Source organism: Acipenser ruthenus, chromosome 18 (assembly GCF_902713425.1).
Source record: "Acipenser ruthenus chromosome 18, fAciRut3.2 maternal haplotype, whole genome shotgun sequence".
In the NCBI taxonomy this organism is placed as follows: Eukaryota; Metazoa; Chordata; class Actinopteri; order Acipenseriformes; family Acipenseridae; genus Acipenser; species Acipenser ruthenus.
This window is the reverse complement of record NC_081206.1, coordinates 30,299,997-30,357,528: the sequence shown is the minus strand read 5'-3', so window position 1 is coordinate 30,357,528 and position 57,532 is coordinate 30,299,997. Positions and strand designations below refer to the sequence as shown.

The window sequence follows — 57,532 nt, the reverse complement described above, 5'->3', positions numbered from 1 at the left end:
AGTTGTCTTGTGCTCAACATCCTCTTTGCATAAAAGATAATTGGACAAAAACAGGCTTACATCTGCAATGCCTGGGCTAGATGCCAATGATGCTGAATTTCAGCTATAAACAGTTCAATCCTATTTCATCCCCTTTCTGTTGTCATTTTAATAGAATACCAGTTAAAGCTTGCATTTTAAACAGCCCGGGTGCTTGTCTCTTTAACTCTTGCAGTAACAAATGCCCATTTCTTCAAATATAACATCTAACCTGTTTCATGTTCTTTTCCCCCCTATTGAGAAGCATTTGTATCGTGCAGGTTTATCTTGCATCTTTCCTATTACAGGGTTTTCTCTTCAATGGCCTGCGGACTGACGCGTGTCACTTTATAACTATGCCAGGTTCATCAGTAAATTTTCCTTTAGAGTTTGGAAAATCACTATTTTACTATTGAACTGAATCTATCGAAGACCATCAATGGTACTTAGAATCCTGTGGTGTTTTCTTTTTATAGTGTATAAAGCATATATTCATTGGTTTTTGGCTGTTCTCCCTTCAAAATTACAACAAAACGAGACTAAATGGAATGCAACTGCCAAGGTGGGTAACAGTAAACAGAAGACAGAAGCTTCCTTGTCAGATACTGTAATCAAAATGAAACATAAGCACACAGTGGCCCATGAACCATACATTTAAGTAAAACCTGGGACAAATAAGTAAGCCTTCCACAGCCTAGGGTCCATTCCAACTGAATGTCCTGCTAAACCAGGGCTTTAGTTTATGCTTTTGCTTTGGACGACCTTAGATTATGTATACAGGCGATCAATCCAGTCGATGACATAACCAAGACAAAGCACTTTGAGAGTAATAAACATAGTCTGTATTTATCAGGAATCCTGTTTATATGAATTTCTGATTGATATACTGTAAATAAGATTGTAGTTCCTGGGTTTAATTGCCTCACTAGTGTGTTTCCGGTTCAGTCAGGCCTCTGACTGCTTGCTGATCATATCATTAAACAAAGATGGCAAGTGTTGTATTTGAAACAGTTTTTGAATATATGTAATATTACGGTCCTACTAAGCTCGTATTTTATTAATTACAAAATAAAGATTTAAACAAAACACACCAAAGAAAAGGGCACATTGGCCAAAGCAAAACAAACACAAACAATAATGATGTTGCTAAAACGAGCACCTTTCTGGTAGCATTTGTTCTTGCTCTTAATTCTCCCAGAGCGTGTCTTTTATACTGTGGCTGGAGCCTTAATTACCCATTAAACAATTACCTTACCAAGGCTCCAGCCACATTCCCACAGGCTTTACTGGGATAGGGATTCAACCCCATCCCCATCAGCTACACTGTACGAGACCTGATTTCAAACAATAAACAATAATGTCAGACAGCTTTGCCCATATACAAATATATTATTATAATAATAATAATACATGCATGCATGCATACATACATACATACATACATAATAAAAGGGGCGGGCACCTTGCCACAATAGATATGCATTATCTTGTTGCAGGAATGTCTAAATTAAATGTTAATACTTTATTCTGGGTAGCAGTGGGATTCTAAACAATGGTTTCTCAGTATTGGCCCAGTCCTCTGTACATTGAAAAACATTTCCAGCATGCTCGTTAAACAAATAAAAGGAGCTCTTGGGGCAACCCCTGTGTGCCTTGCAGGCAGATTTCAATGATATTTCCTGATCTGTTTTGTGCCTCAGCATATTTATTATTGAAATCATAACAGTATTTTTTTGGATCAGGATGTTCTGAATGTATGCAGTTAGAACAGTTAGTTACTTCTGCAAGAGGAGAAACCTTTCTCTTCCATATAAAAAAATGCAATATGAAAAATAAGCCTGTTCATATAATGCCTACCTCAAAACAATAGTGAATCAAATTAGGAGTAGCCAGTAGTGACACTGGCCACCATCCCCTTGAGTAGCAGAGCCATAGAAGCTTCCTAAAGGGCTTATCAGAATGCATGGGGAAAAAAAAGAAACTTCTCCTAAATTAAGATTGATGTTAAAAGCAAACATGAGATAACCTTAAGTATGGAATGAGAAATTAAGGAAAATAAACCTTTGAAGTTTTAAGCCTGCTCTGTGGGAGCTGTTTCATATTGAAAACAGGCAAGCTTGTCTCAGGAGTACTTATCAGAGAAGGTAAAACAAACCAGATGATTTCGGCTTTTACTTTTTGCACTGCAAAGCGTGGTTGGAATGGTTAACTGTGCAGCACGGACAAGATCACAGGCTTCTCAGAGCTGCTGTTGTATTTTCTTTCCATCCAGCTGCACAGCCCCCTGCAGTCTGGAATCCCATCCAAAGCCAAACCGGGCAACCCATTCCATCTGGCAGAGATAGCCAGAGCCAGTCTCCGTGACTTGCAGGTGGTGTGGGCCATCTGCGGTGCGTGGTGTCACCCTGGGAACCTCTGGCTGGGACCCCACGCTTGCTCTTGGCTACCTCCTGGAGAAAAGCATTTTCACCCCCTCCGGTTGCTTTGAAAATTGTGAGTGGCTGCTAGGCTGATGCACTAGTGGGAGAGAATCGGATCCAAAACGTCCTTCTCTGTCCAGATCTGCAGCTGCTCCACCTGCTCATGGGACGCAAAGGAAAATGTAGTGCAGCCAAAAAAATAAAAAAAGGAAATCAATGAATCTGGGTTGAGCGTAACCAAAACCACAATGACATTTTAAACAGATAATAAGCTTTTTAAAAAAAAAAGAAAGAAAGAAAGAAAAAGGAAAAGGTCAGCCATGTATCCATGTATTTTCTTCAGAGAATAGGGTAAGACGATTCTAGTGTTACTAACACTGTAAAATAGAACAATGTATGAGTCTGGAGGGCCAGGCCCAGCTGTGGTTCTTTTAAGTAAATCACTGAAGCGCTGGTCTCGTAGATCTGCTTCACCACACAACACGTAGCACAGCCTCTCCACTAGCAAACTATGCATCCTAACAACATGGCAGTGGCTATTTATCCATCCACATTGAAGATGAAATATTTCTAAAGCTAGATCGAATCAATCGCTGCAGCCTCCAGGTCTTGTTTATTTTGTTGTGGAAATGCATTGCCCCATGCTGATCGCAGTCCATGGGAACATCACTGAAGACAGAGTTGGGCCTCACCGTGGAAGAAATTGGGAACCACTGCGCTATTACATGTCAATGCATACGTTTAATCAACTAAGAATGTATAAAGCTTTTCAGATGATGGAATTACTTCAGTTGCTGCTGCACACAGAATATCTGAATCTTGATGAGACTGGTCATTACCAAGGGATTCTTTATTTATTTGTTTTATAACTGCATGCATTAAAATACAGCACTATAGAAAGAACACATCAGAATGTTAATTAAGTTCTGAAGAACACATGTGGATTTATCAACTAGAATCATAGCAACACTACCTATACTGTACTGCCATCCCTCTTGGGTGCAATTGATGTTTTAGAAATGTATGTATATTTCTATTCTTTGAGGGTTCCTGAATAATTGTTTGACAAACTACCATAAATATACCAGCAGCCTACAAAGTAGTGCTGTGCCCAAGGAGGAATATGAAACTCTAAACGATAAAATCCTAGTTATCATGAATACACCAACATGTAAAAAAAATTGTAAAAATAAACTCTGTAAAAAAACAAAGTATATAACCTAGCACTGAATTACAATTAAATAAAGCAATTACCACTACAATATACCAGATCAACAGATAAAAATACAGAGCCTCTTGGGTCTCTAAAATGTTGCGTCTGCCAGCTTCTAGTGCTTCCTTAACTACCTGTTGCCAAGAAACGGGGGTGAAAGCAGGTCATGTGATACCAACCCCTCTTGTCTACAGACAATGCCCGTCTACTTTTTTCTTGTATAACTGTCGACACAGATATATAACCTGGATTTCAATCCTGATGGATGTGCATAAGTGTTTTGTAGGAGCATTTTCCTGTTTTGTCAAATGATAGTAAATCAAAGTGTCCAGAATTTTTTTTTTTTTTAAATCAGAATTTCATTTATTCATAAAAACAAAAGAATCATTCAATCCACTGTGGACATTTGGAACCAACATATAGCCAGTTTAGTTTGGTGTAATAGTCTCTGTCTAAGATTAACCATGCTGACATACAATATTATATTATGTTGTACCACAGATTAAACTAAGAAAGCCAGACATACTAGGGGAAGCAGAGCTACTAACAGTCTCTATCTCCCAATAGCAATGAGTGGAGCTCTGATAAATATCATTTAGAGATCTACATTGTACTTTAGCTATGGGATATTTGCCTTGTATTCCTCTACACTGTTGTAATCTGACAATATTAAAAGCCATTGTTCCTAGAGAATACAGTAAAGGATTTCAATCCCAAACCATTCAGCATCTCATTCTCAAACCTACAAACTCCTGTGACATCTTGGTGAATTATTCAATGGAAATTCCTGCAACTACTGTGCTGTTGTATTAAAAAGGGTTCTCTGTTACTGAAGGAATTTCTCTCGCAAATGATTGAGTTACAATGGACTTAAACACCACAGGAGTCCGGTCCACCTAGTGCCCTGTGTTGAATATAAAGAGTAGTGGAATGCAAGCTGTTTTGATAGCAGTATGACGGCACCAATTGTTTGGCTTCAGACGGTTTACTTCAGCAGTCATTAAAGTGAACCTCTCAGACAATGTAAGCCAGGATATTACCATGTACAGTACTGATTAAAAAGAGGGAGGTTACACTAAATAGTTTCTCCCTGCCATTTAACATGTTTTTAAATGCAAAAACAGTTGAAACAGATGTTCACGCACTGTTACAAATGCTGTTTTTCAAACTGTGCATTTTTATTTTAGTTCTAAACTGTGGCTTGTTAGGTCATCTATTGATCTATTAAATAACCCCCACAATTGCAAGTCAGATTGCCCCCCCCCCCCCCCCCCAATACCTTAACTCCTTATGATAATATAAATAAATGGTTTTAATACCAGCACTATGAATTTAAAAAGACAGTGTATTGGAACTTCTACGCCCACACAGTCAGTGTTTTTGTTGAGCTCTGATAGTGATCTGTTGTAGTGTGGGATTGACTTTGTGCCACTGCGTGCCACTCTTGGAATGTCTGAGTGATGTTGCCTGGATCTTTCCTGGCTCCGAAGGATAGCCGAGGCTAGGTTTTGTATCGGGGAGGGATTGGGTGATTTAAGATAGGTTCCTTTGTTGTTATGTGCAGTATACAATAAACCACATGTCTCACTCCACTTTCTGGCTACCTTCATCTCTGTGACTCTTTTATCCCACCACTGGGACAATGGTTACATCTCTATTGTGTTTCTCCTGGAACTCAGTGCCCCCCCCCACATGTCCCCCCATGTATAATCCAAGCAGGTCTACAGTACCCAAGCATTTTATGCAAGCGATCAGCCAACCTTTTTATATCATGCCGCGTGCGTGATGAGGTCGTAAAAAGCTTTCATGTGTAATATGACACATTCGATAATAATAGTTCCCAATGTTTCTGTTCAGGATAAGCCATCTGTGTTGGCTTTCATAGGCCGTTTCCCTTTTCTCTAATCTCTCCCCGTTGCATTCTCGCTCCCATTTTCACAGGTGTGATAGCCTTTTTATGCATGGCAGAGCTATTCAGATACATTGTGCGCACATCTGGAGGTATGACGCTGGACAATGGAAAAAGTTATTCAATATGAGTCCGCTACATAGCAGCACTCTACTGGCCATCTGTATGCAAATGAGAACGTACACCGGGTAAAGAAATATTAGAAGGCGCCCTGGAATCTTTCCCAAGAAGTTATTTTCATATGCCATGTGTAGCATTCAACATTGCTATACGATTGCATTGCATCTGCTATAGGCAGACAAAAAAAGTGGCCATAGTAAATATATATACACAAAAATGAGATATTATATAGACACTATTATATTAATTTAATCATCATTATTTGTTCTCAGTGTCTAGGATAATGGTATTGTTTGGTCAATCAAGCATCTAGTGTAAATCCTGCCAAATCAGAAGAGAAAACATACAGAATACCAACAATCAGTGCTAATCTGATCTATGAAACCAGCAGTGTGTGTATTAATAAAACCCCAGGCTGCTCCTGGTTCAAGACACATTGCACAACACCTCTATAATAATTATTCTGACTGAACAGATCATTGTTCTGCATACAGTACATAATGGGTGCGCACAACGCTGTGGAGGATTTAAACTGATATGGTGATTTTTAAGGTGCTTAACTGACTTCAAAATGTATTCCTGATGACAGATTTAACTTTCTGAAGACATTTCGCACAACTGTTGCTGAGGTTTGGAAGTACATCTTTTAGAAAAATCTGATCTCTGTTGACAAAACAAAGTGGAGCCAAGCCTGCTGTGGACATCCATTCTCCAGGGTTCATCCATATTACATGCCATAAATGTGTGTAAAATGAACACACCTACATCCCCATCGCTAAGGTGTCCCGTTGCCTTCTCTTTGACGTTTGCAACATAGAAGAAGGTTTTGTGATGCCACTTAAACTGTATTAAAGTCAGGCTATATATAGCCCACATTAGGTAGCCCTAGCACCATTGTGTTTTGCGTCTTTAGTGACATCAGTGCTTAATATAGGCAACGGCATGAGGTCATGTTGTATTGTTGTATTTACAATGTTGAGAATGTGGACGACAGACTGCGACATTGTGTTTTGTCAATTATTCTGGGCACTTCCAGAATTCTACAACACTGAAACTTTACTGTGCAGGTTATCTGTCCCTGTGGAAGTTGCCTTTCCTGTCTCCCGTCATTAAGCTGAACCTGGTCATGGGGCCAGGCATGGAGCAGAGTGTCATGCAGGATCGTTTTCATTTTCTACATGTGTAAGCAGAGCAGAGGAAATCTGCATCAGAGAGCTGTGATGGTCAGTTCTAAAACCCATTGCACAGAGATAATTCCAAGCAAGTCTTCCAAGTAAATTTTAATGTCAAGAGCTTCCTGTTGGCTCTCTTGTACAAACTTAACAAAGTAACCTTTTTTTGGCCAAACACAAATACAGGGGAAATTAAAGAACGCCATGGTCACATTAAAAGCAGCTTTTTAGTCAACATACAAATCTATTATTATTTAAGGTAATTTTTCATGTTCTGCAAGTTTCCTCACTCAGGAACTAACTTCTGTGCAGTCATTCATCTTCCTTATAGCATATATTTAAGTCCAATTCACAGACTTTTCCCCTTAGGTTATCTTCAAACGGAGCAATGGTGTATACTGCTTCCCCCAAATTACCATTGGTTCTGACCCAAGCTTCTACAACAGCCATTTTCTGCCGGTTTAGAAAAAAAAAATGTGGAACTGAAATTCAAACAGAAACTGCAGTGCACAGAAATTGATCGTCAATGAAACGGTATATAAGGAAATAAATTATTGCGGCCAAATTTCTTTACATTTGCTTTCTTTGCATGAAGAGAGCATGTGACTTTGTAATACACAGAGCTTTATGATATTGATACAGAACAGTATCAGAGAAGCAGCTGACCATAAAACACACAAGAACTTGTCATGGAATTCCTTTAGAATTTTTATTGGCTTGGAATAGGTCTCCTTCAAAGAGACAGACTTTGTACTTCCAGATAAGATTGGAGTCTTTTAGATACAACTGTGTCTGATACAATCCTGTATCTATTAGACATATCAAAAAGTATCAATAAGTTCCCCTGAGGGGTTTCTCTAACAGCCTTTTTCTATAATCAAATTTTAAATAAACATATTAAAATTCAGCAGTATACCAAAGAAAAGCATGTTTACTAAAATATATTGTATTGCTTCTTTCTGGCTTTGAATTGCCTGCGTTTCTTGTATGATGAATGGGCATATAGTAAAAGTCCAAATCGAATCATATATACTTATTATATTGCCTGCACCTGCTACACAGAAGCAAGATCTGCCGATTTGTGACCAAGGCCGACTTCAAAGTTTCACAATTATTGCTGGGCAGTTTGTTCATATCTGGGGCAGAGATGACGATGGACAAACGTTTTAAATGTTTGAATTGCATGTGTGGCCTATTAAAGTCATCAATTAATTTAAACAATCACTAATTTGCCTATTTTGACAATTTTCCAAGAGTTTCAGTTCCAGTAGTTTGAGTTCATATGCACAAAAAAATCTAAACCACTGAAGCAATGCTGTGTTCTAATAAATGTGCAGCACACTACTGTATATATTTATCACAAAATTGGTTTATTTTGTTGCTTGGTTACATTCAAATCCACCGTAAAATCTAGGGTGTTGTAACTTGTAGACATGCAGAATGGATTTGTAGAGTTCATGACTATATTTCTATCTGCCAATGCTGTGTGATTAGACCAGTTTTTCTCCAAAAGTTTGTGTGTTCCCCTTCAATTGCCATTTCCAAGAGTGACATCCCATGCCCGGATAGCTGTGTTATCGTGTGAACTGCAAATTGCACGGCGCTTCAATCAGATAAAAGTAATCTGTAGACACTTCCAAACAAATTATGACACTTCACAAACGGTGAAAGGAAATTAGACGGGCATTTGTGTTGGCAACGGGGGGAACTTCTGAAGCACGGTTCCAGGATTGGTTCAATTAATCAAAGGCTTTTTACAGTAAATCAACCATCCATGTGCAAGCTATTAGTCAGACCAGTCTTCCATGCCCATGGCGGGGGAAAGAGATGAAACAGACTTTCAACTGATCAACTACAATTCAAGTTCTACATATATATACAGTATATCTTTCAGAAAGTTCATTAAAAAGCAAATGCACACTATATTAGAGAGAGAGAGAGAGAGAGAGAGACAAGAGACAGAGACGAAGAGAACTTTTTTTTTCTTTCTCTCTGTTACAATGTTGTGTTCCCAGCTTCCTCCATAACAAAAGTAAAGAGTTAAAAAAAATAGCAAACTGAAATGCAGAGAGACAAAGTTAAGCCAAACCACAACTTAAAGAGATTTTTTTAGACAGATGTCCTCATAGCCAAAAATTCAAAAGGATTATGAAAATGCTTGCATTGTGTCATTATGAATCTATGACTCTGGTTTGAATTATCGACTGCACTCACTTCTTTATGATAGCCAGATAGATCCTTAAGTGCTGGTAAGATACAGGTCAGTGAAACAGCTGAGGTTAATTATGTTAAAAGCACCCACTAATCATCCGCTCAGCTAACCCGAAGTCTGGTCATGTGAGAAAAGGACTTTCAAGATGTTACAGCTGCCCCTATAATAACACAATGCGTTTATCCAGTTAAAGGAGTGCCAACCAAGGTTTGAAAAATCAGTTTTCTTACCTCTTATTAGCACCAACAATATTATCAGGAGGCTGTGTGGTCCAGTGGTTAAAGACATGGGCTTGTAACCAGGAGGTTCCCGGTTCAATTCTCACCTCAGCCATTGACTCATTGTGTGACCCTGAGCAAGTCATTTAACCTCCTTGTGCACTGTCTTTCGGGTGAGACATAGTTGTAAGTGACTCTGCAGCTGATGCATAGTTCACACACCCTAGTCTCTGTAAGTCGCCTTGGATAAAGGCGTCTGCTAAATAAACAAATAATATTATCACCCATTCCTCTTTTGTATCTGTGGATTGTGTTTTGGTACTATGCTGCAATATTATCACCCACTCCTTTTTATCTGTGGATTGTGTTTTGGTACTATGCTTATATTTTATACGTTTGGAATGTGCAGGTATTTCAAAGACAACAATACAGATGAAAAGTTGCTACTGCTTCCTTGCACTGTACCTTATCACATCGTGTCTCATAGTTAATAATGATCGATCTGTAATCAGATGACATGACCTACAGCAGCAGCACCGGGACACAGCAGTTGTAGAAACAAAAAACGCTGAGCACTAAGTGGTGTTTACCCATCAAGAGCCATTGTCCTCATTTGAGGACAGGCTACTTTGTAATTTTTCTGAGCATTTTTAACTGGCATCTACCTGACATTTAAATTGTTTCTTTAACTATATTATTGTGATAACTCATCTTGTTAACGGAAAAAGTTAATTGTAAATATAGCCCTGCAGATGAGTTTATGACACCTGAATATAAAATAAAAAAAACTGAAGCCTAAAAATGATACATTTCTTGGTGTCTTCCAACCCACAGTGATGATAAAGCTCAATTTTCTATGTGTTGAGCTTGATAGCAGGCGTGAAATATCATTGGTACTGCAGACTTGTGAGAAAGTACATATAAAGCAATCCAAAACCTTAATAAAGTGTTACAATTCTACAACTGTTCTCTCCTTAGAGATACTTTGCTTATGATGCTTATCGTTTGGAGCTTATCTGGTAAACATTACAGTAGATATGCTTTGAATGAGAAGGATCATGGTGGAGATTATTTTCATACAAGACACTCCGAGACGTTCGTTGCCTGCAGAGGTGGATATATCAAACCAATACAGAGAAAATCATGTTTTAATGAAATAACCCATACTAGGGTTGGCACCGCTGATGAATTAGCCTAATAAACTAGGTTTCATATCTATGTTTAACCAATGAGGAGCTTATACAATGTATGCAAATCACATAGTCTTGATGTTTTGAGTTACTCTCAGCAACGTTAATTGGGCATGTGTACACGTTATAAAAAGTGAGTGCTCTTATGCTTTTCGAGAAAATCAAAACGACTGTAGTATTTCATAGTACACTATGCATCGAGCAATCTGTAGCCACTTAACGCGGTGATTACTGTAAATAGACATTGTAAAAAATTCAAAAACTCAATGGTACACAAATAAGAATCGAGCATGTCGCATTACTTGTGTTTAGTCTAATTGCCTCTTGGTGTATAGACAAAGAAAGGAAGCTAGAGGTCTATAGATAAAATACAATTGTTTCAGGCACAAGAATCTATGGAAAGCTTATAGGGGAAACAAGGTTCTTTTTTTAAAACACTAGTTAATGATTCCATTGTTTTTCCAAGTCTGGTTCATTCTCTGTCCCTGATTTTCTTTTTGCTTCGGTCACCATGGAAGCTGGTTGTTGTGCCACACACTCAGGCCCTTTGTTTGAAAAGGGCTCCAGTCCTTTTCGTATACCGGTATTTATTTGTGTAATGTTGTAATGAAAGTAATAAGACAACGACGACATGTACAAAAGGTGTGAGGCATAAGACTTGTTTCCTAAAACAGACACCAATGTCTTGTTTCTGCATTTCAAACACTTTATAAACCAGGTATGAAGAAAGAAAAGCATTTTAATACTCTTATCAAATAGAAGATAGGCGTTAAAATCTAAGCTGTCATTACTAACGTGAGCACAGAGGCATTTTAAAATTGCATTACATTGTAACCTTTACGAACTGCAATACTGACAATGCACATGCCAATGACACAGAATAATATCAGCAGGTTAATATATATCTCTTTGATCTGAATGTGCATATATAGGCCTAGGTCTGTTCCTCCCCTGTTCCTTTCAGAAACACATAACATTTTTCATAATTGTAATTTCCATTATTCGTTGAGAAGGTCCCCAGTGCCTCAATGCAGCACTGCCATGCAAGCGTGATTCAAATTCTGTTGCTGATCTTGGCTGGCTGACCACAAGGAGCAATGCATTGGCCTAGCTATCTAAAATCGTCTGAGGATGGGTGACCTCATTGCACACCAGCGACCCCTATTGGTCAAGACCCAGCGAGTCCAGGGGAGACTTCCCTGGCTGATTTCTAATATACCGTAAAGAACAAGAGCATTTTTTTCATGAACGGGACCATGCGATGAAGTGTTGAAGCAATGCTATTCACTGCTGCGCTCCTGTGCATGTGTGCTGGGAGTGAGCATTTGTCACGCAAATTAAGGAAACCTATCTTCGGCATCAGATGTTCAATGTGCAGATCAACTGTGTCCTTCTGATATATTGCTTTTCATTTTGCTTTCAACTTCTAAATATTTGCCTAAACCACATAATAGGCACGACGCCCACAGAATGTTTTAGGCTACGCGCAGACTTTCAGGAAAATCCTGATATTCCATCGATGAAGGCAGGTACAAATAATTCAAAAAATGAAGATCTGCACATTTTCCCCACATTCTGGGGTTCGAAAGAAACTCACATTTTGTAAAATGTGTGTTTTGATCATAATATTTGGAAGCAAAACAAACAAACCAAAAAAATCCTGGTTATTATATTCACTGATGACTTTCACCAACACAAGAGAAAGGCTACAGCACTGTAAAAAAAAAAAAAAAGATTTTTAAAATGATATCACACTGAAGCTTTTACAAACTACAATCAACCTATTAACAATGCACATGTCATTAATATGGAGTAATATCTGCAGGTGTGCCCCTCCCATGCTGGCTGCACTGAGACACACCTCCTACTTGTGGAACAGGTAAAGTTGTCACTTGACATGCCAGTGCAATGTGAGAAGAGGTGAGCACGCACCTGCTGGCACACCACTTTCACATTTTTGATTTGCTTCACTGCAGTAGCCAAAGCTTCCATGTCTCACTTTTCAGGCCAGAAACAAGGTCATTATAAAAGGAAAAGCAATCATCAAGGCAAATCTTCACAATTGATTAGGATGCCCTATGTTGCAAAAAATGTATAACCAGTAATGCAATACAATCATGTTACTTATGCAATAAACATAAAAACACACTCAGCACGGCGCACATGCATCTCACTTTAGTTTGCATTCTACTATTGACTTCTTACTTTAGAAAAGACTTGTACGGTAAATTAACAAATGTGCCGTACTAAACCATTGATTGTAATGATTGGCGTTTGGAAAACAGCAACGTGCAGTACTTAACGGCACTGAAGGGGGCGCTGTGACACTGGTGTGGATAAACACCAAATAAAGCCTTCTCTAGTACTGCATTTATAATCCCAGAAAAAAAAATAAAACATATCTTAAGCACATCAGCTTTCCTCTGATTTAAAAAAGGTTATTTTGTATGATTTTGTACATTATTTTAGTTGTGAATATGTTGTTTGCAGCTTAACTTTTTTGTTTTGTTTTGTTTTATATATGTTCATATTGGACATCATTTCTATATCCATTTAAAATGACCGGTACTTAAAATATGAGTATATAGAGAATGTAATTTACCAACACATAAGAAACCCTATCATTTACTTCCAATGGTTATTGCATCTACAGTTAGTTTAGTGTCAGAGTTAGATGAATTTTAGTAGTTTCATCAGTGCTAATCTACAGATATAATTTTGCATTGTAAATGAACCGGGTACTGTATTCCAGGTCTAGTTTTTTATGCGGTAGTAATGTGCTACACAAAATGATCACTGTGCCACACCTGCATTGCATTTCGTGTAAGTTATTACAAAGGGGAGGGGGTGAGCCCAACCCGTACACACCCACGTTTCTGTTGAGGTACACGATTTGGTTCAAATGTTTGACATCTGTTGCGGAATTTAAATGAAAAAGAAAATGGTTACGGGAACAGCGATGATATAAAAGCTAACCACTCTTACTCACCTTTCCAATATAGCCAGGCTGGACAAACTAAATGCACCAATACTTGTTGGTGGCGTGTAGCGGTGTCAATACAAAATATGCCTGCCTGCATTGTTGTTTTTAAAAGTGCATTTGTTAAAATATTCGATTTTTTACAATTTGTTAAATTGACAATATTTTCACGCCCTAATGTTATAAAAGTAGACAAACAAATAATGCTTACCGACAAATGTACCCTTACTTTATAAATCAGATTTCCTTATGTTTGGAAACGGATATAAAACACTGGCTACCTTCTGTTGAGGTCTAATACAACTTCATGTGGGGTTGCGTGCGTGTGCACATTATTAGCAGTGTGAGAGCAATACACCGTGTAAAATAAAGCAAACGCACGCAGCCCTGAGCTCGTGGAATAATTTAGCCCTTCAATTGAACTGCCTTTAATAAAATAACTCAGGTCTTTAACAAAAGACCCGAGGCCGATGCAAGCAGAAACGCCCACGTGTTTTTTGGTTGGCTTATAGATTCTCCTAATTATGTGGGAATACATTAGCCCGTGAATGGCCAATTCAGCTGCCAGTCAGCAGCCCCTACACTTCTCTTACTTCGCTGCAAAAAAATCAGTTGCTGTGGAGCGATTTGACGGAGGGTGTGTGCGTGTGTTGTTAGTTCAAGTCGGATCATCACTGTTACTCGTGGTTTCTACAATTAACATCAGTGTGCCTCAGCCATTTGGAAAGATATAGTACTAGGAACAGATCGCGTTTGTGAATCTTGCATGCAAGGAGCGGAGGATCGTATCGCCGGTCAACGGCAGTGCTTTGTCATTTCATTTTTTTCCCTCATGATCTATTAATTAAAAGGAGGCATGTGGGATTTCCTTAGGATTACTAATTGCCTTATAATACTGTGCCTGGTGTTATCGTTGTGGACCCAGGTAAGGACATGTATTTATTTATTAAACGCATGTTAATTGCGTGCAATGCAAACTTGCTGTAATTCATTAAATTAGTGCAATAAAAGTTTGTGTGTGTCTACTAATCGTACTTATCCTTCATTAAAATAAATGTAATTAGGGGAATTGCATTCTTTATTGAATTGTGTAGACGTCGCCTATTTTAACCATGTGATCTTAATGCTATCTATCAATTTTAAACGTTAAAGTCAGACTTCCATTTTTCACGAGGTTTTGCAGTGTAACGCAATGCGAAACCGATTCACAGTGATTAATTAATTATTTGTTTCAGTTTTGCATTGCAGTTTGCATTCATTTTTTTTAACAGATAGTGGTATTTAATCTTAGTTATGCTGTAAAAAAAAAACTATTTTACGCTGTCATGCACACTTTGTGAAAGGACTGTCAGTTTTTTTACAGCGGATTTTTAAATGGCATTTGTTTTTGATTTATAAACTGGAGGTTATTCATTTAGTTTTGATCATTTTCCATATTTTAAATGTTTTTTTTTTAGGTGTGCCAGTCCTCGGGCTATTTCGAGCTTCAGTTGGTTTCCGTGCAGAATGTAAACGGTGAATTGTCCAACGGGGACTGCTGTGACGGCACCAGAAACTCAGACCTGCGCTGCACTCGGGATGAATGTGATACTTACTTTAAAATATGTTTGAAGGAATACCAGGCGAAGGTCGCTACCACGGGCTTGTGTACCTTCGGAGCTGGATCTACGAACGTTCTCGGTGGAAATACTTTTTCTTTTACCAGTACTACTAAGAACCAGCAGAACAGACTCGACGAGGGTGGCAAGATGGTGATACCTTTCCAGTTTTCTTGGCCGGTACGTTTTGTTTTTATTTCATTTTTAAGTTGCTGTGCGGTGTGTGTTTGTTTTTTTTTTTTTTTTTTTTTTTTTTTTTTTGGCGATGAAGCATTAGCCACAGTTTTTCTAAAATGTATTTAACACAAGCAGTGTGTGAGCTTAGTAATTTAGCAATATATAATGTAGATATATCCAAGGGGTTGAACACACTTGGCGGGGGACATTACTGACACGCAGGGCACTTGCAAGTGTTAACATTACAGTACTTGCAGTTGCTTACACGTCGTGCATTGTGTTGTCAGAGATCAATTTCAGATTCCAGTTACATTGGTGTAGCCTAACTGCCTCTTCACTTGAGTTAAACAGTCTGAAAACACTCCCATCTTAATACTGCACTAGAATACACTTTAGGTGGTTTGAGTCCACGATTACACTAATCGTGTATTAACTTAAAGTAACATTAGGCAGCTAAAGAGTCGTGCTAACAGGGATCAGAGTTTTTAAAGGTTACCTGCATTTTGTGATCCATTCGGGATCAGTGGCATACTCAGTCTTGCTTGCTAGATGTTCGTGTCGAATGCACTGTATACTGGTTATAAAATAATATGAATGTCAAATAGACGGGTGCACTTCTGAGTTAGGTTAGTCAAATTATGATCGGCGAATACAGGTTAAGCAAACTTCAAACGTGCGTGCTATTGTGATGCGCTGCAAAGTGGTAGAACGGCGCGTGAAGAGCGCGCGACTGCCCATCTGGGTGGGAGGGGGGTGCGCGTGCTGGTCGTGATTGGAGCGCAGCAGCTTTGCGCTGGTTGTAAGTCATGAGGTCACCGGATTTGTAGTTGGTGAGGACAGTTGTCAGTCGTTTATTGTGCGTGTAATTTATATATATATATATATATATATATATATATATATATATATATCCCCAAATATTCCGTGCCTTTAATTTGGTAAAGAAGTGTAATGTTGTTAATACCCCAGTTGTTTGTTTATAACGAAGGAAACTCAAATAATTTTACAATAAATCAACGATAATGTTATAACATATGCAGCCATTACTAAATATGTCATTATAAAAAACATTATTATTTATTGGGGGGGGGGGGGGGGTGGAAGAGGAGTTTTACCTTGCAAAACTAGAACGATCAATACCCTTCCAGTGGCAGGGTTTTTGTATCCTATGTTTCTGTTTGAGAGGAAACTGTATAGCCTTGGCTAATGGAAAAAATGTTCTCCTGACAGGAAGAAAAGCAGAAACGGCGAGATGATTTACTGAAGGCTACATTTAACTAGACTAGACTTGTTCCCGGAAAGTAAAGCGCCTTTCTTCCTTTAACAAACTAAACAACTTGGTTAAAAAAACAATCTGAAGGCCAATGCTTTCTAGTTAGGGGTTGGTGGGTTAATGTCTCAGTTCATCATCTTTTAGGCATCCCTGTTGTCACAAAAAAACCTGTGTGTTAACATGCATGCAGGTGTCCTTTTGGGGGGGTGAAAAAAAAAAGAGGCTCAAAACTGAACTATTTTCTAAGCAAATTCTTAAGAGCTCACTTTAGATTGCTCAGACTGATTTACCAACATCCATCAACACACTAATCTACCGAAATGAACCAAACATTGACTGAATGTTCTAGAAACGGGCAAAAAACCTAAGGCTTGTCTTATCTAGGAGATACAGGTATGACACGTTTTTGTTGGGTGTTCGCGTTTGATTTTTAAGATCCGACTTGGGATATTGTAATATTGTAATCCTCGGACAAGAGAATATTGGTGATCTCAGACCATTAAGGTGCTTTATTGTTCATGGGGTGCATTTGCCTGTTCAGTATATAGAAGTATTTGTTTACAGATCTGGGTTACAGCCTGAGTAAGCAAAGTAAAGGGATATGGCCCCCATAGTGTTCACTGGCGCTCGTTTGGAATTGGTTATTTGAGAGTCTGTTGACAGTTTGTTAAACAATTCGGTTATTGGTAACAAAGCACCATCTTTGGTTCTTGCCTTTGCAAAAGCTGAGCATTAAGTTAATATATAACCAAAGCAGAATCTGTCATTTAATTTGTACAAAGAAAAAAAAAATTCTGGTAGACAAATTCAGTTTCTATTCCGATTTTACCTTTTTTTTTATTTATTTTATTTTCTTTTATTTTGATTTGCCTTCAATAAATCAATAATAAAGTGGGCTGAGATGACTGCAAACAGATGGGGAGTTGCAGTGTTTTATTTTACATTTATTTGCAGAAAATGATCAGTTTTCTTTTGCGTAACATGAAATTAGATGAATTATGAAACAGTGATCAGCCAGCGTCTTTTTTTTTTTTTTCATGAAAGGCTGTATTAAGGCTGTATTAAATATTCACAACGGTATGCTCTGCAGTTCAGGGCTTTGTTCCAGAGTTAATGAAATAGCTGCTGGAAAGTTGCCTTTTACTACAATAAACTTGTGAAGCGTGTTCCTTGTAATTGAATCTAGAGTTTATTGTAAAGAGATGTTGCACCATACAGAGACTAGGGGCCTGCCACCTGTTAACCCCCAGACTGTGCCCTTAGGTCTGCGGTATATAACACATGGCTTGCTTACCAGTGGACCCTGCCTGCCTGTCTGTCTCAGACATGGGATTCTGTTTTTACCATAACAGGCAAATGCTTTGGAAGCCATTTAATTGTTATATTTATTTTTTAATTTGAATGCCTTTGTTAATTAACTAACATATTGTAATAAACATTATAACCATTTGCAGTATACGCTGCATGAATGCAATAAATCAATTGCCACTTTGTATATCTTTTAGTTTTAGATCTGGTTAAGAGATAGCATAACCTTGGCACTAATCTCATCCCCTGCAGGGTTTTTAGTGGGGGAAACGTATTTGCACAGATGTCACTACTTTTTTTTTTTTTATTATTTTTTTTATTTAAGAACTTGGTATGGACATTCCTTTGCACAAGTTCTTAAGGTGACCTCTGTCTTTCTATGCATGATCTGTATGAAAGGTTGCATGGACATTTTTTGTGGCACTGACACTTGTAATGTATGTTGGTTGGGAGCATGTGTGTTTCTGCATTCATTGTTTTCTAAAACAAGGTTCAGGCTGTCCAAATACCCCCCCCCCCCCCCCCCTATAACCCAATAATATACCTGGAGAGAACCTATAGTTCCAGCCTTTTGGGATTGCGTTAAGTTTTATCCACAAGTTATGCCTACTACTACTATAATTCACTGAACCAACTGCATTCAATGCATAGCTGAACCCGTTTAATCTTCTAAGTCACTCTGCCAGGTGAGTTATGACAAATAAGCTCATGCTAACTAGAATCTTTTTGTTTTAAACGAGTTAACAATCGTCTGCAATCATGCATTTTGTAGTGGTGTTGAACAATAAATATGATATGTTGGGGACGCTCGAGGTAATGCACCAAGAGCACATTTTAAAATGCACATCTCTCTGGAAGCTAATGTGATTGCACCTCTTAAACTAAATGTACTGTAGCTAGTTTAATGCAAATTGGGAGAATTCAGCACAGCTTCAGTAACCAAGCTTATGAACCTTTCTGTATTGTTTGAAAATGGAAACAAGGCTAAGCTGAGTGTCATCAGTGAGCACTTTATCTGTGGTGAAATTGCCCTGTTTATGGCGGTAATGGCAGTTCGAACCTTCCATTTAGATGGAGCAGGCACAGTACTTCAAGGCTAAATGACAGCTTCAGTCATACTTGATTGGAGACTTGCAGGGGGTTGCTAGGAGACCACTTAATTGCCCTTTAGTAACTAATTATATGCCCCCCTGGACTGGCATTTCAGAAAAAGGCTACTTATTCAGTTTTCACCTGGGGCAGCGTTTCTGGGTGCAGGGTATAATGATCCAATGTATTGATTTAATGAGTATTGAGAGGAGGGGGGAGGGGGAAAGACAAGTGTCATTGATTTGAATAGCTTTGGTAGCCTTAACACAGCTTTCTTTTGTACAAATATCATTTAAACTATTGTAAAGGAAAGATGCTTTTTCTCATCTTGGGTTTGTTAGGGCAGGTGGCATTAAGTCCTACAGTTGTATTTTCATGTATACAATATGCAAAGAAACGCCCTTCCCCTTTTCAACTGTAAAATGTATTTAATAAATTCTCTAATTTTGTAATACAAATCCAAGGACTGATATCTAATTTCCTTATTTGCGTGATTATCAGTTTGGTAACAAAACAAACACCATTTTGCATACAATCTGCATCTTCTTACAGAAGAAAGCATTGTTTCTGAGTTCAATAAACTTATTTTTTTGGTTCTTTTTTTTTTTTTTTATTCTCCAGGGTTATTTGGGTTTCTGTAACCTCTTCCCATGGACAATAATGAAAGCTCCACTTTATTTTAAAAGACCGCTTTAGTCAAACACTCTGGAGGCATAGATCATGGGGCAGGTATTTTCGGAAGTGTTCTCTACTTGGAGACCTTTATGCTGTAGTTTGTCAGTAAGGGGCTTTGTTTTGGTAAGGTTAAATTCTGAATGTGTACTACATAGTGTATTGCCATTTATTGTTGCAGTGTATGCAAATGTATTTAAAAGCATATACAGAAGTGTTGTATCCAGTGACATTCTAAATACAAAGTCAGTGAATATCAAGTCAAAGTGTGGAAAAGGCTGCGTGTACATTTGTCATTTTAATTATCTGTTTTGTCAACAGACACTTCTGTTGGATTCTTCATGCGTTTATAAAGATACAGTGCACTTCTGTTTGACAGAGCGTCTTGTTTTAACTTGCTTGTATCTTCTATAAATGACGCTCCACTGTGCATTTGCTTGGGATGCAAGTCTGGCTCTATTTTTATATTTGCATTTAATGCTGGCTAAATCTTGCCAATATTTTTTATGGCTTTGAAATGTTTTATACACTCGCCATTACCCGTTTCCCGTATTGTGGTAGCTAGCCTGGTGGCAACGAATAAGCACTGATACTCTAAATTATATTCAGACAAATAAAATCTTGAACATATGGTTTTTACTGGTTTCCGGGAACAGAGCTCCTATTAGGCTTAACGCATTGGATTGCTGCCCTGCAGCTGCGTGGAGATGAATGCAATTGTATTGACTAATTTATAATTGACCCTTATTCCATCTTATGAGAAGTGGGGTGATTGCAGCTGGGACAAGTGTAGCTTGATGCATTTAATAAGGCATAGAAGAGGGGACCAGAATTAACAGGCAAAATGCAGGTTAGCTTTTTTTGTGTAAAATGGAACTAATATTTTAAAGTTCCTTTTTAATACATTTTGTTTTGGCTTTCAATGATTTTAATGTTGCTCGTCTGGGCAGTTCATTCATGTTTTGGTATCTCTCAGATTTCAACCAGGCATGCATGTTTTGTTTTTTTATTTATTTATTTTTCCAAGCAGGAATACAATGAAATGCATGCAGGTGTTCAGCTGTTCAGAGGAGTAATTAAAGTGCATTATTGCATTGCTTTTGTTTAATTCCCACTTGACTCTTGAACCTCTCTTGAAATTATAACAGAGCATGGAATTAACCACCCAAAGTACACGGCAATATCTAGGCCCAAAGCCTTGTGACGTTCATGGAGGAGCAATATTTCATTTGTTTATTAGGTCTATCTATCTCCCCCATAAAGAAACCCTTCAGCCAGTGACATTATTTCGTGCAAACAATATATTTTACTATTTAATTGTTTACTGTATGACATGCCAATTTTATCATAAATGTTACTTTTTGTTTTTAAACGTCCTGAACAGTTTTTTTTTTTATTTTTTATATAGAAACAAAGAAATACAACCATATCAACATTGTTTGGCGTTGGCAAACCTCAAGCTCCAGCCTGTCCACCAGTAAAAGTTTGACAGCAATTTTGGCTCTAGTCTCTTGAAATGAAAGGGTAGCAGTTCGTTATTACTGTTGTCAAAATAATTCTAAACTGTTTATGTAGTTTTATAATAATGTACTGTAGGATCCCCTGATGGCTTTTGTGTAAAGACCTTGGTGAGTGCGAGTCTCTGTGTGGGAAAGTGCTGCTCCCCATTCAGTGGCCAGCTGAAAACTTCTCGTCCTGTTTGACCACATCAATCAATCAGCTTCTAGGGAGCAGTTTGTGTTATGCTAATTTTATTGTTGTCATAGCAGCAGCAGCAGGGTAAAGCATGCATATGATCAACAGAACAAATAAAATGTGTTAAATGAATTAACTGACTGACTGGAGTGTGTAATATCCACCCTAGAACTTGTCCTTGGGTCATTTTAAATGTGTTATTTATTTTTGGTAATATAATGGATTCCGTTGTGGCAGTTTCAAATGATATGCTGACAGGTCACGTGCTCAATCGGTGTCATCTTGATTTTGCCCTCTAACCTGTTGTATAAAGGGTTTTTAACCTTTGACCTGTCATGTTTCTAAGCTATTACAATCAGCACGCTGGTAATTTGTTTACTGCAGTTTTTGCCAGTCAACAAATGTCAGTGATCTGTTCTGGCTCTACCATCAAAAAGCTTTCTCCCTAAATATTAAAATGCTGATTACTTGCCATTCGCACTGTCCTCTACACACCCATGTATTGCCATACAAGATGATTATTCCTACTCGCCTTGGTTGCAAAATGAAATCCCTTGAGGAGATTAGCCATATCTCTTCAGAGCAAGCAGTTTAAATATAGATGTTGCAGAAATATGATCCTGCATTGCATAGTGCTGCTCCTGTAGGTTTTACAGGAGTACATTTGAAAGGTTTCTCTGGTATTCTGAAGCTGCACGATCCTGGGCCGTGTTTGTTGGCCGAACCATTTGGCCTGTGGAGCGTGAAAGCTTGTCAACCCTCCTAACTCCTTTGTCAGGGTGCCTTTCAAAACAATGACTTGCAATGCTATTGTCTGTTTTGCATGGCATGAAAGAAATGCAATGGAGTTGAACATAAATTTTAAAAAAAGAAAAAAAATTGTCATACACTGCATGTTATGTATGATTGGGAGGAACACACTTATTGTTGAATTGATCATCTCTTAAAACAAACAAAAAAAAACATTTATAGATTTGTGTGAGTGTAAATTCTGTTCCTAGGAAGAACAAAGGTTCTGATCTATCTGAGCCTGCTGAAGGTTAATAAAGTAACAAGGGTGTTCTTTGGTAAAAGGAGATCCAGCTAATCCTGACACCACTCATACACTTACCCTTACAGTAAGCACTCCCCTACCACTGTTGTCATAGATGGAAACACTACATTTGTTAGATTTCCTAGTCAATTTAACATAAAGCTACTGTGTTTGTAGCTTGCCTAGCAGACTCCAAGCACTTAATGGCTCTAAACCAGGGATTATATACTGTGCAGCATCTTTAGAGTTGGCTTTTGCTTGAAATAAACTCCTTACTCACTTAAAAGTACCCTGCATAAATAGTTTTTCAGACATTGAAGTGTATCTGTTTTGGGAAGAGAAATACAATTTTAAAATTGTGTTGGTTACTACCCTGGTGTTCATACATATAGTTTTGGTAAGGTTTACAGTAGCAGGTGTAATGACTGACGATGGTTTTTTGAGGAAGAAAAAGGAAATCTAAAGCTTTTTGATGTCTTGCGGCTCCTGTCGAAGCGATTCTTCGGATTAGGTGGGTGTAAAGAGACACTGCCCATTCAGCACCCAAGTCAAGGCCTTTAATACAGTGGGTGTAAAACGGCCATCACAGTTGCTTGATTGATCTTTGAGAACCATTCTTCTACCTTTCAATAGATATGGCCTCTACCCAGGAGGGTCATCTTTCCATATGCTGCATGTCCCGAGACCAAGTCTAGACTTGCCTGTCTTTTTAAACATGGCTGAGCTGGTTGACTGGCGAGCTGGTATTGGGATTCTCTCTGTTCTTGTGTCTTCTTGGGGGGGGGGGGGGGGGGGGGCATTAAAATGAGGCTTGTGCAAATTATGCTGTTCCCATGTGGAGAGACAGGAAGGTCAACCTTATCTGCATTTGAAATTTGCCACCCTTTTGTTCATTCTCTTGCAGGCATTCTTGCATATACAGATGCAGAGATATGTTGAAATGTTTTTAAACAAATACAAAAATGCTGCAAGATTTGACGACGGTTCATTGTGGAAAGGATCAGATAATAGAAGACCATTGCATGGGTTTTTTTGTTTTATTTCCCTTTGCTTTGTCAATCTTTACAGCATCTCTCTTTGCTGTGAATCATATTGTACACAAAGTTTAGATTTTTATTTTTATTGAATCAGTTTAAAAAAAAAAAAAAAAAAGTTCTATGCAACTTGGAAGAATGAGGGGAAACCAGGTATTGCCTAGTGATGGCTGATCATTGCCAGTAGCACTAATGTTTTTGCTGCATCTTTTGTCTCACTGGCCAGCCTTTCGTGTATACAAACCCCAGAGAGATCCCACTGCCACTCTGCATAGTGTAATCAAACTGTGTCAGGATGTTTAAAATAAACTGAAAGGCATGCAAGTACAACTGTCTCTCCTACATGCATGGCTGTCTGGAGAGAGCGGAATAGGCAGAATCGTTATCGTGTACAAATGGATGACTAGCAACCCCTGAAAAGCATCCTTTTAGACCACTTATTTATTTTTTTAGCAACTTCTCTAGATCCGCATGTAGATGCATTGTGTCCTGTTGGAAGAAATGGACAGTATAGTGCAGTCATGGTAACAGTTAACTGAACAGATACATTTAATTAGAAATAAAATGAACCGTTAACTCCTTGAATGGGCAGACATTAGCATAGGCCTAAAGCGTAACAATTTCCATGAGTACTTAGATTTGGAGTTGCACAAATCCTAAGTGTGGATTATTCAACACCATTTTAAGTGACTGTGACCCTGTCTTGAGAGAGAGCCCTGTCTCGAGTTGCTGTCTGCTTTACATTCACACTGATAGTAGCAACCCTGCTTTATCGGAAGTGATGGTGAGAAGCTTGTCCTCCTTGTGATAAGTTCAATGACCTCTGGTGATTTCTGATGAATTAGAGCAGTGTGAAGTATTGGGGACCTGACATGAGTTCATCAGCAGGGAGGGGGAGTAAAGAAAAGGCTGTGTGGAACATCTGCAAGACTGCAACATTAAAGCCTCCTTCTGTGGCTTGCAGGGGATAAGTCCTGTTATTTGATACTGGTGGGAGCTAGCCTGCACAGGAGGCTGCATGCTGCCAAAAACGTAGCGCAGAAAAATTGAAGGCAGAGTAATGATGGTTTAACCTTGGGGAAAGGAAGAGGACAGGGACTGGTGTTTGCTCTATGGATCATGCTGTAATAAGTCACAACAGGGAGATGCATCACCTTTCCTTCCTATGCTGAGATTGTTACCCCTGGCATCATTACAAGCAATGGAAGTGTTTTAAAACTAAGCAAATTCTAATATTCAACAATTACAAACGCTACCATTTCTGAAGGGGGAGGGGGGACTGTCTGTATTGCCATGGCTTGGTCAGTGTTGCTGTGTCCTAGATTAGAAAAGGAACAGTTATAGGTGAGGGTACAGTCTAATGATATCTGTGAGTCTGCATTTTCAACTCGCAGCCTGGTAAGTTTCCCCGGGGGCAGTCTTCAAAGTTTGCAGCGCTGGTTAACAGCCTTACCAAGCTCCAGCTAATGGGTGCACTCAACTTTGTAATCCTTATTAAGTTCACACTGCAGAAAATTGCACTTGTTGCAGGCTGTTTTCCCATGGTACAGTTCAACTGCTTTGCTTGGGTGTTTTTTGGTGGCTTTAAGATATTCTATTACCCTTCCCACCCTCTTGAAGTCATCGGCCATCATTTATAAACACAGCTTACGTGTTGCTAGGCTATGATTGTGGCATTCATTTATTTAGTGTTTTGTTGCAGATATTTGGAACGCCCTTCGCAGATCTTGCATTTACAGAATTTCCAGTGGAACTTTTTTTTTTTTTCCTTCCAAATTTCTGTGTGGTCTGTGGGTGTTTGGGCAGCTGTCACTTAAATTAATCCAACTAATCAATGCCTGATTGATGTGTCTGTAGAGACTTAAGGCATGGGAACATCATTGTTATCCAGTCTCCACGGTCACATCAGTCAGGGTGGGTGGGGGGTTTGACAAAGCTGACTCCTTTGGGTGGGTGGTAGGGGCAATATATTACCCATTTATTTATTTTTACTGTTTTTAGGAGTGTGTTTAAAAGCCTAGTTAGAAGTCCCACATCTACCTGATACAAGTACAGTTACACACTTTGTATGCACAGCCCATGTCTTCAATGTGATATCTTAATGAATTGCTTTTGTAATTTATTTTTGCTTCCAAATTATTCTGTGCTTTATTGAAATGTGAAAAAACTACAGTAGATTTGTTTTTCTAGTGTACTGTATCTGTGGAGTCAGACAGTAAATTGTTGGTTCTAATGATGAGATTTGATTGTCTCTAAGCATCTGGTTCAGCATCCTAGAAAACAGCAGCAGCTAGTTTGTTCATTTTGTTATGCATCTCAATAAGTAAGACTAAAGTTGTATCAACATTAGCATCAAATTGCTAATATATTGTCCCTTTCCTAGAACCAGAATTCATGACTAAATAGGATGATCAAGCTTGTAGTGTCTGATTTTCTTTGTCATGTTTCAGACAGACAAGGAAAGAGTGGGGTCAGTAAATGTAATCAGAGCTCCAACAGACTTTTTGTCATTGGTTTTATTGGGCATTTCTCACTTTGATACTTTGACTTTGTCACTGGCGAGAATGTTAAAGACCTTTGTTGAAATGCCATGTCAATCGCTCCTACTATAGGGGCGAGGGGGGGGGGGGGTACCTACCATTAGGGGTAGAGTGACAAAGATGATGAGCAGTATACGTTGAATGCTAGGTCAGGGGTACTGTAGGTGTGGTTTCTCACACTTTAAAATATATTGAGGTCATTGTCTAAATGAAGACCTGCTAGATTCAGGATGAACAAAATGTCTGATTTTTGAATACTTCTCTAGTGAAACAAACTTAAGTTAATTCACTTCTTTTTTTTTTTTTTTTTTTTTTGTTGCAGCGGGCGTACACATTGATTGTTGAAGCTTGGGATTGGGACAACACTTCAAGCAGCAGTAAGTAACCATTTTGACCTGTTCATTAATTTAGTAGAGTGACTGCTGCATCCGTGTCCATTTTTACTAAACTTTTATTGGGGAAAATATGCATCATTAAAAGGCTTAAATATCCTGGAAGTTGAAGGAGCCTCTGCCTGAACAGAGAAGTGATTTTTGAAGAGGTGATAAGTACAAGAAAGACATGCTGGCGTGATCATATTGGACCTGGTTTATTGGCTGAGCTTTTGAAAACAAGTGGAGACAGAGAGGAGTCCAGACTTTGAGTATATAAATTCCATTCAGCCCACAGATAGAGCAGTGAAATATTTAGTCGTACAGTGTTTCAACACAGACCTGCCTAAAGATGTTTAAGGGACTAAAAAAGAGAGCACCCGCTGCCAAAAGTCATAACTACAGATTTAAAAACAAACAGATTACGCAGTGTATCGGCGAAGTGTGTGTGTGGTGAGTTAAGTGCATTTAAGATCCTTTCGTTAAGAGGTGTGCCACCCTTGAAATCTCATTAGTGACTCGATGAATAACAGATTCGGGTGTGATTTAGGCATGCAGTGATAGGTGTGGTCATTTCTGAGCATATTTACCAAATTATGTCAATTACAAACATTTGAGTCCGTGCCAAGCCTTCTCTGGGAATGGGCCACTTCAGGCCTATTCAGTTCACTGCCAGAGCATCTGATCACTTTTGGGCATCAGCGTATCATTTGGTGTTTAGTGAGCATGTGTTGATATCCCCATGCATGCAGCAAGGCTGTAACCTGATCTTGTCTTGGTGGTGGGATTAGTGTCAGGATCTCTTATTCTCACAGCACGGGGCTGCGTTCCCAAAGAGGGAGGTCTACATTGAGGCACAATTGTCATTGTCTTATCCCCTTTCCTACCCCGGGTTGCAGATAGCCAGGCCAAATCTTTTAGATGTTGGGTCAATGCTGTTATGATGCCTCCTTTTTTTCTGATAAGATCACCAGTTACTATGCCAAAAAAAGAGGATATTGACAGTGTGCCTATGTCTACAGTATATTAAATATCACTATCTGTATCCTCTCGTCTCCAAATCCAACCCTCTTTTAAAGATCTTGAAAATGACTATTCTGGTTCAAATGTACAATATTGGATTTTGAGTGTATTTTTTATATATATATATATATATATATATATATATATATATATATATATATAAAATAAAAAATTGAGAAAAAAACTAACCGAAAATACATCTAAAGCTATTTGGAATATCATGTTGCAGCACTTCTGCTAATGTGGAGATGCCAGTCACAAAATCTCATACATGCTTGTATGGTAAGAACTTAAGAAAGAATGAACTAGAATTGGCTTCTTAGGCCACGTAAAAAAAACTAATGCAGGAAGCAAGAGCCCTTAAAAACATGCAGCATAACTATAGATTGTGCTGTGGGAGAAATGAAGGGATTGAGGATTAGAGTAGAGGTTTAGCATGCATGCCTAAAATAGCCTCGAAGCAGGTGTCTTCAAATGAAATTACCAAGGTGTTTTCTAAGCGGCAACTGGTCAGTAATCGAGTAGTTCTTCTGAAAGGTCACAGCAATTCTGATCAATGCCTCTCTGTTGTCCTGTTTCTAGTGATCTCTTTAAACTCTGTAGTAAAAGTTGTGATTTTAGGGCTCAAGTTTAGCCCAGCTTGTGCCATGTTACTCCATTAGTAGCTGTGATGCAGATTCTGGTTAAGAGGAGTCTGTTCGTACCTACAGCATGCACTCAAGTTAATATTTACTATTCTCTTTGTGCCTGAGTTATCTAGTTTGAGGATTCACCAGAAACAAAAACAAATCCTAATGTGAGTAATGTGCTACTAGCTGTTTCTCTAAGCCACTGCACTCCTTGATCTTTTTGTATACAAGACTGTATACTACAGTAATATTCTTTCCCAAAAGAACCATATTGTAGTGGAAGTGGGTTTTTTAGTTTTTTCAAATGATGTGTGTGTGTGTTTTTGGTGTTTTTTAATGAATTTCAATGTAAACCGCAGTTGATCAAACAGCAGATCACACACCGTGTTCTGTTTATTTTAAGCAGTACTCCTTTGTGGATTGTTTCTTGTAAGCAAAAGTATTTTGTTAAGGGTGATATTTTTGCTTCCTTTACGTATTACTTCAGTGTTGGATTGAGATAACTTTGAAGTTCTTTAATCTGTTGCACTGTGTTAAATTAAAATAATCTGAGATGCCCTCCCCTGTCATCCCTCCCCACACATGCACACAATTGTTCCAGATGCATTGCTTAAGGTTAGGAAATATCAGTCATATAAGATTTACAAAAGCTCACATCTGTAACCACCAGTGATTTCCATATTCCTGAACAGTATAACCAAAGGCTGGTAGTATTTTCTGACATTCTGAGGACAGTGTAGATCATTTCTAGATTTGCATGAAGTTTGGGACCATGTGTTTAAGTGATTTGTTGGATAAGCATGGAGTCCAGTGATATGATGGCAGTTTGTAAGCTGTTGGGAGGTAGTGGAGTCAGCGACCCTAGGCTGACTCCACTGGAGAGTCAATGGAATTAAAGTACAGACTGGTGGAAATGACATAAGGACCCCACAGACACTGCTGCCCAACCCACTGGATCGCTAGGTCCAGTTTTACTGCTCTCGCAGGCCATTGGGATGATGGGTATAAAACGGATTACAACAGAAAAGGATAACATGGAGACCTTAATCCGAACAAATGTGAAATCCATATTCCGGAACACTGTTGATTTTGCTAGCCTCTGCCTATTTTAACCTGATCAGTTGCATTAGACTTGGGCTAGTGTGGTATTAAGAGTAGTTGTATTGGAGGACAAGGCTTTGTAGATTTTTCAGAAACTCCAGCAAGGCAGGTGCAGTGCTAAAATGGCTTGTATTCTACAGGTCTGTCTAAGAAAAGACTTCTCTACTTCAGTTCAGGGTGGTGTGGAATTACTAATCTCATGAAGTGCAAATACTTTTATTACAGTATGTGACTTTTAGTACAGTATGAGAGGGGCACTGGGATGCGAGTTTGCTGCACTACGGCATAGAGCATGTAGATGTGCTGATACAGATTGAGTCAGTGAACCTCCTTGTGAGGTCACTGGTGCTCACCAGGCCTTGCACAACCTTGAGCTGGAGTGAAACCTGGCCACAATGTTTGCCCTGTAGGACATGTTATTAAACTACTGAATAATTACACAAAGCCATGGTCTCCCTTGGCTGCAGCACACCTTCAGACATACATTTTAAAGCACGAATGCAGTTGTTAATTTGACACGGTGCGCAACGGCATTCACTTTTTAGAGCAGCATAGAAGCCATGTACTATCTAGTTTAGCTACAATATCACGTGTGTTTTTGTTACTGAATTTCTGTCTTCGCGTTGGTGAATGTAGTGTTCTGTATGTATTGGATCTGTAGGGGATTGTGTTTATGGCTAGTTTACACTACAGTACATGGACCGTGCTGGTGGGAACACGCTCACAGAGCAGGAAGAAGCCTGTTATTTTATGTTTACTCTGCAGGAAGGACTTTGGGGGAGCGCTGGCCCCTCTGTGTTTAGATACAATAAAGAATTTAAGTGTGACTTGGAGTATTGTTCTTTATCAGGGATGCCAGAGCTATTTCTGTTACCCTTCTGTTCCTTAATTTGTCTGACGTTGTAAGGCAAGCCCTGAAAAACTAAAAGATGCCACACAATGTCTCTTTCTTTTAACAGTACTTTACGATGCATCCAAAATGGTAAACAGCGGGATTTCTCATTTTATTATTGTATTCTGTTTAATCTGTCTGCATACCCCTTCTTTGTTAAATCACGTCTCACTTGTATGCTTTTAGGATATTATGCTTTTGAATTATTAGGACAACATGAGTTATTGATTTGACTGTGCTGAAATGTGTATTCACATGGTGATAAATCACTCAGCTGTGGTTTTTATAAGGTAATCTGTATATCATATTTAAAGGGGGTGTATCCTTTGTGTTCTCATTCTCCAAGAGCAATAACCCTAACCCTGACTTACGAGAGTGGGGAGAAACCCATAAAGAAGTCTTTGACAGCCAGACTAAGCAGCCCACAAAGCTAGCTTGTGACCGACCTTTCTCTCGTGTAACTATAAACAAGCGCAGCTTCTTTGGGAGAGCCTCCCTCTTTTGTTGCAGCTTCTAAGGGGAATAGGAGGTTAACCAAAGACAGCATAGCAAGTATAAGTGCAGCCCTTTTTAAATAAGAGCGATTTGTTTAAGTCTTGAATGGTGATCGGCTCCTACAACGTACCACCAGGGTGGTCTTTAGTTATCCTTGTTTTGCCATGTTTTATAGAATGGATGACTGTACAGTTCATCCATCCTTGAAGCCGGGGCTGAAGCATTTCAGGCTGCTTCTGTTTCTGTCTTGGTTTGTGGGGGTGGTGGGATGTGCTGCCTTGAATAGAAAAGGCTCTTCCGATTTTGGTTTGTTCCAATTTCTTATTTCCTCTTTGGCCCCCCAAATTTTTTAAGCTGGACTTCCTGCTGGACTTCTGTAAGGAAACTTATAGTTTGGTTATCAAATGCGTGCAGTTCTGAGCTACTCCCTTTATTTTTGTAATGGGCCTGTTTTTTTTTTTCCAGATCTTAAGTAGGAGACTGTGTCCGTTTGCATAATGTCTAGTTTGACTGGGGATGGAGGGAGTAGATAAATGGGACTGCGATATCATGTTTGTTTCTGCTTTGTGCCTTTAGATCCCGAGTTGCTGATCGAACGTCACGTCCACACCGGGATGATCAACCCTGGAGAAGACAGCCAGACATTTCAGCACAATGGAGCCGCCGCAAGCTTCCAGTACAAAATCCGTGTGAAATGCGGCGAGAATGACTATGGCTCTATGTGTAACAAGCACTGCAGACCCAGAGATGACTATTTTGGTCACTTTGTTTGTGATCAGAATGGGAACAAGGCCTGTATGGAAGGCTGGATGGGGGAAGACTGTGTGCAAGGTAACTGCCATACAGTCCATGCAATAAGATACAGAGACATTTCAGCTACTGAGATTCCCAGCTCAAACTTCTGTCTGAAGATAACTAGCATTTATGACCCAGATACCCTTATACTTTTTGGAGTGCCTAAATTCACCCTTTTTTAATAAATCGATGTATTAATTATATAGTACAGACTTGTTTGTGTTTTTTTTATTTTTTATTAATTTATTTTTGCATATCTATTGGCTGTTGTGTCTTTTTGTGGAGTTGGTTAACTGATGTACAAATTGTAATCGGCAGCTTCTATTTCATTTCACAGCTATTTGCAAACAAGGCTGCAACCTGCTGCATGGATCCTGTGCTCAACCTGGCGAATGCAAGTAAGTGTGTCAAGTCCTCCCCCTGCTTGCTGTTGCTTTGTTTGTAAAGCTATTAAAACCTGTCGGTTTAAGGGGGGGGGGGTTCCGGCTAGCTGCCTCCGTGCTGGAAATGCACTTGGATTGGATATTAACCGATGCAATTGTTCTTGCAGACTAGGTTAAGCCAAGCATAAGAAAGCAATTTTACAAGTTATTAGTTGCTTGGTATGGGATCTTGAAACCATAGTGGTGGTCATCGTGGGGTCATTAGGGACATGTGTAAATCACTTCTAGTACAACAGAACACAGACCATGCTTTGAATAATGAATACATTAGTATCCTAGTTAAATTCTGTGTGACTTTGAGTGACTTTTTGCCACTAGTTTTAGAATCTAATTTTAAAGGCAACCTGCAGGAGACTGTGTTGCACCGGAGTATGACTTTAATATATTCATTTTAAAAGTGTTTTTTGGGAGGAGGGGGAGATTTCTTGGAGCTTTTGAGTAAGTATAAACTCATTAAGCAATGCCATTGTTTAAATGCAACTCGTGTTCTTTGGCCACTTTTCGCTTACCCGGTACAAACAAGACGGCTTCCTTAAGTAGCAGAATGGGAGGAAAGCTGATGGGTGTGAGACTGCATGCCTGTTGGTGCCAGGAGTCTGGGCTAGGAGTCTAGTAATCGAGCGTCAATTAAACCCTATGTTAAAAGCTGCTCTGTATTTTGTAAACAAAGCAATACAATTTCAAACTCCACAGTAATTCTTATTCACCAAGACATCTGCATGGGGTATTTTATGAAAGCAATGATTCACTCAATATTCTGCAGCTATTGATGTACAGGCTGTTAAGTTTTGAAGAACAATTACATGAGTCCCTGCATGCTCTAAGTGTGTGTGTAATTATATAATAAATATATAAAGTAAGTAATAAACAAAGCTAGGGAAAGCTTGGCTGTAGTATTTAGGTTCCGGTAACTTGTGCAAAAATGAATGTGTTACAGTTACACTTGAACTGTACTGTAGACAACTACATACATGCTATTTACTGACTGAGTTCTGGGCAAAAAATAGCTCCCGGAATGCTTTCATGTAGGAATGAGATTAAGGTGAGAGATGGGCTATTGGAGGAAATAGATGGAGATTTTTCCATTGCATTCTTTTGAGAGCTCCTTTCTCACAATGGTTGGAAATGCACTGTCGTTGGATTTAATGAGCCAGAGATTCAGTGACAAGGACAACGTTGACTGGTACATGCTTTGACAGGTGATCTGCCAAGCTGTAACATTATTTTTATTTGTACCCTGTCACTTGCTTCCTCTCATCCGCATAGCTGTCTTTGCTGCTAGAGTGGGTAAACGCTGTTTTGAGAGTAAGAGCTTGTGAACCTGGTGACTTGTTGATACAGACATTACCCTTTACAGTATAGCACAAATTAGGATGTGGTTTTGTCGCAAGTATGAAAACATTAGTATTACAAAAATGCTGTGATTTTATTTTGTATTTATTTATTTATTTTTTACAGTAGTAACTGCCTTTGCTCCACTGACTTAGCAGTTGCCTCTCAACTGTAACACTGTTTGTGGGTGAAGGACTTTCAGTTTAAGAAGCTGAATACAAACTATTCCTATATTTGGTATTGAGGAGGAATGAGGAAGTAAATTCTAGCATTCATGTAAACTTTTTAATGTTCCCTTGAGTGGCAAACTGGATGTTGCTTCCTGTATTCCACGATATTTGTCAGTTTGAATTTCAAACCAGAGGATATCCTTGTGCGCAGATATTTAAACAGTTGCAGGGTGATTTTCATACAACAGGTCTCAAATCCTTCTGCTGGATGATAAAGCATAAATTGAAAATTAGGGATGCAGAGTTTTTTCTGATTTAATATAAATCCCATAATGTTGGAGGATATAAGTGTCACATCGTCGAATTCATTGTCTGCCAAATGAAACCGGTGTAATTTAACTTTTTTTTTTTTTTCTCCCCCCCCCCCCCCCCCCCCCCCCCCCCCCCCCCTTCCCACTGCTGAATTAAGTTGACGGACCTTGATTGGAGACCTATTGTTCTGTGCTGTTTGACACCATCCTGTTCACTTCCACACAAACTGTTGCCTGTTTTTCCATTGAGCTGAGTTCCCCCACCCCTCCTAGTGATGAATTTAGCCCCTGTCACAGACGTCGGTGCCTCTGATTCACTGTCTTTTGGCTGTCATTTTGGACGCGTGTCAGGTGGAGGATTCTCTTTAATTGTGATAGGAAGGTCTGTAAGATTTGCAAGCAGTCATGAATTGCACTAGGCTATTGACAGCATCCTTGTCTCTGTATTTATTTATTTATTTATTTATTTATTTATTTATTTATTTACTTACTTACTTACTTACTTACTTACTTACTTATTTTTATTTATTTGTATGGTATTTCAGCATGTAACCCATGGCTAGAGTCTCAATTCCCAGGCTTCATATACTGCACAATAAAGAACTAAATACAAAAGTGTATTTGGTCTTCACATTCTGAATAAAACTTTTTTTAAAGTGTATCAAAGTACAGCACTGGGATAATCTGATATCTAACTACTGTGCACTGAACGGGTTCTCGACTTTTCCTTTAGAGAGGTCAGATTATCACGAGCAGGAAGTGTAATGATGGAGCTGCTCATTAAAAATGAAAGGAGGAGTGAATGTAAAGTGACACAGTAAAATACGCAGCACCCTGAGAAATCGTGTGATCTGTACTGGAATTCTTAACATGTTGAATTAGGAATCCTAGCCTGAAAGTTTCACCAAATAGATGTCGGTATCCGGTTAAAGTCTAATCTATGCTGTTGGCTGAATTGTATTATGTTAAATGCACGTAATGCTTTTGTTTTTGTTTTTTCATTAGGAAATGGAAACGGTTATGTTTAGTACCTGTTCAAATCAAGGATGCAACAAGACTTCCTGTTGCACAGGAAGGCACAAATTGCTCTTCCATACAATCCCTAGAATTGCATAAGCATCCCACGCAGTGATCGTTTTGACTTGTAAACAGGGGTTTTAAACTGAAAACACACTGCTTAGAGGAAGAATTTTCCTGGGAATAATCAGGCAATGCTGACATGTGGTCAGGAAGTCGCTAATACTGTCGTACAAGCCTATTCTGTAAGGAACTGGTAACTTCTTTCGGAGGTACAGCAAGACTTTGCTTGACTTTCTGTATGCAATAAAGTTGCTCGTACTTGGGGCTTGAAGGTTTTTTTTTTTTTTTTTTGATCAATTTATTTTGAGCAGATTAAAATTGGGAAACAAACTCAGAAAAAGCAGTTGATCACAAAACCATGTCAGTTGTTTTTACCTTCATATCTTGACTGAGCCCGATTCTGTTTCACGTAATTTTTGTTTCAAACAGATGTGACCAAATTACTTTAATTGCTCATCGCTGAGCCTAATCGCATTTCATTCTTTTCAGCATAAAATACCCAGTACAGAGTGTACACTGATAGCAAGTCCATTGTTTCAAATGTCCTTGATTTTGTAGCAAAGAAAAAAACATCTTGCACCCAGTCGTTTTAATTAGTAGTTTTTAGGATGCAGAGACGGCTTAACTACTAATTAACGTTTCATGGGAAGTAGAGATTTGGAAAATTTAAAAACTGAAAAGTTCAAGCCCTACTCCTACTAGAGCATTTTCTGTACATGGTAGGATTACAATTGCATACTTTATTTAAAGATGAGATATTTTAATTTGTAAATCTTGATCTCCTAGAAAAATGTAAAGTTCATAGCCAAAAATTCTAATACATAATCCTTTTCAGTATTTGAATGTACATGCTGAATAGTATTTGTTTTTTTACCATGTGATGATGAATACATTTCCCAGCTGGTTGGGAAAGACCAGCAGAATACTACATTAGGATTAGCCTTGGGATGTGACCAATTGCTTACAGCATTCAGGTTACTTCAACACCAGTGATTTACCTGGGCACTTCACGCCACAGTTTATTAAACATTCATTTCATTTGGGCGTGGGTGGGATGAATTTCTCCTTGTTATAAAACTCTCTAGTCACAGGGTATTATTACTACTCCGTAACTGATCTGCAACAGAATATTTTTAGCTGCAGCACTAGACATTGTACACGCAGCTTTACTATTAAAGTACTTTCAGAGCTGTTGTGGTTGGTTAGTTTCAGCTCGGTGTAATTCCGCAGATGTGAAAAGACCTTTTTATAAAGATATGGAACACTTGGTTTCAAAAAGTTATTTTGGAAGTATCAATGAAGTTATTTAAGGATTGTCAGAACGCCTTGCGTGCTGTGTGCTGGAAGCCAGGGCATTGCTATAAATCAAATACAGTATCACAATATCCATCTCCCCTCAAGTTGTGTTTTTGCAATCTGAATATTTTGTTTTCCGTTCAAATATTCAGTTTTCTTTTAAATGATTGTGAATTCGGTGCCTATGAAAGGGAAGGATCAATAGCAGTGGTCCTAGTCGTGCATTTGGAAAATGTTTTCTACACAGTTTTGAAGCTTGCATTTCAATCAACAGCTGGAGCATAATGGGCTACTTCTGTGGGAAAGGTGGCTTAAAATAACACAGAGAATTGACAAGACAGCTGTGACTGAGCACTCATGGCCTTGGAATAACAGTCTGCTGCCCTGCAACAACAGATCTGCTAACCCCGAAGCGTCTACCTTCCCAATAACATTTTAACTAGAACTGCTGCAAAATATTTGAAACCTCCTTTTGGGATGAGGGGGAGGGAAAGGCGGTGAAGCAGGAGAGCATGTTCTTAAATGGCAATCTAATTCTATTATCCAAAATCCTATTCCAAGAAACAAAGATCCTTGTGTCTTCTGGTTCAGTAGGATGAAGTAAACAATTGCTTTTGAAGTGTATTGATTTTGGGGGTGAGGGGCGGGGGCGGGCAGTTCATGACGACACTTTTTTATTCAAGTCAAAAGATGCCAGTTGTTCACTGGTTTGAGATGTGCTTCTATGTTCTTTGCTAATGATTCCATCCATGCATTCTCTTTTCAGGTGCCAGTATGGGTGGCAAGGCCAATTCTGCGACGATTGTCTCCCGTACCCTGGCTGTGTCCATGGAACCTGTGTCAAGCCTTGGCAGTGTACCTGTGAGAAGAACTGGGGTGGCTTGTTGTGCAACAAAGGTATGCATTTTTGTAACACGTGGCACACTTGCATGGGTTTGAGGGTTTTTATTCCTTGACCTAGGCACACCTTTGACTGTTAACCAACCTTTTTAAGTGGCTTTTGGATGCTGAACTATATATCTCTGTGTCTGCTTGTGGCTTATCCCGTTCAGTGTTGGCTAATTTTATAAGCAAGTGCATTGAAACTTGAATCCTACTTTTCTGGCCACACCAAAACACAGTGCTTCCCAGTATGAAGTTCAGATAAACTACTTTTTGTTGTGGACTGATTTCTTCCCTGTGCAATCAAATAGTCTTCACATGATGTCTGTTTTTGTTTTTTAAATCCACTCTACTGTAGAAATATTTGCCAAATCGCAAGCTAGTGTGTTGCACAGAGATTTTTCAGGTCGCCCCTTGCTCTGTGTGTGTGTGTGTGTGTGTGTGTGTGTGTGTTTTATGCTTTCTCGACCTCTGAGAGCAATGTGATGACAGGCTGTGCAAAGATTGACTGCTTTTAATGAGGAGTCTCGGCACTGATCTGCTTTAGACTCTAAACTGAAATGGTACGTTTGGTTTTGTATTACTGCTCCTGCCTATACTGTATTTTAAAGGTCACTTTTTTTTTTCTGTCTTCTAATTTTAAAGATCTTAACTACTGTGGTACACATCACCCCTGCATTAATGGAGGGACCTGCATGAACACAGAACCTGACGAATACCAGTGTGTCTGTCCGGATGGTTATTCTGGCAAGAACTGTGAAATTGGTAAGCAGGAAGAAAAGCTATAAGTTAAATAAGTTTTCTCTTGATGACATAAGCAGGCTTGTATCTGCATTAAAGTTCTGCTTTTATTCATTTTTAATTAATTTATTTATTTTCCTTATGTGCAAATTTGTTATATATTCATATTTACAGCTGAACATGCTTGTGTCTCAAATCCTTGTGCAAATGGTGGCACTTGTCACGAAATCCCATCTGGCTTTGAATGTCATTGTCCCCCAGGGTGGAACGGTCCAACCTGTGCCAACGGTAAGGGTTTTACCTTCAAACTTTTAGCTACTGATCAGTGACTAGTTGAACTAAGTGTGTGTGAGAATTATTATTTGTTTAGTTAGCAGACACCTCAGCTGCAGAGTCACTTATAACAACATCTCACCCGAAAGACGGAGCACAAGGAGGTTAAGTGACTTGCTCAGGGTCACACAATGAGACAGTATCTGAGCCGCGATTTGAACCGGGGAACTCCTGGTTACAAGCCCTTTTCTTTAGCCACTGGACCACAGTCTCCTAAAATGTTGACCTAATTTATTAGAAGTCTCAGAATGAACTCCCACCCTCGCCTCACTGTAAAAAACGACCCTCCAGCTTGGTGTGTTTGGAGGAAAAAACTAACTGCCTTGGCATGGCAAGTTTAAATCTACTGCATGGAGATGTAAAGAGAAAATAAATATTGGTGTGAAGTGGACTTCTCTGTATTGTGTGTTTTATCTCTGACATTTATTCAGAATCCGTAAGTGTAAAGATTTATTTGATAGCATTAACCTGTAGCCCCCGGATTATGTAGAGAGTAATCATGTTGCAGTGTGCAGTCAGCAACATGTTCTCACAATACTATAAGACTCTTAGCTGGACCTCTGCCAGTTGGTTTGTATTCTAGTCGTGGATGCTCTTGTTTGGATGTGGCCCTTGAAATACGATTTTATTTTAAATATATTGGATAAACCTAATTTATTATAACATCTGGAATGGACTATAGTTCCTTAATGTCGGACTAACTAAGGAAACAATAGTAATACAATGCTCGCTGTTTAAATATCAACGTTGTAAAATATCTCTACACCATAAATCTATAGAATCCATGCCCACACATGGATTCTATAGAGTTTCCTGAAACTTTCTATCTTTTTTTTTTTTTTCTCCCAGTTTTTGGTCCGCACAAACACATGGCACTTGTTGAGGGACGTACTGTAATAACAATGTGTTTATTGAATTTTATTTTCCAGACATTGATGAATGTGCCTCTAATCCCTGCGCTCGAGGGGGTACATGCATTGACAGAGTAAATGGGTTTGAATGCATCTGTCCATCTCAGTGGGTTGGCAGGACCTGCCAGATAGGTAAGGGTTTCTGCTATTTTAACAAGGGGTCAAACATGGAGCAGAAAGATGACTATTTCTGTTTTGAAGCTGTAGTTTGTTGCACCATGTTTTTTTGCCCCCAGAATTGTGAAAGCAATCTTATGGTATACTTAATTTTAATTGGTTTAGTAGCGAAAGCAGGCTATTTGAAATATGATCCAGGTGACATCCAGATTAAAGCTATAAATAATACATTTGCTGGCAACTTCTAGCCTTGGGACTCGATTTGTATAAATGGGTTATCTTCGGGACCAGATCGAATAGTGCATTTCTCAAATTGTTCATGGCTAGAGTTTGTTCAGGAAACGGATTCCGAAAGGAAATGGTTTATAATCTGTAAACAAGCTTCAGTACGAGTTAAGTTGTCGGGTTTTATTTTACATCTTAAATTATACATCCATCTCTTGACGCTGCGTTTTTGCCAGTGCCCAAGCATGAAGATTGGGTTTCGTAGACAGGCAGCTGCAATCCAGAGAAATTGTTTGCAAATTGATAAGACCTACTGAATAATGCAAAGTAAAAATGTAAACTCCTTTTGCTTGGCTTTTTTTTTTTTTTTTTGGGTGGCATTTGGTTTATATCCGATTTGGATTTCGTGCAAAATGATGTGGTGTTTAAAGTGACAGTGTGATAGATTCTGACCTGATCTCCCATTCAAAATAAGCAGTTTGTAGGTTCCACTCTGAGTGAAGAATGTAAGGCATCCTTCAGCCTGCCCTGGGAAAAGGAGCAGGAAGCCAGAATACCCTGTGTTGTGAATCTATAAACTGTCTCTTTCAAGACTACTAATGCATGACCTGTATCTGTTTGGTGGTTGGAAACTGTTTCTTACTATCTTCCTTCCCCCTTCCCGTTTTCCTCTTTACTTTTACAGATGCTAATGAATGTGTGGGGAAGCCTTGCCTTAATGCTTACTCTTGCAAAAACTTAATTGGTGGATATTATTGTGACTGCTTTCAAGGATGGGATGGCCAAAACTGTGACTTCAGTTAGTATTGATCATTGTTTGCTGCTGCCCTGTTTTTTTTTTTTTTTTTTTTTTTAACAAGCTATTTTTATATAGCAATATTTTATTTTTAGTTTAACAAGCATATATATATAATATATATATATATATATATATATATAATAAAAAATTATTTTATAGTATTTTCATGCCGCGGGACCTGTCTGACTATATCAAAGCTCTGGTCTTGAATTTTCTTTTATGAATAGTACACTGGAAAAGGGTGTCCTGGAGACATGTACTCTATATGAAGCTGGTAGTTTAATTGAGTTTCCATAACATCTTTAGGCTTTAAATTCCAGAAGTTGTTTTTTATAGTGTGTCAAAAGGATGATTTTATGTTTCATATGCCTTTTCCATATTGTAAATTAAAACAACTTTTTTATTTATTTTTTATCTGTAGATATCAATGACTGCAATGGGCAGTGTCAACATGGAGGAACGTGTAAGGTGAGTGTTTAATTCTAAATGAATTAACATGGGTATAATCCTCCTTCCACGCTTCTGCAGAAGCCTTGTACAGCACCAGTGCTGGAGATATTATTATTCTAAAAGCTTGGTTGTGTGGTTGTTTCAGAAATGGCTTATTTGTTTTTTACATCCTGAGGTGTGTGTGTGTTTTTTTTTGTTTTTTTTCTACAACAGGATGAGGTGAATGGGTATCACTGCCTCTGTCATCCAGGATTTGTTGGCAAACATTGTGAAATCCAGATAAACAAATGCGCGAGCAGCCCCTGTATGAACGGGGGGCGATGCCAGGACCTGATAGATGGCTTCCTCTGTCAGTGCCAGCAGGGTTTCTCTGGTATTTTCTGTGAGGTGAGCAGTAAGCAAACAGTCATACCATTTTTGTAAATGGGCAGCCATTATGAAACATTTTCCAATAAACAGGGATGTCACCCGATATGTTCGGAGTAACAAGCAAATAAGTCACAAGTGCAGCCTGAAGCTACGCAATCTGCCTTCCTTACTACTTCTATTCAGATATTGTGGTGACATGTATTATACTCCTTAAATACTTGGAGTAATTGAAAGCTGAGACATGAAGAATAGTTTCAGCTACAGTGTTCTTTTTACATTCAGAATGTTATATTGCTATGAGTTATTGTTTTAAGATGCAGAGGTAACTTCTGCATACACCTATTGGCAGACTTAGTTTGGACACGATGAAGATTGAATTATAAAATTCCAGCGCACTTAAGTAACCAGGCGTTAACAGAATTGAACAAGTATAGGGGTAATGACTGCACTTTGAATGTTTGGTAATGATTGGACCCTGATGATTTTTAGCACAAGCCTCCTTACTGATCAGATGCTGACTGCAGCTCAAGCAGCAGCTTGCTCTTGCTTTTAATGGGATTACTGAAAGGGTACTGTTGTCTCGCAACAAGAAACCATACGAAAAAAGGGTGTAGCAGATCAAAACACTTTTTTGATAGCGAGAGCTGACCAGCTTTACTCAAGCATAGCAGGGCACTCGTGCCACACTTTAGACAGTAGAAAAACTGTCGGCTAAACTTGTGATTGGTGTGTACTTTCGTAGTGTGTGTCTGAAATTATATATATATATATATATATATATATATATATATATATATATATATATATATAATTAATAAAATAATCAGGTGAAAAAGCAATACCTTTACTAAGTAATCGCATTGCCTTTTGTGTGGTGTTTCCACTGGCATTTGTAAAACAATCGTACGACTGAGCTTAGAGTACCCATCTGCTTTCATTTCCCATCGTCTGCATTCATGAGTACAAGAAACCAGACAGCATTGACTTTGTTTAAAAAGAACAAAGGCGTGAGCGAACACTTAACTATAGACTCCATCCTATCACAGGACTCGAGCAAACCTACAAGTCCAGCTCGAAGGTTAATTTAATCAACTGGGCTACGTGAGGTTCAGTATTTCCATAAAAGGCAATAGTGGTAATGATGGTTTACAAGCTTTAAAGTTTTGTTTAAGGTTGAGATTTTTTTTCCTAATGTGTGACTTACAAAAACATTAACTGAAATATGACCGCATTTGCATGGTTTAATGCTTTTGTCCTTACTTTTCTCTCTTTTTTAAAAAAAAAACAACTTTTATATTGAAAACTGCTTTAGCTTCAAGTCATGTGCTAAATAGGGCTTTATGTAATCTATGAGCTAGCTGCCTCTGGTAACCTTCTTAACAAGATTAGTCCTGTTGATGCTGGGGACGCTAAGATGTTTACAGTAAAAGATCTCAAGCTTGAAGATGCATCATCTTTTTAATAAGATTACAGGATGACTGCTTGGGTTTACCCTTTCCATTTTCATCTGTGTATTCAAAGGGTTTCGCACTACCAGTGACTCTAATGTTTCAATAATGTTTTCTTGTTTCAGGTTAAAAGTAATCCCTGTAACCCCAACCCTTGCCAGAATCAAGCTTCATGTTATAATGTTGGAGGAGATTACTACTGTGCCTGTTCTGAAGACTATGAGGGAAAAAACTGCTCCGCCTTCAAAGATCATTGCAAAAACACCCCTTGCGAAGGTACCCGCATTCTATCACCAGCATGATTGATTGATTGATTTTTTTTTTTTTCTATTCTACTTTCTTGATTTTACAAGTAACGCTATAAAATTAGTTTCAGAAATACCCAAATAAGGATCTATGTACTTGGATGCCAATACCATATTTGAAACATGTAGAAAACCTCTTTCTAGTAGTTCTGTTGGTACTGGTATGGGGAATCACATTTTGATTTCCGGTCATTGCATCATTAAACTGCAGTTTCATTATATTATGGTGTAGCCAATAGACTATCAATAAACCTGAGCATCGCGGATTAAAATATAATTTGCCTTCTCACTTTTTTTTTTTTTAGTAATCGACAGTTGCACCATAGCAGTTGCAACCAACACCACCCAGGAAGGTTTGCGGTATATTTCCTCCAATGTGTGCGGACCACATGGGCAATGCATTAGCCAACCAGGAGGAAACTTTACTTGTGCTTGTGAAAAAGGATTTACTGGGATATACTGTCATGAAAGTAAGCGAGGAATTTTAAACCTATTGCTTTTGGTGTTTGCGTGCTTGGGTGGACCATATCTGATTTTCTTTTTCTAATTTCATTTTAGATGTTAATGACTGCATTACCAATCCCTGCAAAAATGGAGGAACATGCATCGATGGAATAAATTCATTTCAGTGCTTCTGTCATGATGGCTGGGAGGGGAATTTATGTGAGATTAGTAAGTGTATTTTCTATTAGACAACTTGTGTCCTATTTTAATTGCTCTGCTGTCCTTTTTTTTTTTTTTTTTTTTTTTTTTATACTGATGCGTGTTTCGTTTCCTCAGATGTAGATGACTGTCGTCACAACCTTTGCAAAAATGGTGGTAAATGTGTGGACTTGGTAAATGATTTCTACTGTGAATGCCAGAATAGTTGGAAAGGCAAAACCTGTCATTCACGTAAGCATTTTTTTGTTTTCTTCCTCCTGATTGGTTTGCTTTTGTTGGTTGTCTTTACACTGTCTTTGTAAAGACTCAATGAGACAGCAGTGTGTCACAGCTTATCTGCTTTAGCTTTATTTAGAGTTAACAGGCATGCTGTTTCTTTTCAGGTGAAAACCAGTGTGATGCAAACACATGCAGCAACGGTGGGACCTGCTATGATGTTGGAGATGCTTTTCGATGTGCCTGCCCTCCTGAATGGGGTGGCAGTACATGTAATACTGGTGAGCTTCTTGCCTTTTGCTTCTATATAATTGTTGCAATAAACAGTAGTTCATGAGGTTAAGCCTGTCCTGGGACTTGGCCAGGAAGTAATGATTTCTAATAGTTTGTGTTTAAAATGGCTAAAACCAGTGTATTTTACACCAGTGCAGTAACTGCTGTTGCTTTTCATAAATGATCTTCAAGAATCTTCGAGTTGAAGCTAAATTAATTTAATTTATTTAATTTGCAGCAAAGAACAGCAGTTGTACTCCAATCCCTTGTCAGAATGGTGGAACGTGTGTTGGAGGAGGCGATACCTTTACATGCATCTGCAAGGAAGGTTGGGAAGGAGCCACCTGCACACAGAGTAAGAATTTTTTTTGTGTGTGTCAAAGCGAAAATCTTTGCAAGAGTATGCATGCATTTTAAATAGCTTTTGGGCAGGGAATGTATTGGCATGGAAAGAGCTCATTTTGCTTTTTGTTCTGGGTTTAAGTGGGTGGTTTGTTATCCTTGAAGGATAACCTTTCAGTGTTGTAGGAACATACCAACATTTAAGGTGGGGTTAGATATTTCAAGACTTAACTTGCACAAAATATTGAATACTGCACAAGTATGCGTCTCTCAGCCAACCAGATTGATCCTTTTTCTTTTAATCAGACAAAAGCTGCATTTAAAATTTAAATAAATTAATTATATATATATATATATATATATGTAGATTTGGGGGCGGGGGGGGATTACATTTGCATAATGATTCTAAATATTATGACCTTGTTAGATGTTGTGGTGGAAAGAACACAACTGCAAATGTAATTAAGTACTAGAAAAGACAGCTTGGATCTGTTGAATGTAAAAACTAAAACAATGACACAGTAGCTGTCAAACCCCCCCCCCCCCCCCCCCCCCAAAAACAGTCCAGCCCAGCATTTCAGCTGGTCCCCCACCAGCTACTTAGACTGTGATGTCATACTTTCTCCTGCTGGGAAAGGGGTTCACAGGTTAATATATACAATAGTTTTTATTTCACACTTTTGCATGTGTCCTTAAAAGGCAAAAGGCAGGCAGAATTTAACAGTGAAGCCGCTGGAACACAGTGTTGTAGTTCAAAATTACCTTTTGCCTCTTTTTTTTTTTTTATATACCAAAGAGGATCTGCCTTGACCTAAATGCTTTATTTTGTACTGTGTGGATATGACTCTTAGACAATGTCCTCTTTCATCGCATTCATTTGTTTATCACTCTCTTGTATCTACATGTAGTAAGGAATCGGAGCATCTGTGCAAATGTTACAATGATTTCAATAATAAAGTTGCCAATAGTATAAAGGTATTGAAGCAGTTATATGAGAATACCCTTGGATTGTAAACCATATTATGTTATATAAATATCCCACATGTCTACGGAACTGGAAAGGAATTAGTTTTATTTACGTAAATGGTTTTATTCTGGATGACTATTTCCCTTTTTAAATCAGGATTGATTATAATGTTAATTTTCCTTTTTTTTATGTAGATACCAATGACTGCAATCCTCACCCTTGGTAAGTTACTCTACAATATCTTGAATATTCTTTAGTACAATTTTATGCAACACCACAAAAATGCATTTTGGTCAAGTAACAACAGCTATGAATAGAGAATCTTCAGTATATTCTGTTCACCTTACCACATTTTGGCTTGGCTGTTTAATAAATTGAATGATCTGAAACTGTCTTCTGATTTAACTGTCAAAATTGACTTGGTCCTTTTGTGAATTTTTTACCTTCTGTTACAGATTAACAAAAAAAAAAAAAATTGAAGTGCCTCTTTGGTTTTTTTGCATTCTGCAATTTAATTAAACAAGCCTGGATAATTTGGGGGAAAAGAGAGAAAATTCCATCACTCTGCGTATCTTCATTGTTAAAGCAAAAGAGAAAAAAAAGATCCCAGCATGACAGTTGGGGATTTGCATTTGATGGCCATACATTGCTTGCCTTTGTGAAGCCCCACGCTCTCGTCTGGGCTTGTGATGGTTCCGTGAGAGGATTTCACTGTAATAGGAGGGTTTGTTTTTACAGCTACAATGGCGGCATCTGTGTGGACGGCGTCAATTGGTTTCGATGTGAATGTGCACCAGGTTTCGCTGGACCAGACTGCAGAATCAGTAAGTGCCTGTAATGTGATGGAGGAGGGAGGGGGAGGGCTGGCTGCTGGGCTGTCATTGTGACCTAGCTCCCTGGTTACTCCCCAGCCTTCGACCTTTTGTGTTGTGTTGAGGTCAGCTGTACCCCCAAATAATGAAGCAAGAGCTAACCTGAATAATTCATTAACATGGAAACTCTTCTCACCTCTGAGACAATAGGGTCCTTTGTGAAATTGGTGATGTCTTCTGTTTTTTTTTTTTATATTCTGACATGCTTCTGGCAGAGTTGGCATAAGAAATCGAGGGGGGGTGGGGGGGTGGGAGAAGCTGGATTTACATTTTGCTTACATGCAGTTTCCATTGAGCTTTGGGTGTAAACATGAGGAATCCCTTGTGACATCACATGATCCCCAAGCTCCCAGATGGTAAACAATTCATACCAATGCCTGTTAACAGGATTTAATGGGAGGTTTATGTTAATTCTATGAACTTAATGAGTACATTTTCATCCTACACTTCAGTCCTGTTTTATCATGCTTTTTTTATATTTTTTTTAGTCAGCCAATTATGAAGCCTTAATTGCCTCAAGTGAACAATTTATTTAATGTAGTAACTTGGTAAAAGGGATGACTCTAAAGCCAAGCAATTGTGGTGCCTGATTGCACACAATGAGATAATGGAAAATCTTCAACCCTCTGCATTTAGTAGTTTTTGCTGATTTTCTTTCATTTGCTGTTTTTCTAAACAGACATTGATGAATGCCAGTCATCCCCTTGTGCGTATGGTGCCACTTGCGTTGATGAAATATATGGGTACAGGTGCACCTGCCCTCCTGGCAGAGCCGGCCCCAGATGCCAGGAAGGTAATAATGATTTTAGATTTGCTTGTAAAGCCACTTGCTCAAGCTTGTGCCTCCCTGGGGTAAAGGAGGGGACACTGGTGATTTACTGTTTTAACAATAAGTTAGGTACGGATCGAGAGAGAGTTAACTGTTGAAGCTGTGTATAAATAAAATAAATTGGGAGGGAGAGGTGGGATTCCTTGGTAACCATAATATGTAAATGTATACAGAGTTAACTGTACAATTATTCATTGTTTCAAGTGTTTTGGATACAGACATCTGCTTTTTAATGTGCATGTGTGTTACGGATGGTAATAAATAAAGGCTGGGAAAGTGCAACAAATTAGTTGTAGCATACCAGAATATATACACTCGTCCATTTTCCACAACTAGTGTGGAAGCATTTTGTGAAACCTGTTTATCTGTTAAAGCAGGAAGCCAGTAACTTGTAAACTCACATTCTGTTTATACAGCACAGGTCATTTATTAATTAACAAGGTTTGAAGTGATTGACTTACAAATGTGTGTTTTTTGTTCCATGATCTAGTTATTGGCATTGGAAAGCCATGCAGGTATGCTGGTCTTCAATTCCCCCATGGAAGCAGATGGGAGCAGGAATGCAATACTTGTCAATGTTTTGCTGGAAACATCGCTTGTACCAAGGTACATTCTTTTATTTTTTTCTTGTATTTTTCTGTATTTGATTCCCAAAGGTACATAGAGAGCCAATAGTTACCAAAATGTTTAAACTGGAGTCTTATACTGGTATGGTTGTTGAACTGTTTCTTCAACTGGATGTTTTAAACACTCAAGGTTTTGAGCAGAGCAGCCCACATGTGAAGTTTTGTGAGGTTGGGCTGAAAGACAAACGGTGAGATTCTATTTGCCTTCATAACACCTCCAGAGGCCTGTTTTGAAGAGATTTCTCAGCCATCTCGGCTTAATGTTTTACAGCGTCCTGCCTCCGCCCAGTTGATTTAAAGCTCAATTAAGTTTATTTTTGTTTGCTTTTAATCGGCAAATATAAATGTTAAGTAAACTAACGTTATCTTGAATTAGTTTGTGTTTTTTTCCCCCTTGTAATGCTTTTGTTTTCAATTTATGGTTCTTAACATTTGGCTATTAAATAGTCATTTTCTGTGCTATAGTGTTCCTGTCTTAAAATAAACTACAAAAGTGAATGCATTTACCATAAACATGTTTGTCATGTTCCGTAAACAAGAATTGACCTCAAGGATATACTGTAGATACCAGTCTTGTAATATTTCATTTTTGCAATGCTTTCTTCTAAAGGGACAAGTAGATGAATGATTGCTATTTTGTTGTAACAGTTCATTCTGATATGGCAGAAAAAGCACAGACTTTTTTTTTGTTTGTGATTCATAGAGCTAGTGATCTGGACAGAATTTTACTCAAGCTTTCAAGACCACACAGGTCTCTCTTCCAAACTGTTTTAAACTCGGTGAACTCTCCATCGTTTATCATGTGATTTAAGGGGCCTGTGTGGTCACTACACTTGTATAATATTCTGTCAGACAACTTATCACTTGCTCTTCAGATACTTTATGAAAGCCAGACGATGACGAGGAACTGTTCTTTATTAAAAGTTCCTAAGACACAACTTCACTTGTTTTTATTTCCCTTGCATGTGCAGGTTTTGTGCGGTAGAAAGCCTTGCCTTTTACAGAAGCGTCCCGGACAAGAGAACCACCATTGCCCTGCAGGTCAAAAATGTCAGGAACACAATTTCTTCACCTGTTTTTCACCACCTTGCCACGAATGGGGTGTCTGCAGTGCCCCGGAGCCTCCTGTGCCCATTAACACCGAATGCCAGCCGCATACGGACTACTTGGATAACAGCTGTGCGCGGATCACGCTCATTTTTAACAAAGACAAAGTACCACAGGTGAGTCCAGTCATCAAATAAAAATAAATCCTGTGTGAAACCACAGATTCAAACTCATTTTGCTGGCCTGAGACCGGTGGTGATGCTGTCAAATGCAAATAGCTTACATTTCTGCTGTGTGTTTTAAACAGGGCACCACTGTGGAAAACATCTGCACTGAACTGAAGTATCTCCCAGGAACAAGGATGCTTGCCAAGGAGAGATCTCTGCTGGTGCTTTGTGACCTCTCCTACTCCAATGAAAATGCTATTGAAGTGGCTATAGTAAGTACTCCTGTTTTAGATGTACACCACCAGAAAACTGGGGGGGGGAATGTATAAATCCCATAAAACATAATTTCATCTAATAGCATGCAGTTTGTTTCCATGCTACAAAGAGAGAGAGGGTTTGAGTGATTTTTAGTTACTTTAAAATGAGGAACCGGTTAAAATATAAGTTGTGATGCAAAGGTATCGTATAATAAGAAATGTAGATGACTTCTCCTGCGTGCAGGTCTAGTGCTTTGGAATGGTTACAGTAAGTACAGTGGTAATTTAGAGATAGCAAGGACACATTGAAGACAATTTCAGTGTAGTGAAGATTCAGATAAAAGTGCAAACCCTGGCTGGAACAGATTCCTACACTAGCTCTGGAATAAGGACTCTGGTTTATGCAGAAATACTTTGCTGCCTAAAGGATCTGATCTTGGATGGCTAAATATATGCTGCCAATAACTTCATCACATTTGCAAAAACACTTTTTTTATTTATTTTTTTAAATGTATTGTGTTCTTTCTTTCTTAGTCGTTTGTGGATGACGAGCAGGACCACGGCCTTATCCAGGATGCTGCCAGTACAATCATCAACACGCTCTCCAAAAGACAGAACAGCACCCTCATGCTGGCTGTAGTAGAAGTCAAAGTGGAAACCCAAGTCATGGGGAAATCAACGGGTGAGTGGAGCTGGTAATAATGGCCATATATGGACACTCCCACTGAGTCCCACTGATCAGTGTTTGCTTTGGAGAGACTTGCTGCTTGTCTGGGGCTATCAATCTTTTATTGCGCATGGATAACATCAGCTCTGCCTGCAAAGTTGCTTTTAAAATGTGTTTTGATCATGTTTTTGGTCATACATACATACATACATACATACATACAGGTTTTTTACAGTGTGTTTTTAAACTGTAATATATCTGAGTTGTTTTTTTTTTTTTTTTTTTTTTTTCCCAGACATGGTTTGTCTTGCTAGGTATTTTAGTATGGTGGGCTTGATTTTACTTTGGTCAGTTCTACTGTACTTCCTAATGTCTGGTGCCTTACAGAATCATTGGTCTGGACTATTCAATTTCAAGTGCTTTGTTGGCATGACTGGTTATTACAAGTATTGCCAAAGCAATGATGGGTAAATTCCATCTTTACAATTAACATTTAAAACATATGTAAATGTTACATTAAGTAAATAAAACAAACCCAGTATACTTAAAACAAATCGAAATAATGATAATGATATATGTATTCTATAACTATTTATTTTATTTAATTCTTCTCCTCCTCCCTGTGTGAGGAGCCTCGGTGTCACTCCCTGTCCCTCAGGCTGACACAGGCGCTTGTGAATTGGCCTGCCTCTTTTAATGCAGCTTGTTTCCTCTCCTAAGAGGATGGGGAGTTTTTCATGGTCTTGCAGGTCTGGGAATTGTTTGCAGAAATTTTCTATTTTTTGGAAGAAGATTTCTCTTAATGGATTATATTTGGAGCACTGCACTAGAAAGCGTAACTCTGACTATTAGCTTCACTTCTACCAATCTCAATCAAGGCGTGACACACTTGCTAGTTCAGTTTGACCTGGGATGATGAGCTGAGATGATAGGTATAAAATATTCAACAATCTACATAATTTTAGATCCTTTGTTAGCATCGGTGCCAGGGGCTGTCCCTCTTGTATAGAGTTTGGGCACACTGTCTTCTGCCACTTGAACGGGAGCATGTTGAGAACGCATCTTGTATGAAATCAAAATAAGACTGACCTAGATTATGTTTTTCTCCTCTACGTAGATTACCTGGTTCCTGTTCTCTGTGTGGTGTTCACCATTCTCTGTGTTTTCTGCATCGCCATCTGTATCTGGTGGACCAGGAAGAGGAGAAAAGAGAGGGAAAGAAGCCGTCCATCCATAGAGGAGAATGTTAACAATCAGTGGGAACCGCTGAATCCTATTAGGAATCCTATAGATAAGCCATGCAGTAACAGAGACATGCAGTATGAATGCAAAAAATTAATGTCTCCTCCAAACAGAACTTGCGAGGGAGAGGAAGAGGAGGAGCAGGAGCAGGAGAGGGCCAGCATGGAAGTAGACAAGTGCCCTTCCCACAAATGCACAAAAACTTTATTGCACGGGAAAGGGGATGTTGTCAGCACAGCAAACAGCACTCCGGTGAAGCAACCGCACCGAACTGCCTACAGCTCAAAGGACAATAGATGTAAAAATGTAAATGCAGCTCTCAGCAAAGACGCGAGAGACAATTGTGTATGAAAAATAAATAAATAAATCCTCCGTGCCTACTTAAGCATGTATGTAAAAATGAATGCACGTAGTCGTCTTCATCATGGACTTCAAACCATCTTAACCATTTAAAAAAATAAATAAATTCCAGTGGTTCTATTTTACGTAACATTTCTCCAGTATTTTTTTTTTCTGTATAAGTTATTTGTGGTTCAGTGACAAGGCTGATAGGTTTCTTTTGAGAGTTGATATATATTATGTGCATATATATATATATTTTTTTTGTACAGTTAATTATCTTACTCTATGTACCAGAGGAGGAAGGTGCCTCCAATTTGAAATTCTGTTTAAGAAAGAGGGGGGGGGGGAAATGTATAAAGACAAATTTTGTAATTGTTTACAGTTTTTTTTCTTTTTGCTACTTTGTGTAGTTTTATAGGACAGAAGGGGTGAGACTTTTGTGAACATTAAAACAATATTCAGTATATCAATGAATGGCAGCTCACAGCACTTGTTACAGTTGTTTCTACTGTCAGTCATTTTCTTTGTTTTTTCAACAGAATTTGCCTTATACAATACAATACAAAACAGCGTAGTGACTTTGCAGTTGAATCAAGTGGCCTTTTTGTCTTAACTTCTAGGATTGCAGTATTTATGCTTGTAGCAAGTGCCTTGTGATTTCAGTTTGTATCGCAGCTGTCAGACTGCCCTACCAGTTTAACAATAAAACAAAGGGAAGATCTCATTCAGAAGACTTTGTTTGTTTGTTTTGTATTTGATCAAAACAATTTTGTACATATGTATATAGTAAAGGAATCGCTGTGTATATTTGAATTTAGTAACAAGACAATTCACACTTTTTTTTTTAAATGCCATTCCTTTTTATTTGTTTGAAGAAAAATATGTTTTATGATGGTTTAAATGTTTATACAAAGTGTAACTATACATTAAGAACATAATTATTGTCAAATATAATCACTGGTTATGTGTAAATGTATACAGACGTTTGTTTGCTTTACAGAATGATTATTTCTCTCCCCCACCCTCCCCACCCGTTACTGCTTCAGTTTAAGATACATTTGTTTGTACCATACTTAAGTTTTAATTTGTGAATGTCAAACGTGATACTATTTGTGAAACAGATGTCTGCTTTGGATACAGACCTAATGAAGGGAACAATTTAAAAAATATATATATATATACTGGAATATAAAAATGGATTACCTCTAAGTGGTGACTATATAGATTTTTTTTTTTTTTTTAATCACCATTTTTAGGGAATAACATTGAATTAAGGAAGCCACCCACAAAAAAAATGAAACTGATAAATAGATACTGTTTGGGGGTGGGGGGGATTTAAGTGTAAGCATAGCTTAAATTTGTAATTATTTTGTACAAAAGAACAGTTGCTTTGCAAAGTCATTGGTTCGTTGGTGCATTTTGTTTGACATGTTCTTTAGAAATAACTTAAATATATTTATTAAAGCATTTTATAACCATGTAATCCATATGCCTTTTTATGTTCTGTTTGTTTCAAATCAGAAAACAAAACCTGGTAGGAATTTCTTCATGGCTTTTTTGTGAACATTCAATGTATACAGTTTTATGTTTCTCTCTTGAACCAATGGACTTTTTCTCTCTCTTTCCCCCGCCCCCCTCCCCGACCAATGTAAACAGAGGTAATGCATGTGTGAAAGATGCCATCATAAGTTCAAATTAGTATATGTAATACCTTCACAGATGAGCCGTTCCATGAAAAATGTAACGTTTATCTGCAAATCCATTCAGTTTTGATGTCCTCGTGTGTGTTTGGAAGGACCCATCATCACAAACATATTGGGCTAGCCAAAATTAACATTTTCATGTTTCCCATTTTTTGACTAGTGTTTTTCTCTGACCTTTTGCATGTTCTGGACTAGAAACCACCTCTGGGGTCAGGGATATAATGTTGAGCGTGAAAATCTACCAACTACCTTCTACTTATAAAATGCTGAACTTGATGGAAACTGCATTTTGCCTCAGCTTACAGTTAAGGCTCAATAAGAAAGCTGCAATTTAATTTAAGTTACGCAGTAGTGTTAGATACTTGTAAATGTGACCAAATATGGGACTTAGACATTTTGTCACTTCTGTGCCGAACCAAAAGTATTGTCTCTCTATCCCCCCCCCCCCCCCCCACATATGTACACTTTCGTTCCAACTTGTTAATGGTAACGTTCTGCTTTAAGAATACAATACTACAGCCTGCTGGCATATCGTCATTGTTTCAAAGCACTGGATCAATAAAACTGTTTCATAAGGATTTTTTTTTATTTGTTTTATTTTTTATATTTCGCCTATGACTCTCGTTGCATGGTCTGGTCTGACATCAGTCAGCCAATGAAATTGTTTCCTCCACCTTGTTTCATTCCCCATAAATATTTCATGAAGAAAAGTTTAGACTTATTTATAATCCTTGGCCTGCTGGGGATTTTGTCAGACTAATGACTGCACTTTGCTGAGAAGCATAGGATTTCTTTACAGTTTGGGTCTTGTGGTAAAAGCACTAAGAGTTTCTCTATATGTTGTACAGACACTGTGTAACCCTGTGCTGGTCTTGGGCTACTAAATAGATGCCTCCTCTCCTTGCAACTAGATTTAATTTTCTTGTAATTTTTCATATAGGTGGTCATATTCGTATGATAATCTGGACTGTTTCAAAATTGAAAATTAAACCACACATCTTTGAAGACTAATCCTACATTTAAATATAATACTACACTGGAATGACACCCTCACTTGTGTTAGAATACGTGTAGAGAAAGGTATGTAGCTCTACTGAGATTTATCTTCGGTCTTGATGCTTGTAACCGACTAGCTTTAAGGTGACGATTTGCTTCGTGAACCCTTAGAAAAAGCAGATCCAATGCTCTTGTCTGGAGGTGTTCCTGTTCTGTGTGCATTCTTGTTTCCATGCTGGGGTGGAGAATGGCAGGAGGTGGCGATACCCACTTCTCTGGGAAATCTGATGGTATCTTTGACTTCCACTAGACAGACAAGCCATCAGTTTTCTGTCACACCTTTAGGACAGCCCCATTCAACAGCACAGCCTCCTATAATCTGTGCTGGCGTGTTTACAGTTGAAACCCGGCCAACTGAGGCAGAATGTCGAGGCGAGACTTTTATTCCCATAGGCAAATAATTTTCTACTCACGAAACAGCCAACACCCTTCCCAACCACCCTCCCCCCCCCCCCCCCCGGAGTTTGGTAAACTCCTAAAAGAACAGGTAAGAAGTTGTATTGTACATACATGTAGGATGTAGGTTGATAAAATAAAAAGCTGTGTGTGTGAATCATTTAAGAACTTATTCAACTTTTCCAGAATGAATGCCCTTCAGAAAACCTTCATTTATTCATTGCTAACCTTTTTAAGTGGCACAATAAACCTTACAGGTATTGCGGAAGTCTTCAGTTTGTGATGAGCTCTAAGTGATTTTGCATTGTGTGGGTATGGTAACAGAAAGGGTTAGTACAGTATGTAGATGAAAGCTAATACCACATTCTCAGAGTTTATGACCTCTGACTAATGTGCAACTGCATATAGACCTTACCCACACTGTAGAAGCTTGTACCATAGAGTATTTTATGTTATTGTTGCATTTAGAGTCTTATTATATTATTTCAGTTGTGAATGTTACACTGCTTCTAATTTTTAAGGCAGGTATGTGTGATTAAAGTTATTCTAGCTAACAGAATAGTTCCATACATCTTCTCTGTTGTGCATGTCCATTCATAATATAGGTCTCAAATGTGCAGTTTTGAAAGAAACGCATGTGTTTTGTATTCTAAAGCATGAGATCAGCCACTACATTTAATCTGGAGGGTGATATTTTTCTCATCCTTTCAACGTCGTCTTTTCTGTCATTAACCAACCAGCTTCTATCAGCCAGTAGCATGTTTTAACACAAGGACACTGCTGAGGCGGAGTGTTTATCAACGTTGTTTACTCCAGGACTTCATTTGTACTAGGTTCTTAGTTTACTTCTTAACTCTTGCTTTTGTTTTTTGGCTGTTTCCCAGCATCGGCCCATTCTTTTGAGCTCATTGTGTTTGCGTTGTGCCTCTTGAAGCTGTAACTTTGTGAGTCCAAACAGACCGGGCAGACCTGGACAATCTGATTTGGCAGCCCGTTCCACCCTCCTTCCCTGGAATGTGCTCTGCTTACTGGACAGAGCAGTTCATAAAGAACTGTTCCACATTAAGAATACTTCAGTCTTCCAGCACAACCCCGGTGTTCTGCTCTAGTGATTGTCTAGTTTGAATTTGTTTCCAGTGTATTTCTGTTTTTTTTTTTTTTTTTTTTAATCCATTTTACAGTTTGGGTCATGGGTAAGGTAGCCATGTGGCTCTGTGTTCAGCGGGACAGTTTGGGACTCTTCAGGCTTTTCAACTCACAACCCAATGCATTCTGGTCCTGCTTCTTTTAAAGGAAAGAGTGGTACCTGAGACAGGTAAAACGTGCCAGCATGCAAACTGTCCCTCTGAACACGGAGCCATCCGGTCACCTTAGTCGTGGCTCTCTCATTCTTTACCTCTCCCCAGTACTTTAAATAGAGCGTTTGGTAAGAAACAACAATATGGAACCTATTGTGTTTCCACACACACGCGAAGAGCCTATTCATACAGTATATGTCTTTTTGGAGAAGCTTACTTCAGCTACAGTATAGACCCAAAAGACAGCATCGATGGACACCAGCTCAGCGTGTCGAGTAGTCCAGCCAGAGCCTTCAGGAACCCTGACCTGCTGGCTACTATGGGTACAAAATCATCAGAAAACATCAAGAGTTTACCTCCCTCCTCCGTGCTTTAGGCATATTCAGTTCTGTATCTCTAGCTGCGGCTTTAGTAGAGAATAACTAAAGGTAATTAATGTTAATGGTTCTTATGAAAGGGAAACACAGGTCACCATAAAAGTAACCATGGTTCCCTGAAGCAACCATTACCATCCATTCTTTGGATGTACTCGCCTTTGACAGGAGAAAGAACACAGGGTGTGTGCTCAAACAACTGTGCAGGTGGCTGGTAACTGTTCATTCCCTCCTTGAGAGACCCAGGGTCACTTCTATGGTAACCTCTGAGAGTGGATATGGCTTTCTTCCCAGTGGTGTAGACATTGCTATGAGTAATTGTTACATGGAGTTTAAAACCATGAATGAATTTTAGTGGAAACATGGGAAGTGCGAAGGCTAAGGTACGTTTTCAGTAAGGACTGAAATCATTTGAATCGTGTAAATTTAAAAGAGCAGACACTACCCAGAGCAATAGTTATACTGCCGCTTTCAGCAACAAAGTGGTTTCTTCTTTGTTATCTAAAGTCAGCAATCCCTTATGTCATATTTTAAAGCAATTACATCAAGATACAATTTTATTGCATGAATAAGCTGTTAAAAGACAGGTACCTTTATGCTAGTTCAAATTAATCTTCCAAACAGAGTCCAGTGTGTTTTCTGTTCAAGAAAGCTGCCCTTCCAGCACAATCTCTTGTGTCACAAGTGAACAGGATTAATGATTCCATTGCTGTTCAGGGATGCAGTGCAACAGCAAGGCTAAGCAGCTACAATGGTATCTGGTGATGTTTGCAGTCAGAATTATTTTTTTCTCTGCCACACCTCATTTCTGTGCTTTTCCAGTAACAATAATAATAATAAAAAAAAAGATTTTGAGGACGCTGTTGGCAGAGTGTGTTTTATACGAATCAATATCCTCTATTTATCTGCACAAGCCAGCTGTCTCGATGGAGCTGGGAGGGACCGCTCGAAAGTGGCACACCTGCAGCACGCAGCAAGTCAAAACCACCTCCCAAAATTCCTTCAAGGTGTCGTAACAAAGGGTTTTGTTTCCTTTCAGTACCTTGTTTCGTTCAATGTTTTAGTTCCAATAAGCTGGACTGCAGTACAGAAACAGCCCTCTCCTCTGTGTTGGAGTAAAGTCAGTGCAATAAAATAAAAACCTATTTAGAAACAGAGATACTGAAACCCATTTCAATTAAATTGGGCATATTTATATATATTTTTAAATAACACGAAGTATTTAAAGAGTGAGGTGACATCTCAACTGACTTCCAAGCAGTCCTTGTTACAGTTTGGCCCGGATATCACACCTTCGACCCTCTTAGGAAGTGAGACATGTGACAGCTGGCATGGATCAAATGGGGCAGTGTTACGGAAACAACTGACCCCCCGAAAGGAGGGAATGAACCACATGACATCTTGGTTAAGATAAGCCCGGGTACTGGGACTGGGGTATAGCATGATAGAAGGGATAAGTTAGCCAAAAAAAAAACATTTGCCTTCCAAGCTCAGTCAAAATGGTTCTTTGTGGGCGCTGCACTGTTTCATCACCTTGCAGTTTATTTTACAAAAGGCGCTATACAACTATGTTGTATTCTGATAAGGTGCATTTCCAAACCCCTTGGTAACCGTTGATGTTGCATTCTTTGAATTCAGTCCGAAATTCTTATACATCTGACTACCTCAATAGGTGCACAAGCATTGTGCATCACATTAAACATGCACAGAATAGGCATTGTCTCCAGGTTGAAAGTATGTCTCCAAGGCAACCCAGGGGCAATGCCAGTTAATAGTTACTTCAGGGAGCTGCTATGGCTACTGTCA

The 57,532-nt window shown here is 38.7% G+C and overlaps 1 protein-coding gene across 2 annotated transcripts; it reads left to right on the top strand.

Annotated features, from left to right (window-relative positions):
- Nucleotides 1-13,988: 13,988 nt before the first annotated feature.
- Nucleotides 13,989-52,382, top strand: LOC131698692 (protein jagged-2-like). Of its 2 annotated transcripts, XM_058991963.1 has the most exons (26): nucleotides 13,989-14,377; nucleotides 14,910-15,230; nucleotides 26,194-26,248; nucleotides 30,959-31,213; nucleotides 31,515-31,575; nucleotides 36,576-36,706; nucleotides 37,337-37,456; nucleotides 37,607-37,720; nucleotides 38,695-38,808; nucleotides 39,704-39,817; nucleotides 40,239-40,285; nucleotides 40,481-40,654; nucleotides 42,210-42,360; nucleotides 42,695-42,859; nucleotides 42,948-43,061; nucleotides 43,170-43,283; nucleotides 43,436-43,549; nucleotides 43,780-43,896; nucleotides 45,045-45,072; nucleotides 45,589-45,674; nucleotides 46,402-46,515; nucleotides 47,042-47,157; nucleotides 48,149-48,400; nucleotides 48,532-48,663; nucleotides 49,183-49,330; nucleotides 50,433-52,382. In XM_058991963.1, exons 1-26 carry the CDS (start codon nucleotides 14,309-14,311, stop codon nucleotides 50,906-50,908), a joined length of 3,702 nt encoding a protein of 1,233 aa, XP_058847946.1. In that variant the 5' UTR covers nucleotides 13,989-14,308; the 3' UTR covers nucleotides 50,909-52,382. The 2 variants fall into 2 exon arrangements, with proteins under 2 accessions (XP_058847946.1, XP_058847948.1); XM_058991965.1 differs by lacking the exon at nucleotides 39,704-39,817.
- Nucleotides 52,383-57,532: the final 5,150 nt, after the last annotated feature.

Excerpts from the sequence above, each read along its gene's own strand:
- LOC131698692 (XM_058991963.1), top strand. The coding sequence starts at position 14,309 with ATGTGGGATTTCCTTAGGATTACTAATTGCCTTATAATACTGTGCCTG. Across the intron at positions 37,457-37,606 it reads TGGCAAGAACTGTGAAATTG|CTGAACATGCTTGTGTCTCA; the intron begins GTAAGCAGGAAG and ends TCATATTTACAG. Across the intron at positions 48,401-48,531 it reads ACAAAGACAAAGTACCACAG|GGCACCACTGTGGAAAACAT; the intron begins GTGAGTCCAGTC and ends TGTTTTAAACAG.